This window comes from Siphateles boraxobius, unplaced genomic scaffold (genome assembly GCF_051911475.1).
Source record: "Siphateles boraxobius isolate OS27281-9 unplaced genomic scaffold, OSU_SipBor_1 17, whole genome shotgun sequence".
In the NCBI taxonomy this organism is placed as follows: Eukaryota; Metazoa; Chordata; class Actinopteri; order Cypriniformes; family Leuciscidae; genus Siphateles; species Siphateles boraxobius.
In genome coordinates this window covers 7,583,462-7,655,550 of record NW_027508777.1, presented here as the reverse complement: position 1 = coordinate 7,655,550, position 72,089 = coordinate 7,583,462, and the positions used below count along the sequence as shown (strand labels likewise).

Sequence of the window (72,089 nt, the reverse complement as noted above, 5' to 3'; positions counted from 1 at the left end):
TGCCCTAAGCCAGGATTCCAGATCCACCCGAGCCCGCCTGGTCCGTCCCTCCGGTTCCGCCCTGGTCCTCAACCAGGATTCCAGATCTGCCGGAGCCCGCCTGGACGGCCTTCTGGTTCTGGCCTGGCCTGAAGCCAGGAATCCAGACCCGCCGGAGTCTCCCTGGTCTGTCCCTCCGGGACCGCCCTGGTCCTCAGCCAGGATTCCAGATCCACCGGAGCCCGTCTGGACGGTCCTCTGGTTCCGCCCTGGCCCTCAGCCAGGAATTCAGACCCACCTGAGCCTGCCTGGCTCAACGCTCCCGTCCCGCACAGGTCTCTGCTAAAGACTTCCGGGCCAGGTGGCATCCCTTTATAGGAGGGGTTGTGTCAGGGTCACTTCTGTCTAGTCAATTTCTTGGTTTTGTGACAGAGCCCTGACACTGGTACCTTTTTGTAATAATAGTGTGCCAATACATGCTGTATAGGCATACAGTATATTTTTTCTTAATTTCTTTTCATAGCAAAAGTGCAGATGTTTTAGTTTGGGCTTACATGTTTCAAGGTAAGTAAAACTAAAACATGCATTTTGCATTTATTTTATACTAGGGAAGTACATTTTTGTTCCATGTAATTACTGGGTAAGTGGTGCTTGCTACCCTCTTGTTCCATGTAGTTACAAGGTAAGTATTGTAGGGTATGGACCACTCAGACACACACTAATTATTCATTATATACAAAGGTTTATGAAACTCCAAAACTAACAGCCCAAATAAACCAACACAAGGGCAGAAACAGTGTCATGTTACAGGGCATGATAAGGAGATTTTACAACCTCCGAGGAATGTGGCCACATGCACAAGAGAGAGACTATGCAAGACAGAAACCCTCTTTAAAACAGACTTTGCTGCATTAATCATAGACTAATTGATCTATAAATGAACATGCATAAAACTGTGAAAGAAACAGTGTAAATGGTTTACTGTCTCGTGTACTGGTACACGGTATATATTATGGTATGTATCCTGGTATACAACCAACTAACGATCAATGTAACCTCACCTGTATCATGCCTCCTACCTAATTAATCCTCATTCAATGACTCACACTTTGATGTACATCACCTTCTTCTAGAATGCAGTGTGGATGTGTTATAGCTATTTGAGCATTAATGAAGGTATAACCACGCTAGGGACAAAGACCCGTAAATCAACTAAGAGCCACTTTCCCTCTCAGACATGTCACCTTTCTGATTGGTCGAGATCAACCCTTAGGGGAGGATCTTTTCCAGGCTTTATTAAAGACAGTCCACATGTGACCTGCCTCTCTTAGTTCTTTCATCCAGCCGCAACACTGTTATGTTGATACTCGGTGGCCCCAGGGCCCAGCAGGCCTCGATCCAACCAGATATGGGCTCAGGCAGGAGAGAGAAGACTCTCTCACAAAGAACCAAGGACAAACTCAGGAGTTTTAGAACAAAGACTCCAACCAACAACGACTCCAATCACCCACTCTTCCGACTTCTTCACTTCTCTTCTTCACTTCTCCACTGCTCGGCGTGGCCTCAACAGCGCACCAGGCCTTGACCAAACCAGCCATACGTTCCTGGAGAAAGAGAACTCTCAACCAACTTCCACTTGACATTGCCAGAGCCATCAACGACTTCAATTTTCAACAACTTCAAGAATTGTTCCCACTACAAATGCAAGTATTCAATTCAATGAAATGTGAAAATGAAATTCTGATGGTTCTTCTCATAGTCAAGTCAAGTCAAGTCAAATATATTTATATAGCGCTTTTCACAATACAGATTGTATCAAAGCTGCTTCACAGTATCAATCAAAACAACTTAACAATGTTTGTTTATTACTGGAAAAAAAAAAAGACATCCAAGTTTGGTAGAGCTAATCAATGGTATGATTGGTTAATTAATTTGAATATCCCCAACTGAGCAAGCCAAAGGCAACAGTGGCAAGGAACCGAAAAACTCCATCCAGTGACCTAATGGTGTCCTAACACCCCATCAAATGACCCAATGGAGAAAAAAAAAACCTTGGGAGAACCCAGGCTCAGTCGGGGGCCAGTTCTCCTCTGGCGTTTATGAACTAGAGGCCGAATTTACAGTAACTGTAAGATAAAAATTTATATGAATGCCTGGCTAAATAGATGCGTCTTCAGTCTAGTTTTAAACTGGGAGAGAGAGTCTGAGCTACGAACAATATCAGGAAGGCTATTTCAGAGCTTCGGAGCTAAATGTGAAAATGCTCTGCCTCCTTTGGTGGATCTGGATATCCTAGGAATGACCAGAAGCCTCGAATCTAGTGATCTTAAAGAGCGCGATGGATTGTAAGGCGATAGAAGATCCGTTAAATAGACTGGAGCTAAACCATTTAGAGCTTTATAAGTCAAAAGCAATATCTTGTATTTAATACGGAACTTTATAGGTAACCAATGAAGTGATGATAAAATCTGTGTTATATGATCATATTTTCTTGATCTAGTAAGAACTCTAGCGGCTGCATTTTGGACTAACTGTAGCTTGTTTATTGAAGATGCAGGACAACCAGCTAATTCAGCATTACAGTAATCTAGTCTCGAGGTCATGAATGCATGAACTAACTTTTCTGCATCAGAGACTGATAGCATATTACGTAGCTTAGCAATGTTTCTAAGGTGGAAAAAGGCTGTTTTTGTAACATATGAAATATGCTTTTCAAAAGACAGGTTGCGGTCTAGTATAACACCCAGGTCTTTTACTGTAGCGGATAAAGTAACAGGGCATCCTACTATGTTAAAGTCGTGCTGTGAAGGTTTTTGTGGACGGTTTTTAGAACCGATAAGTATTACCTCTGTCTTGTCTGGATTTAATAAAAGAAAATTACGCGTCATCCAATCTTTTATATCATTAACACAATCTGTCAATTTGGATAATTTAGCGTATTCATCTGGCCGTGATGAAATATATATTTGAGTGTCATCAGCATAACAATGGAAACTAATTCCATGTTTCCTTAGAATATTACCAAGTGGCAGCATATATATTGAGAATAATAAAGGGCCTAACACAGATCCCTGCGGCACTCCATAGTTTGCCGAAGTTATAATCGATTTTTCTCCATTTAAGTAGACGAAATGGTAGCGGTCAGATAAGTATGACCTGAACCAGCTTAATGCTTGTCCTTGAACACCAGTGTAATTTTGTAGTCGATCTAAGAGTAGTGTGTGATCTATAGTATCGAATGCAGCACTAAGATCAAGTAAAACTAGTACTGAGATACAGCCTTGGTCCGAAGCTAAAAGTAAATCATTTGTGATTCTAACAAGGGCAGTTTCAGTGCTATGATGTGGCCTGAATCCAGACTGAAACTTTTCATAGATGTCGTTTTCTTGCAAGAAAGAGCCGAGTTGAGCAGACACAACTTTTTCTAATATTTTTGACATAAATGGAAGATTCGAAATGGGTCTGTAATTTGCTAGGTTATTTGGATCTAATTGTGGTTTCTTAATAAGAGGTTTTATAACTGCCAGCTTGAACGTTCTTGGAACATGACCTAAAGATAAAGATGAGTTAATAATATTGAGAAGAGGCTTCCACTATAGGTAACACTTCTTTCAGTAGTTCAGTTGGTATAGGATCTAATAAACATGTTGTTGTTTTAGATGAAGTGATAAGTTTATTTAACTCTTTTTGTTCTATGGTTGTAAAGCATTGTAATTGTTCTTGCGGGGCGATAATTGCGGCTGAATTATAAGGTGCGAGCAGAGATCGAACGTTTACGATTTTGATTCTGATGCTTTCAATTTTCTCGGTGAAGAAGTTCATGAAATCATTACTACTAAACTGTAACGAGGTATTTTGTTCAGACGACGTCTGTTTATTTGTTAGTCTAGCCACGGTATTAAATAAAAACCTTGGATTATTTCGGTTGTTTTCTATTAATTTGCTGAGGTGCTCCGCCCTGGCCGTTTTAAGGGCCTTTTTATAACGTGACATACTGTCTTTCCACGCTCTAAATTAGTTTTTTTCCATTTACGCTCTAAATTACGGGTTTCTCTCTTTAAAACATACGTAGTATTATTGTACCATGGTGCTATACTTTTTTCTCTGACCTTTTTTAATCTAATGGGTGCAACAATATCCAATGTTCTAGAGAGAATGGAGCTCATAGTGCTAGTTAGTTCGTCTAGTTCATCTGTTTGTTTGGGTTCAGGCAGCAGCTGGGACAGATCAGATAAGCTATTTGAGAAATGATCTATGGTGGATGGACGAATTGTTCTACCTGGTCGATAACGTGCCGCAGCATGACATATTATAGCAGTGCGTAATATGCAAGTTACCAAGTAGTGGTCAGTGACATCATCACTTTGCGGTACAATATCTATATCGGTTGGATCGGTTCCATATGATATAATTAAATTGAGTGTATGATTAAGACGATGAGTTGGTCCGGTGATGTTTTGCCTGACCCCGAAGGAGTTTAATAAATCTGTAAACGCAACCCCTAACGCATCATTTAAATTATCTACGTGTATGTTAAAATCTCCAACAATTAATGCTTTATCGACGTTGACCAAAAGATCTGATAGAAAGTCAGCAAACTCTTTTAGGAAATTGGCGTAAGGCCCTGGAGGTCTATATACGGTAGCCAATGCTAAAGATAATGTGGGTTTTTTTCTTACATCTAAGAGCGTAACATTTAGCACAAGCACTTCAAACGAATTAAACCTATGACGAGTTTTCTGAGTAACATTAAGGGTATCTCTGTAAATTGTTGCAACACCGCCGCCACGACCGATCAGACGGGGCTCATGCTTATAACAGTATCCTGGCGGAGTAGACTCATTTAGACCGAAATAATCATTTGGTTTAAGCCAGGTTTCAGTAAGGCACAGAACATCGAAATTATTATCTGTGACCATTTCATTTACAATAACCGCCTTAGGTGTGAGCGATCTAATGTTTAGGAGACCTAGCTTTAGAAATTGTTTTTGTACACTACTAGCGAGATTTTTTGTTTTAATAACAATTAGATTTTTTCTAGATCCCGCAGTAGATTTATTATTTGATCTTAGTAAACGAGGAATAGACACAGTTTCTATGCAATGTTCTACACTAGTATTAATATCAATTAAATTGGTGCAGTAGAGACCGGGATTTGGATTTTTGGTTTCTAGTCAAACGGTATTTAACATCTTGGAGATGTTATCCGACAGAAGATCTGCCCCGATTCTACTTGGGTGTAAGCCATCAGCGCGGAAGAGCCTTGGTCGCTCCCAAAACAGATTCCAATTATTTACAAAAATCAGTTTCTGCTCATTGCACCATGACAATAACCATTCATTTAGCGCGAATAATCAACTGAACTTTTCATGCCCTCGTCGGTACGTAGGAAGCGGAAGCGGTACGTTTACCTAACGTAGCGTGGACGTGTCGGACGGTGGAATCGCCGATGATCACAGCATCGCGTTCCGTTTCACGAAGAGGGGAGAATCGGTTCTGAGTGGAGATCTCGAAAACCGGGAGGGGCGAAAAGATTCTTGTCCTGGCTTGCGGTTCCAGCCGTATAATGGCCAACAGTCCGAGTTGTAACAGTGACGCACGATAGACGGGAAAACAAACAAACTCACAGCAGGCAACGAGGCTGACAAAAGCAGTCGATCGCAGGGCGAGCAGCAGTGAAGCAGTGTCTCGCTCTACGACCAACAATCAATGTTCAAACCGTATTTGCGGTTCCAGCCGTATAATGGCCAACAGTCCGAGTTGTAATTATGAGTTAAATGATGGTTCAGAACAGAATAAAGAGAGAAATACGGAAAAACAGAAGGAAATACGAAGCTAATACGAGGCTTAGACAGCCACGACGCAAACAAACTCACAGATCACAGCAGGCAGCGAGGCCAATCTGTGAGCAGATAAAGTCCCTTTTTCCGGTTTCCAATTTAATCCTATCACCAACTTATATCTGTATTTCTGTATATATGTGTGTTTAGTTTATTCATGTTTATGATTTATTTAATAAAACTTATGCACTTTATGTATTTGGTTCTGATTTGCTTGCAATACGAAGTCCCTTTACGTTTTTTGTTCTTGCTACATGCTCAAAACGCTGTACATACTAAGAAATAATTATTCTTCTGTGGCCAGGGAAGATACTCTTTTCTTAGAATAAATAAATAATCAAAAGAGTTTGTTGGACGAACTGATTAATTGATTGTAATATTACTTTAGCCATGTCAAGTTAATCCAATTAACTGACCCAAATATTCATAATTAATCATAACAAGTTATTATTGATTATTAATATTTCATATAGCTATGTTCCTTACAGTATGTTACAATAAAAGTACATACCCTGAAACCTTTATTTGAAAAACCCTTCTTATTCATGTAAAACATATTTTAAAAATAAACTTTTTATTTCAAATAAAGTGTGCTACTCAAAGTTTTTGCTACTCAAAAAAAGTAGCAAGTAGCACATATTGCCCTAATTTTGTTTTTCTTGCTTGGCTTCTTCCTCCTCTTGATCCTCTTTTCCTTTTTCAATCTTTCCACTGATGAATCTTAAGAAGGAATCCCATGTCTCTTGCTATTCTATATTAATTATTAAAAGAAAATACAGTACACCCAGAAATGTTCTCATAATTTACTCATATTTTCGCTTCCAACAAACTGTCACCAGCATGTGCATGAGAGAGTCTAATTCACATTTGACATCAATGACACAATAGTACGTTGTGAATCACAATGTGAAGTTTGATGTAAGCACACTGTGAAACTCGTGCAAGTCTTTTTCCTCCTGTATTGTTTGTTTCTGATTGTTATCATCTGTTATTGTCTGCATTTTTTGTGAGACTTTTTTTTTTCTTTAAATAAATAATGACGGCAAACTTTCTCAAAACTTTCCCGGCGTGCTCATGTCATGTTTCACGAAGTTCACGCTATGATCACGTCAAAGGGTGTACTCAACCCTCTAATGCACGCGCTGGTTACAGTTGTCTGAAGCGATAGCCTACAGTTTAAAATATTGGTATTTTACTTACAAACACAATCGTTTCATTTCAGAAGACATTGATCCATCCTTTGGGGTTGTATAGATTACTGTAGTTATTGCAGTATGTGCTATTTGATGCTCCAACTTTTAGGAACACATGTTTATCAAATAAAGGTTTCAGAGTCAGTGATATTATACTGCATATATATATTTATTGTACTTACCCTGTAACTTCATGGAACAAGAAGGGTCACTTTTATTTACAGCCCACAATGTCACACTTACCCTGTAAATACATGAAACAAGAGTATATTTCCCCAGTATTTAATCAAAAGTTGCACTAGTTTTAGTTTTCAGTTCACTTTTGTTAAAAAGATTACTGTATAAATTCACAGATATGTACCCTCTCGTTTTTAAAAAGCCTATTGGTACACTATTATTACAAAAAGGTATGCAGTGTATGTTCTCGCTAAATTGCTCCCAAATGTAAGATTGTTACATCATTATAGAAGAATAAGTACCGTTTAGTCCTAAAATACTTACAGTATAAATAATTTTCGGGTACTTTCCGGGCTGTAATCTAAAGTGCTAGTGTGAAATGTACTATGCCAGGCTCACTTACTTTAAAATTTCTCTGAAAACCTTCATGTAACACTCTGCCCTGCCCGCCTTAAAAACTCAGACCAATCAATATTGTTACATGTCAACAAGTGTTGAAGCAACAATGCAAGATCAGTTATTGTGATTGGCTGCAAAACTTTAAAGAGATATGATTCTACAACCTTATTTGGCCCATTTTACCAGACTAATTACTCTATCTGTGATCTATATATGATCCGAAGTAACTAGTAAGCTACTTGAATAGTTTTTTCATTAGATACTGTTTTACTCTTACTCAAGTAGCTATTGAGATTATTTCTGTCAGGTTTTATCTTGAAGCAGAGTCGGATTCAATAAACAGTAAAACAGGTTTATTGAAATAATACTCAATGAGTGAGAAGTTCAAGTCCGAAGAATGGTTGGTCCGTGGTACAGAGTGGCGCAGGGACGCAATAAGCAAACATCCAGCATGGTACTTCACAGTAATGAGCAAATTCCAGGAACAGAAACTCTAACAGGAAACACAAAGACGAAAACCCAGGGACACGAACAGGACCAGACTAGATCACAAAAACCCAACGATCTGACAACAAGGGATAGAAATCACAGGCATTAAATAGCTAGATAAGCCGCAGCTGGCGCTGAAGTGATCAGACAATCAGCAGACACATCCACAAGCAATCACACTCACACACAGGACAGAGAATGAGTTACTGAATCCATGAACCGTGACAATTAATTTTACTTTTACTTTGAGTAAATATTTCTATAAGTACTTGTACTTTTACTTGAGCACAGTTTTTGGATACTCTAACCACCTGCAGATCTTCATTTGTAGTCTATGTGTAACAGGGGGATTTATGCCGCTGTTTTGTACGGTGGCCGACAGAGCTCAACGTGCTGCAACCTAAAGAAGACACATGCAAATAGAAAAAAACGCATGCAATTAGAAAAAAACACATGCAAATAGAAAAACACCCGCAAATTAAGAAAACATCTTCATCAGTTTCACAACACACGTGTGCTCCAAATACTCACAACACAACCAAATACAGAAACGCGCTGCAAAACTTCACAACACAACCAAATATACAAACGCGCTGCAAGTAATACAGACCACAACGGAAATGTTTCCGAGGGAACCAAATAAGTGACGAACCCGGCTGGGACGTGCTTATTGCACGTGAGCATCCCTATGCCCTACTCCCTTACAAGGGCAGACGGCAGAGCTCTTCAAGTGGGACTTTGGAGTGAGCATGGCACTAGTGTGCCATTTATGTAGCCGTTTGGAATGCACTTGATGAAGGGAGCAGTGAAAGACAACTTCAAACGTAATTATTTTCACCTGGGATGTTCCCATGACAACGCAGCACGTTGTCCATCAGCTGAATAGCTGTTCTGAGGACAGAAATATAATGCTGTTAACATAACGGTTGCAAATAAATTTATTTTTACTTTACAAAAAAACTGTTAAAATATGCGTTGTATATATCCGTTATATATCTGTGTGTCAGTGTCTCAACTTTAAAACATTGGACCCTACATTACCTACACCTTATGAAACTTTTCTTTATGAAAATTTAAACATAACATGAAACAATTTGTATAGTGTAACTCATAGCCATAGAGAGAATGGCTCTGGTGTAATTGATGTAAAGATTAATATCTTTCCTTCATGTTCTTCTTCTCTATCCTTTTTATTTATTTTAGTTTTCAGCTCATTGTTATTTTCTCATTTCTGATGACATTGAACATATTGTTAATACATTGTATATTGTATACAAGTTGTCATAAAAAAATTAATCTCTGTATGTTTTGCGGGAAAAAAAGTTAAAATAAATAAAATAAAATAAAGTAGAATTTTGAGCTGTAAGCAAAGAGTAGAAGAACTATAAAAAGTATACTATTACAATATAATATTATAATATTATTTCTATATACAATATATTACAATATTATTTTAATATTATAGTTTATTTATATAAAAAAAAATAGGCTTTCACTTCTTGTCAGTTCTTTGCTGGAAGCACGTCCCACCCAGGTTCCTCACTTATCACTTGCCTCCTTATTTGGTTCCCCCGGAAACATTTCCGTTGTGGTCTGAGTTACTTGCAGCTCGTTTCTGTATTTGGTTGTGTTGTGAGTATTTGGAGTACACGTGTGCTGTGAAACTGATGAAGATGTTTTCTTAATTTGCTGGTGTTTTTTTCTATTTGCATACGTTTTTTTCTTTTTGCATGCGTTTTTTTCTATTTGCATGCGTTTTTTTCTTTTTGCATGCGTCTTCTTTAGGTTGCAGCAGGTTGAGCTCTCTCGGCCACCGTAGACTTTGATACATTACAGCGAGCACATTTAGCCCAGCTCACACTCACAGAATTGTTTTGGTTGTTCTGTGGCAAAATATAAACCATCATAAAAGGCTCTTTTTAATTTTTTTTTGGTCTGCATACGTCTCTATCTAGGGTTAAACAGCAGGGGGGAATAGCTTCTTTTTGCATTTCTATTTTGTATTTTTCTGTGTACTTATTATTATTTGGGAAAATAATATAGATAATTGATTGCTGCAGACCTTGATTCCTGCAGTGACTGTAGTTAGCCAACAGATGGGGGCGCACTTCTTCCATCCATTTTAAAAGACCCTACCATGAGCTAAAGCTGAGTTTGTGGATCACAGTTCCCTGCTCTTTGAAACAGATGTTTATCTGGCTGTATATTTAGCAGACTGACTGACCGTGAACTGTCCTTCATGCCAGATAACTTGAAAACAGTAAGCTCTGCATTACGGCCTATTCAAAACAGCCAAATAAAGTTAATGTAACTGAAGGTAGTTTTTAATAAGAAAATTTGATATTTTCTAGATTGTGTTTTTACTGCTGCTAAGACCAATAAGCACATTTAAAATAACACATTTTAACTAAAAACATTTGATCAAAACTAAACAATTAAACTAAATATTTAAGCAAAAAAAGGCATTTATATAGTGAAATAAAACTTTTACTTGTTTTATTAATTAAGTTAAGAATTTATAAATCAAATCAAATCAAAATGTATTTATAAAGGTACCTTTGGGAGATGGGGGTGGGGGGGTTAAAAAAGTGTTCAGAATTATGTTTATTTTTACTTTTTGTTTCTGTACAATAACAGTCTGTAACTCAATTAAAATGTTATCATAAAAAAAAGTATAAAGCACAATAAAAACAACAGTAGTTGACCACTGTGCTGTATAAAACCTTGCTAAAACAACATATAATTAAATTAAACCAGTTTTGACCTCAATGCAATAAGGAGGAGGAGAGTATCAAAAAGACTGATGAGTGACGGATCCGTATACTCTAGGGGCAGTTATAAGCCTGGTTCAAAAGCTGAGTTTTTTTAACTTGGATTTAAATTCAGATTCTGAAGAGACTATTCTGAGGGAAGACAATTGACCCTTCGCAGGCAGCTTGATTGACAGGTGATCTGACCAATCATACTTCGCCATCTGCTATTTTGTCCGACAAAGCAGTCAGGAGAGTCAGTAGATTAACATGGGAGGATTTGAACTTGAAAAACTGAATATACTGACGCCTTTCCGCGGTTAAAACAACATTCCTTCTTATGTTCATTCATGTTTATTTGATGCAATAAATGAACTAGAATGAAGAGATGATCGGTTCACAATCAGCTTTAACTGAGGCTCTACAGTGATCTGTCACGACACATTAAAGAGCCACGAAACGGTATTTATTGTTTAAATTTCTTTTTAAAAATGACCAAATCTGAAAGGTGAGACTTTGTTTAATATGTTTAATATCAAAAGTAACCAAAAAGTAACCTGGTCTGTCCTGTCTGTCAGCGTATTTACAGTCTCCTCTCTGATCCGCGATGTATTTTTCACTGCGTGAGAACATGGTGTGTGCGTGAGAGTGGCGTAGCTTGTCGGACATAGCGACACTAACTAAGGGGGGCGGGTCTTTGCGAAGGGTCAATTCCACAGTTTCAGTCCAGCAATTGAAAAGGCAAGAGCCAAGAGATCAATTTCATATTACTTGAATTACCAAAAATAAAAATCCTACATTAAAATGTAGTTACTCTATCTGCAGTTACAGCCAGCGTTATCAAAAATGTGACAGTTCATGGAACTGTAAAAGAAAATCTGATTAACCAAAATGACAACTGAGAGTGGGGATGCTTGCATTTAAATTAGTGATTGTTGTTAAAGCAACACTATATCGTTTTTGCGTTTTTTTGCTCTCAGGGTCCCCCTACAGTTGGGAAACAGTATTGTCTTCTACTACGGTCGTAAAATCTGTCGTGGTTACACCAGGGGATACACGTGTGCATTTGTTGACAAGCCGATACCGTCTTGAGTTCTCACGAGTTCTCACGTCTTGGGCAGACTGCCAGCGTTGCGTGTGAAATGTCTTCATCCCAGGTACATTGGCATATATTTCAGCATGTCATATGAATATAATTTCATGGGTTTTATTTTTTTCAAACGTCAAAAGATCGCGTAGTTCACGTTTACAAGCCAGCGTCATTATAGTAGCCTATTGTCTACTGTTTTACATAACGGATATGCTAATTCAATTCAATGTTGTAGGGTTAGGGTTAGGGTGTTGTAGGTAATAGCCATATATCGTCAATATTATAATATCAAGCTACCATAGATGAATCTGCAAATTTGAAAAAAGATTTGCATTATAGCCTGAGGCAAGGCACTTTCACCAGAAAAATAAATAAACAAACATAACTATCAGCCTGCAGACATTAGGATAGTTATCCTGAAAGATTATTTATTATAACCAGCGTAAACTAGCATGTTAGTTAAGCTACCAGATTGATAATTCGCTACTCTACTAGCATTACTTGATTCATGAAGATAAATGTAGGACCATATAGATTCCTAACATGGCCAGGCCATGTTATTCAGCCTTTTACATTTCGCGCGGTAGTCAGCTCCCTGACTCCCTGATTTATTTATAAATTTATAAACACTTTATAGATGACTGACTGCTGCGCTTGTGACAGAGTGCATGTTACTGAAAGAACGAGCATAGAGAGAGAGAGAGAGAGCTGGTCGCGCGCACACTCTCACCGTCTTCGAACTGTCTTGTCTCCCTCCAATAGTGATCCTCGTCTGGCCTTTTAATTTGTCACTCTTCCTTTTTCTTTTTTTAGTCTCCTCTGACAAAACCTTTGCCTTCTTCCTTTTAGTTGCTGCTTTGGCCATGATAACAACATACAAACGGGTATCAAACGCTAGTTGGGCTCTCACGTCAGAATTTGAGGAAGTGGGGGAAGTGACGTATGGCGTAAAGCAGTCGAATTTTGTAGTTTTTTTTTGTTTTTTTCCTACCCGAAACCCGAAGTTACATAGTCCCAGTAAAAGCGATACAGACACTGTCAGGCTATGGCAGATGTGTCATTCAACCTATTGTAAGTCGATGTACCATCTCAAGGGTCTTGGAAATATATAATGAAGGTTGAAAAACTACATAGTGCTGCTTTAAAGGGGAACTCGGCAACTCTAGCTATTTCTTCGCTGATTTTCACTTTTGTTGTCGCATGTTTTCTCAATGAGCTCCCCCTACAGCTGTGGGGCGTATATTTCACAACAACGTCGTAAAAAAAACTTACTTGCGGCACCCTCCTCCCCCTTCTACCGCTGCTCATGTGCATTTGTTATTATCGGAGCCGGCCAACTTTATCGTGTGGAGCTATGTCTACCGAGGTGGGTAATACATCATACACATTGAGGGCGGCATGTGTGTTTATGTCAAATTTGCGTAAAGCAGTTTGTGTTTCTCGCTCATTCTCCCTTCTCACAAGACTTCCTGTTTCCAACTTACCGGGACGTTAGTCCCCATGTTGCAAGGTTGGTTTTCTGTATGGGAACGTTGGGGGGAGCGAGGAAAGTCACCATTTTCACCAGAACAGGTTATTAAACCATACAAATGATTTCTCAACGGTTTTGTTAAGTTGAAATAGTTGCCGAATGCCCCTTTAAATGTGGATATTACCTGCATTAACAACAGCATAGGTTTACTCTTTTACTTAAGAATATGTTCAGTATATTACTGTGCAAGCTTCTTAGGCACATTAGATGATTCACAAATCATCTATTTTAAAATGGTACTTTATATCCGTTGCTTTAGTGTGCCAGTAAAGAGATCAAATCCAGCTAATACCTAATCCCCACTATACCATCTGTTCATGTTGATATGTGAATCAAATGATAGTTTGGTGAACCTAACGTAGAGCATGAAAAGCAGAAGTGTAATGCAGAAGCTCACGGGAACCTCACGTGAACAGACAGGGCCAGCAGTGGCCACAATATGGTCTCATCCCCTGAAGGCCCTACATGACCTGTGTCTGTGCAAAGAGAATAATAAGCCTTTGTGCATAGAGCCTCGTAAAATCCTGCATCCCTACAGAGTGAGAGAGAACCAGGCACCTGTAAACAGAGTGCGTGAAAACAGCCTCAGACCTTTTCACTTGAAACAACTGCTTAGTAGGGGGTAATTAAAAATGGTTAATTACAATGCAAAATCACCCATAAATAGAAATGTAGATGCAAGAACAAGAGAAACACAAAACAAATTTTCATTACAAGTTCAGATTTTCTTACTTCTTTGAGTTGGTTATGTCTGTGTAATGTTGGGTTGTTCTGCTGTAACTTGCTGTAACTCTCTGTGCCCTCCTGAACTCCCCACTTTAGGTCTCTGGCCCTCCTGCTGGGTCTGTATTATCTAGGAAATTAAGGTCTTAGGTCTCATCCACACTACTGCGTTTAAGTTTAGAAACGGAGAATTAAAACGAATACAATCTCCGTCCACACCAGCGTTTTAGATCACGTCAGCATTCACCTACACTGAGCATGCGCGTGCCGGTGTAAACAGGAATCAGATTGACTATTCCTCAGATTTCGCCGAGGTTGATAAGTGCCGATCTGGACATTCGAAAGTTTTCGCACCATTCCTCAGGAACCACAACTTCATTGATAAAATTATCCCACCGTGCGCTGGTTCTTCCCGGCTTAACCCAAAACCGACGCTCCATGTACGGTCGATACCGCCGCTGCACACGGGAATTGTCACAGATCGCTCGAATAATAGCTTGCCTCCGGCGCTTGTAGGCAGTTGTAGCATTGTAAAATGCAGAATCTACTTGCACTAACGTAACTGGTAGTCCAGGCTGTTGTTTTATGTTTTCTTCCGTTGTATGATGACACCCAGAGAGCCGAGCGTGAGCCTCTGCGTCATCGTTTCTAAAGTCCTCCGTTTTGACCCGTCTACACTAAAACGCCCTCCGGAGATTTAAAATGCAAAACATGGTCGGCAGCGTTTCTAAACTTCTCCGTTTTAGGTCTTCGTTTTTGCCGTTTTAGTGTGGACGGGAGGTGCAAATGTAGCAAAAGGTCTGCATTTCTAAACTAAAACGTAGTAGTTTGGATGGGGCCTTACACTAAGGTGTCTTGTAAGATAAGTGCAGAAGTGACTTCTTTTTAAAGGAGGTCCCTAAAGTAATTTGTGTATTTGCACAGAAGTTGATTTATTGCATAAAATGATTTAAGGTAGCCTCACAATCTTAAAATTCAATATAGCAGTGCATGTTGTTTATCAAGCCTATGTCAAATGTCAGCTCTCATATTTTTATTTGGAGCATCACAAGGGTTGCCTTAAGCCCTGCAACTCTAAAAATAATGTAGTTTAAGCCCTATTTAATGCCTGTAATCAAGCAGATGTGTGAGGTCACTCGTGTTAAAAGTGTGTCCATTATGTCATTGTCCCCAGCAGTGTTGGATCATCCCCTTTTTCACGCACAAGGTGAGAGTTTTCCCCCCAAGAGGTGAGGAGTGATGTGAAAGGACGATTTGTCACCTCTACACAAGACATAGATTTAGATTTGTTTGGTCAACATGGTAGCTATGTTATTTTTAACTACATTTAATTTTCTAATAGAGAGCATTCACAATGGGCTTTGAGTCCAGGAAACTGGAAAATGCCAAAGAGCTTTCTGTATAAACATATCTTAACTATACATTTTTAAATGATCTACTCATGCAATTGTGAGGGTTAGTTTTAGGGGTCAAACTCGGTCACATGGTGAAATTTTACCTAGAAATCACGTTTTTGTGAGTTATTTCTTACAAATTCATAAGAAATCAACAACTCTCGAACAATACTTACAAATTGTCATAAGATACTGAATGTAACATGTAAGCCTATGTGTAAAATATGTTATCCAGTAGTTATTACAATGTTATAATCCATAATGAATTGACAAATAATTAAGAATATGAATGTTACAAACATTGGGATTACAATGTGATTCGTCACATTTCTCTTAAAACCTGACCAAATGACTTGGATTCTTTGATAAGTGTTTTAAGTGTTTGACCAGGGGATGCAGTCTGTTCTCTTATTGCACAATTGCTGAACCTGATATGTGCAATGGCCATTTCTGGTGAGTACTGCTCATGCAAACCTTCCTGCCTTCCCCCACTTCCCTTCCTCCATGCGGTGTAACAACAAATCTCCTTTTTCTGCTCCCTGCCTGAAACTATTGAGTCAACAAACGTCACTTCAGCTAGGCTGTGTCTCACAGGAAAGAGGTGGGGTCTCACTTTCAAAACTGGATAGGAGCCAAAGGCTGATTTTTTTTCAGACAAGAACCACCTATTAAAATCCAGACAAGACAAAAAAAATGATGTTTAAAGTTTTAAAAAGAGAGTGGAGGAGGAGATGGGCTAGTGCAAGCTTTCACATGCACATGACTACACACAGGGCCATAGTGTTAACTGAGAAGCTTTGAACTTTCTGTCTTTAGTACAGAAAAAAATGTATCTGCATTCAGAGTTTTAGTTCAAATATCAGATTTGTTCAATCAAATTTTTATCTCGCCAAAGTCTCACTTTCTTGTCTCACAGTGGTGAATTCAACAGCATAAACTCAGTGTCATGCTTCCTGCTTGTCAGAAAATAATTTGTTCACTTTTTGAAGACTAAGTGTGCAGCTCCCAAACCACAGTGTGCCAAAATAAGACCAAGCATGCGTAAATAAGAGCAAGGCTTCATAGAAGCTGAGGCAGTGCTTCGTCATCTCAGAGAGAAAGAAAGACAGACAGTCAGAGAGATTTTAGTTATTAGACAGAATAGTGTGAGTAAGAAAATTTGGTTTAATGTCTTATAATAATTCTTTCTCTTTTCACGTTTCCATTTTTGTATACAAATTGTGAGTGGAGGTGTTCTCCCTCCCTCTGTGTGCGCTGGAGTGGGTGGACGGTGCAATCCAGTCCAGTGCTTCGGGGCAGCCAGTAAAGTGTGCACTATTGTGTGCGGCTGGAAAAAAAAAGAAAGAGAGCAAAAAAAGGAGGGGGAAGAAAAGAAACTCAGTCCCTTTGTGTGTAGAGGACCCAGCAGGAAAGCGATTTTGCAATTACTTCAGCTTGCCGGCAAAGCAAGCTTGGTTCCTCTGATCTACACACACTTTTACACTTTTTGGACTGTCTCACTCTGCTCACTGTCTATACAAGCACATACAAGAGTGAGCGTGTGTTTATGGGTTGTGTCTGGAAGCGCTTCGACAGCCAACAACAACGCAGGGTTTCTGCCCCTGATGATGAAAGCAAACGTCAGACTAACCCATGAATATTGATGCGGAGGTAGTCTGTTTCATAGACGGAACAGAAGGAAGCAAGATGGCTGCCCTTTAGGATTTGTTTAAGAGGAGACCTAGACGGTTTGTTGGAATTCTACAAAGTGGAGGGACTTAAAACAAGGTGAGAGAGTTTTTTTGTTCTTGCCCTTTTTCCTCTGTCCCCCAGGGTCTCTTTAATGGCTTCAAGCTCTTGTTTAGCATTGTACTGTCCTCTTTAAAACCTGTGAGCTGATACAATAATGAAAGCATATTAGATAAAGCTTCACCAACATGGCTGACATTTTCTGTCTCTCTTTCTCCCTCCCACCCTCTCTCTGTCTCTCTCTTTTTTTTTCTTTTTCTTTTTTTTTTACTTGTGCAGACAGAAAGTATTTCAAGCATGTGCATCTCATTGGTTTTCATTATTCATTTTTTTTTTTTTTTAAATATAAGATGTGGTGCAAAGGACAGATTTAGGAATGTGCCTGCTTTAAAAAATTTTGATCTTTGTGAGGCTGTTGGCCAATTCTTCTTCAGGCATTATTTCCCAATGGATCTCCTGTGCTGAGAGCAAGACTAAACAGTCACACCACTAACAAAATTATCTTATCTCTTCAGTGTCCACCGGCCTTATTGGATGGCTGAATGTAGATACAAGAAAGGGGTGTTTTAGGAGGTGAAAAGAATTTCTTTAATATTCATTCTAAAAAAACGTTCTTAATGTAAAAGATATTTTTTTTATCTGACAAAATTCTTCTTGCTACATTTCCTTCATTTGTTGTGTGCTTTGATTGAATGTGGGAGTTTGGCCAGGGATAGTGGAACTCCTTGCTTTCATTGCATTCATCAATGAGTGACAAGCAGACACAAAGACTAGCACAGTTCTGAGGTCCAAAAAAAAAAAAGGAACATAGTGGTGGAAGCCCACAAGGTCAGAGGCTTTAAAAGAACTGAAACCCAACCCCATAACACCATTAGCTGAGGGCCACCGGAGAGCGGAATTTTTTGAGTTGTCTGACATTAATAGCATTCCTATTGTTTATTTGTACACAATATCTAAATTATATCTTTAAATTTTAAGCTCACACATGAATATTCTCAATTGGAGGAAAACAGTTTTTATTACATTTAGAGAACAGTTTATTGTCCATGCTGAATTTGATTTAAATTCCTTTAGGATATTATGCACAGCAGAGGTGGGCTATAGTTGCCTGGAACATATCTGCATATGTTTGACATTAAGCTTTAGACTATTGAAATTCCATACTGAGCAAAGAACAAAGAAAAAAAAAGAACAAAGAAAAAAAGTAAAATGCTTGAATAACTTTGACCATTGTATTAATAAAGTCAACATTTAGCTGAAAGTGATCAAGTCTGAATGTTTCAGATATGTTGAATTCATAGTTGCTTTTGACACGCAACAATCAAAAGTATTAATTTGAGTAAACTGTTACAAAAGACTACAGCATCTGTACTAATGGATTGCAAATACCACCTTTGTTTAACTGATTTTAACAGCCCTATTAGGATTTGCATCATAATTGGCTGATGGAATAATACAGATAAAAGTCCTGCCCCCTTATTTTGTGTATTTAGCTTGTGTATTCCAACATTCTGCTTAGATGAGAAGTGTGGAAGTTAGTCCATGCCTGCAAGGGGATGCTTTATGGAGTGTTGTCAATAAACATGATAGAGAGGTGGTGCAAATGCTAATGTAACTACAATGAAGGGATCTGGAGAGAGTCAAGGGCCATAATGACTTCATGTTACTGTTTAAGCTTCAACTCCAACTTTAAGCTTAGAATTGATAATCCCTTGGTGATATAGCGGAGATATCGCAGTACATCACTCAATAAGCATAATTCTACTTTAATACAATTGTAACTGTTACATCTCCATGGCATGATATTATATTTAGTGGTGAGAATACACAACACTGACAACATTAGCTTTAACTAAACTGGAAGTTTAGTCAGACCATTTTTCCTTGTTAAGAATGTTTGGATCAAGATGTACAAAACAATCATGTTCTTCTGTTCATGACATGGTAGATCCTTGATAAGAAGTATAAGGGTAGTAGTAGAAGGGGTAGACTTGAATTATTCCTTAGAAAAAATGTTTATTTGGTTGAATTCATCATTGGAAAAACAAACATTTGTGTTCAAGAGAATAGCAAATTTGTCTGACAGTGTCTTTTTATTGCATATTCAATTTTATAAACACTCTCTGGCAAAAAAAGAAGAATGCTTGATAGTTTTCAAATCAGTAGGGTGACAGATTTTACATTAATTGTACTTATAGTATATTTTATTATTGTTGTTGTCCTTGCTGGTGTTGATACGATTGACAATTTTTAAGAGAAAAAGAATAATGAAGAGAACAATGAGCATTCAGGCAAAAATCGAGGTTTATATCGACACTTATCAGCTTATTCATTTTTTTATTTTGGGCTTGGTGTTTATAGTCATATTTTCCATATAGTTTCCTCTCAAAAGAGATTTTATTGTCTCTACTTGGATTGGACTTTTATACTAGGCATTTAAAGTATTTTTATCTGTAGGGTTTATTAAAAATACCCCTTGGTCCAAAACATTTTCCAGCCTGCATAGTAATGTATTAGCTGTATTAAATGGCAGCTTATATTGCACTGTATTTAGTAATACTTTAGCAATTTTGGTGTAAATTTTCACAATAGCTCTGATTTCTGGCATTTATATGACACCAGATGTACCTTTCTCTCATCATTCAATGCAAGTCATTGGATGTTTGATGTGAGCCAGCATACTGAGAAACTTTCAGGGTATTATATGTATTGTTTTGAAAGTTTAATCTTGGACTGAATTTGCAAGGGGACAAATTGAAGAGCACACTCCATGTGCGTAAGCGCACATGGTTGCTCTGTTTACAAACACTAACTTACAACCCAGTCACAGGGTTAGGTAGGGAAGTGTACTTACGCCAGCTAAGGAGGTCACTGGAAAGCAGGTCATTGACTACGCCAATTTTGACCCTTTCCAGAACATCTGTATTCAAAGGGTTTAGCTAAATTAAACTCATGACATGTGGTTTGCATTTTATTCTGCCATCTTCAGTTCTTTGAAAACTACAAATGTCTAGTGGTTAAAGGAGTTGGCTGAACATTTTTGTAAAGCTCAGGGAATCGCTAAAAAATATTTAAATTCATCATCTTTTAAAATAAAGTAATACAGATTGTTATCGTACTTCTTGAGAAAGCCAAATTTGAATTTCCTCTGAGGTGAATGACGTGATGATGCATTTCTGAATGTGGTTTTCAAAAGGTTTTCTCTCCAGTTCCAGCTGTGCAGATTCAAAGAAAATCTGATTGGTTTCAGAAAACAGTGGTTCATAACCGAAACACTTAATGGATTTCCCCCTTCAAAATCAAAGATTAAGAGAAAATGTATGTCAGGATGATATAAGAATGATATGCCATATTCTAATTTCGAAAAACGGTTATGTCAGTTCAAGGTTGTAGGGGGATTTTGCCTAAGAATTGCTCAGAAATAAGTCTACCCAGAAGAGGTTTGTTGCATGTGTCTGCGAAATGTTGTGTGTGTCTGTGTGTGCACAAATCTAATACCAGCAGACACACTAATAACAACCAGGCTGCTCACAAGCCCAGCAGCCAAGTGCAACAAGGCCACAGAGTCAAGAAATCTAAAAGGACCCTTCAGAAAATACTTCAGAAGAGTGTTTTCAATACTTACAGATATACCGTAATGTGTGAAAGGGGTTTATCATTGACATACAGTCATTGGTTGGCACGCCAAAAGTCACCTTGTTGACAGCAGAGACAGCTGAATCTCAAAGTCATTCAAGACTATAAACTACCCATAAGCCTTGCATGACATTGCCCCATTTCTAAAGGTTAATGACAACCAGGGGTCGACCTGAAACTTGAAGAATGAAATTTCGAACAGACAGAGGGTATAGCCAATGTAGCCAAATGCTTTTCATATGGCGTGTCCTGTGTGTTTGTGTCAGAGACATTGTCTGTGCTTTTCATTTCCATCATTAGAAAATAATGGCATAGCAGTGGTCTCTGAAGTCAGACTGTTTTTTGAATAAAAATATGGGAAGATATTCCAAGCTAACATCAAATGTAGAGCATATGCTTTGTTGGTGTTGTGTGGAATATGTTTCCTGGAAAAATATATAATAATTATAACAATAAATTTATTTATTTATTAGAGCTTTGTGCTGTTGAGCTTTTTACATACTTAAATTTCTTGGTAAGGCGAGGAAAGAACATTGGGGTGAAACAAGATACTAATGACAAAAAATGCAATTACTATTTTAAAGTTCTGATTAAATATTCCTGTTGGGAATAATCAGCCATGGCCAAAATGAGGTAGATTAGCAATAGCTTTAATATCTTTAGGGAAGTCTCATGATTTTTTTCCTGAATCACCAAAACATGGTGATTATGTTGTGACTTTCTTACCTACCTTACAATAGTTCAGACTATTATGTGAGCACATTGACACAAAACACATAAGTGTTTTTAACTGCAGTATGTTTTGTTTTATTTATATTGTAATTGCATCGATCTACTTGCTTTGTAAGGAAAACTGGGTTTGTCTAATATTATCTAGCCATTCCCGTTTGTAGAGCCCAATGCTAATCATAATGGATGTTTTTTTTTTTTAAAGGGGACATATCATGCTAAATCCACTTTTTTAGTCCGTAAATGCATTTTGTTGTATATTTGGAGTGTTTATAAGTACAGAAAAGTTGAAATTAGTCTCTTCAGGTGCTTGGTTGATATCTTTATATTCTGTTTTGGTCATATTTTGCAACCTGTTCCGATTTTTCTATTCTCTATGACGTTTTTTTGAACAATTACGTCAAAGTATTTGCAGCGGAACTGTCAAATAAGGACATCGACTCCCGGCCCAACACTTTGAGCAATCCACCATTTTTATTTCTCGCTGCGATTTTGTAGTCCAAGCTCAAGGATGCAGACGTTACAAGAGGGTAAGTCAAAATGTTCGGTTGTTGGATTTAGTAACCCACACGCATTACACGGTCTCCCAGCATCAGAACCTCTTCGAAGTGCCTGGTTGAGTTTTATTTTTCATGGAAATGTACCCACATCTGTGGGTAAAGTCATTTTTGTGTGCGCAAAGCACTTCAATAATAACTACTTCAGCAACCTCCGCCAGTATAAACGAGGATTTACCGATAGACTTTGTCTGATTGAGGGATCAATTCCTTCTATCTTTGGAGATGACGAACAGAGCACTTCGGTAAGCTGTAAATAACGTTAATAAAAATAAAGTACTTTTACTTTCTTAAAACACACGGTGGTCATGGTACATGTCTGTAGCCGTATTACTGTTGTTGAGTTTCATCATGACAATTGTCATTTAGCCGCTGTGTTATCTGATGCTTTTCTAAACGTAGCATATTATACTTTAGTGCTTTTCTTTAATTGTTTATAATATAACTTATATTTTGTTTTGCGAGTGTTAAATAGTCGTTGTAAAACATGCAGTATTGTAGTAGTGGGCGTGGATGGAGAAGTTACTGTAAATACCGTAACATACCATTGCGATACATCCATATGAAGACGTTGTTCTGCAGGTTCTTCGTCTTCATTTTCATCTCGCTCCAGGTCCGGCTCTGGCTCAAACATGTAAGGCTTGATGACATTTTGTTAATAACGTGTGAATAAAAAGTTTCTGTGCCGCTAGATAATCGTATCTCTGCTATCAAACTACAAAAATGGCCGAACGGGGTGGAGTTGAAAGAGTGTCACCTCTGCAAACTGGAGAGGGGGCGGGGTATGAAGTGTCTCATTTGCATTTAAAGAGACCGCACCAAAACGAGTTGCTCTCAGACGCACATCAGAAAAGGGGTAGAAAAGGGGCCCGTGGAGCTATAATAATGAGGAATTCAGACCCAAGCATTGCAAATCCGCTTTATATAGACCACAAATGTATGATTTATATGTAAAAAGGAACGATTTAAAAGCATGATATGTCCCCTTTAAACGCTAACAAATACGTAACAGTTAAGTAGAATATAAGATGGTAAATATTTAATTGATGAGTTGTCAATACAATTTATAACCTAGAGTATGATTTTACCCCAAAATTCAACATATCTGACACATAATGGTAACTGTAAATCCACGTTTCGCTGTCTGGATTCCAGTTCATTCTGTAAATTCCAGGGATATTTGCTTATTTTTGCTACTCAGTGGGTGTAACCGCAGTGACTCACACCTACTATGATGTCATGTGCATATTCTCTGTTCTATTAGTGAACATCCTGACGCCGTCCACACTGCTGACACTGGCATTTAGATGACTATGTAAATATGTGCTGTGCGCTTTCCTTTCAATAACAAAAGAATAGAAAAAATTACAGCGGTGAGAAAACGTACTCGGTTACTAACGTAACCTCGGTTCCCTGAGAGTAGGGAACGAGTATTGCTTAGCTATACGCAGTGGGAAAACTCCTTTTCTCGAGAATATTGGAGCCATTATTTTAAAACACAGTGCAGCTGCACAGTTAGCACAGAGCAGAGCATCTAGCTGACTCATTGGCTGTGCTGCAGCAACTGCACTAACCCATGGCGAAGCGGCTGAGATGCGCGAACCCATCGGGTCGCTTTGAGCCAAGTGCGTGTCAGAACCCGCCAGAATGGGCGTGGCTTATGCCTATATAAGCAGACCATTTCGCCATAAAATCAGGTTAAATCGACTGAAGCAACAGCACCTGAGCCAAATGTAATAGCATGGTAGGCTACACAATACTCGTTCCCTACTCTCAGGGAACCGAGGTTACGTTAGTAACCAAGTACGTTCCCTTTCGAGAACGTTCACTTCGTATTGCGCAGCTATATGCAGTGGGAACCCATTTTAAAATGCCGTGCTATTAGCTAGTGACTTCGCCTTGAACCATTAACTGAGGCTAAGTAGCCCAAGGTCAACAGTAAAGTTTGAAAGTCACAATTTACCCTAGGATCAGACAAAGGTTGGGCCCTTTATTAAGGTATAATGTTGCAGAGGCTCTGGGCCCTCGGGGCCAAGGCCTTTAGATAGAAATTACCCGTGCCTACAGAGCAGGGACCTCTAGGTTATAAAATCTCACAAATGTGGACCGTGAGGACCAGCCTGTACAATTTATAACGGCAGAAACCACCCGTCAATACGGCTTCTGGTGGGCTCCTGAGGCCACTCAATGTCAAGGCCCTTGCCGGCTTTCGTGAGGACACGAGTAAGTTCAGTGTCCCCTCTCGTTCTAACGCCGTCTCCGCTAGCTTGGGATTGAGGGCCGGGGTCAATTGTCGAGTCTGGCCAATCTTCTCCCTCAGATGGAGCCAGAGACAGGCTGTAGTCGCCATCTTCCTCAGATGCGCCAACAAAACGAGTCCTGCTGCTTGAGAGGAGGGCCATAGATCCGTTTGCGAGAAAAGCACTGGTGAGGGGGTCTCACAAGGAGAGAGCGAGGCATGCGGGGACTGGGCCGGCGCGGGCTCGCTCGGTTCAAGCATCCTTTGACCTCGTCGCTTCTTCAGTCAAGGCTCGAAGAGGGAAGGAAGTGCGGGAGCGCGATGGGCGGGGTCGCCGTCCAAGAGGAGAGTTAGCCGCGAGCGCAGGATGGAGATGGGCAGGCTCTCGCAGTGCGGGTAGCCGCCATTGTTGAGTGTAGTCTCCGCATGGCCGAGTCCCAGGCACGGGGCGCGGCATTTGAAACAACGCTGTTTCAAAAATGTGCTCTTTCATCTTCTAGAGTGTCGCAACGGCAAACACACAGAAGCAGCTGAAAAGGATATAAGGCTTCTTTTTCGCTGGATGGCCGCAGGTTAACGGCAATTCAGGGGAAGGCGGCACCGAGTTGAAGGTGTGGTGTCCGCTGATTAGGTCGCTCGTTCCGCTGCAGGGGCTCGTCGACGGTGAAGGCTCAGAGATCAGTGAAGAAGGAGATTAAATCTGATTCTATGGCGAAATGGTCTGCTTGTATAGGCATAAGCCACGCCCATTCTGGCAGATTCTGACGTGCCCTGGGCGTGAAGCAACTCGATTGGTTTGCACGTCTCATCCGCTTTGCCATAGGTTCGTGCAGTTGCTGCAGCACAGCCAATGAGCAAGCTAGACGAGCTCTGTGCTCGCTGTGCAGATGCCCTGCATTTTAAAATAATGGCTTCAATATTCTTGAGAAAAGCAGTTTTCCCACTGCATATAGCTACGCAATACGAAGAGAACGTTCTCAAAAGGGAACAGTAGTTCATCAGTAGTTCAAAAGCATCTGATTATAGCGATGTGGATATGTTTGCACAAGCTCTCCATTTCGGCACTCCAGTACGCCAGTAAAGTTATAGAACGTTTATTTATATAGCACTTTATACAACACTTTAAAGCAAGCAGATTTACAGTACAAAACATGAAAAAACAGTGTCTCTTTCAATTATAATTACAACTTCAATATCTATAAAGCGGCTTTCCAGTGTATTCATGTTTTTCCTCGCAGACATCTGACGGTGGAGCCTCAGAGCACACATACCTATTACGTTATCATCATGGACCAATGGTAGTTCAAAGGTGTTTACCAGCCAGAGAAAACTTTTCCAGAAAAATGTTTCGAACTTCTGAAATGAACACCAAACGAACTTCATTTTGGCCTTATTTTGTTCGGAATAACGTCACACCAGCTCGTTCTTCGAATTTGCTTTATGTATATCTGGCCCTTTGGACCCAAAACAGCTTTGTGAAAACCATATTTGATCTGTGTTACTTCGAACACCTTGTTATTTATATGAAGAAAGTGATAATGATTTGACAGGTGTAATCTCACTCAAACAATTATATACTCCTAATCGCCTCCCTATACACAGATTGACCGTATCACTCTCTGTCTCCAGAGTTGGTGTGTGGTGCACAATCTGGTGCACTATGGCTGAAATGCATGGATGGATGCAGCACACTGGAGGTGGTTAAAGAGGTAATTGCCTATGTTATAGGCAATTATACAACCTTATAAACTCAATATATGGATCACTGGTAAGAATACCATAGGGGTAAGAAGATAAACCCTTAATAGTACATTTTTTTCAGAATTATATGCTCCATTCACCAGCTTCAGAATGCCTTGGCATCAAATAAAGGCAATGCAAACCATTAGCATGCCCGAATCCATCAAATAGTATTAACAATTGATCGAACCAAGTTTTGGTTCTGTTAATGCAGGGAATATAGTGTTAAATATAGTTTAAATATAAACTGAATTAGATGAAACAGTAATCAAAATGAAGATATGTTGAGATATGCACAAATAGAAAATTAATAGATGGAAATACTGCACCCGTTCCTGAGTGCCTTGACAAAATTTTATGCTGACTATGGCTGCTGACAACCAGCATGACATAATTGTGGTTTCTTACCTACAGTGAATCAGTTATCTCAGTTAGTAATCATTCAAAGATTTCATTCTTCACACCATGAAAAGAACAGGTGAAATGATAATCTTCATCTCCAGTAAAGTGTGCTGCACTTTGTTCATAAGGCTGCAGAAGTCTCTCTACGGCATCTCCAGTTGATGAAGTCTGATGTCATTGACTCTGCCAAGATGCTCTTGGCGCTCCTCAAGAATGCGAACACCAGAAAAGCATTGGGACCTCATCTTTTGCCAAAGTGATATATATCTCGTATTACACTGAAGTTTAAAAAAGTATTACATGCATCGACAGGTTACACTTATGTTATGGTTTGGGTCTACATACATGGTTTGGCTCAGGTAATGTGCATTTATAAATCAGTGTTAACCTAAGGCCCTGTTTACACCAAGAATTAAGATGTGTTTTCGTGGATCGGACGACAAGTAGACAAGGGAGAAACCTGCCCATTTACACCTGGTGCTTTAGTGGTGAGAATGGAATGGTGAGAGAACATTGTTCTTGGTACGTTTTTTGTCTTCAAACCAAACTTCAAGTCAAAGTCAAGTCAAGACACGATTATGCGCTTTTTACAATACAGATTGTTTCAATAAAACTTTACAGTGATGATAGGAAGTTAATGAAACAAATATTGTTTTGGCTGTACAGCACCTCAAGAAAAAAATCATTGTCCAGTTTAATTAAGTCTTTGATTGCTTCATTTCCATTGTAAAAATCAATAGTTATTAACTTAGGGGCAGCTTACATGGTGAAAATGGTGTTTGGTGGCCTGAGAACTTTGAAATGGGTTTCAAAATGCAAGTTTTTGAAAACAAGTTTTGAAAACTATAACGTTATAATCTCTGTGTAAACTTCAAAGCCGTGAATCTGTGAAAACGGTGATGGCATGCACATACGTATTAAGCGTTTAATCTATAAGTATGCACGTTTGAATGTGCATGTGTGCGGGTCAAGTCAAGTCACCTTTATTTATATAGCGCTTTTTAACATACAGATTGTTTCAAAGCAGCAGTTGGGACGTTCTCCTCTGGCCAACGATGAACAGTGCATGATTATGATTCAGGCTGCTTTTCAGGTCAGAGGTCAGATTGGATCGGAACATTCAAAATATTTATCCAGTTCCATCTGGTTAAAGATCGGATTCATCACGCCGGTATGGAGACTGGTTTGTTGAAGATCTGTACCACTGGCTGTCGTGTCGATGAGGCCTTCACAGGGTAGATTCTAGTCGATACAATCTCTGCTGACACTTCAGGGATGCGTTGTGATCATGTCTAGGCGCAGGTCCTCCATCAGGTCCTTTACAAAGTGACAAATTACTTGTCTGGCATGCAATTTATCTATACAGAGGTAGAAAAATAACTTTTGTAGTATCGAGGAGGCCTCACAGGGGAGAGTCTAGTTGACACTTCAGGGCTGCGCTGTGGTCGTGTCTAGGTCCACCATCTGATCTAGATACGTCCCGGATCAAGCAGACTATGGTAAACCTCAGGAGAGACTAATATTAGCATAGATCTCATTCCTCTATGATGTAAAACATACATCAGGTATTATGGAAAGTATTCCCGACTGACCTAACTTATGTGTACACTAAAGTGTATGCCAGGTTAAAGCGATGTGTCTTTAGTCTCTGTCATTTAAACTGACAGAGTGTGTCTGCTTACCGGACAACGCTAGGAAGACTGTTCCAGAGTTTTGGTGCTAAATAGGAAAAGGATCTACCGCCAGCAGTTGATTTTGATATTCTTATCAACTGGCCAGAATTTTGAGATTGCAATAGACTTGAAGGCTTATAATGCGTTAAGAGCTTGCTCAAGTACTGGGGATCTAACCCATTTAGTTTTTTGTAAGTAATTAGCAATTTTAAAATGTATAAAATGTTTAATAGGGAGCCAATGCAGTGTTGACAGAACCAGGCTAATATGGTCATACTTCCAGATTCTAGTAAGAACTCTAAATACTGCGTTTTGGACCAGCTGGAGTTTGTTTACGGCAACCACCCAGTAGAGCATTACAATAATCTAGCCTTGAGGTCATGAACACAATAACTAACTGTTCCGCATTTGTCACTGAGAGCATATGTCCAATTTAGATATATTTTTAAGATGGAAGAATGCGATTTTACAGATGCTAGAAATGTGGCTTTCAAATGAAAGATTGGTATCAAAAAAGAGCACACCCAGGTTCCTAACTGACGACGAAGACTTTACAGAACATCCATCAAGTGTTACGCCTGTTTCACACATCCACACATTTCCGTACTCATGTCAACAGGTTAGAGCTTTCACACTGCACACGGATGAGGTCCGGCAATGCCATAAATGCATTTAATTAAATTATTCTAGTATATTTCACAGCCATTTTCTTTTTAACTTTACGCACGGGGTAATTTAAGCAAGGAAATCTACACAGTACCTAAACAACGCAAGATAATGGATGTAGCCTAAATGCAAAAGAATAGGTATGAGAGAGCTGTTTTTGTCAATTGTATGTTTTGATTTAAAATGTCTGCGATGTTAACACAAGTAGACCTACGTGTTTAAATGGTTTGCCACTTGCTTGAGCAACTTAATACATAAACCTATATAGAAGTAATGCATTCAATAATACTTTTTTTAAGTGTATGGAGTTTAAACGTGAATACGACTGTGAAAGAGTGTAGACCTGGCTATAACTACTGTGTACAAATAGAATCGCAATGCTGAAACTATTTTATATTATTTTATAAAATTGCTAATAGTAAAAATATTGTTTGAAATAAAAAAATAGAGAATAAATGTTGTGTTTGTGGTACAGCTGTAGATCAGTTGCACACTGCAATCACAGCATATCTGAAAGCACAATAGTGGTCACATAGGCACCACAACATGCACCACAACACGCACCACATATGCACTGCACACAGAGTATGTGTGAAACAGGCGTTAGACAGTATTCTAGGTTGTTACATGCAGAGGTTTTTGGTCTAATAATAAGAATCTGTGTTTTTTCATGATTAAATAGTAGGAAATTACTAGTAATCCAATTTTTTATAGCAGTTATGCTTTACGGTAATGTTGTGAATTGGTAAGTTTCGTCAGGGCACGAAGAAATATAGAGCTGAGTATCATCAGCGTAAAAGTGAAAGCTAATGCCATACTTTCTAATGATATCTCCCAAGGTTAGAATGTACGGTCCTAGTACTGAGCCTTGAGGTACACCATATTGAACTTGTGATCGATATGATACCACTTTGTTTACTACTACAAACTGAAAACGGTCGGATAAGTATGATTTGAACCATTCCAATGCAATTTAACTAATGCCAGCATAATTTTCAAATCTATTCAAAAGAATGTTGTGGTCGATAGTATCAAATGCAGCACTAAGATCAAGTAACACTAATAGAGAGATATAACCATGATCAGATAATAAGAGCAAATTATTTCTAACTCTAATGAGAGCAGTCTCATGATACTGTGTATGATATGGTCTGAATCCTGACTGGAAATCCTTGCAGATTCCTAAAAAGTTGTGAGGATATTGCCTTCTCTAGTATCTTTGACAATTTGAAAGTAGATTCGAGATCAGCCTGTAATTGACTAATTCTGTAGGATCAAGTTGTGTTTTTTTAATAAGTGGTTTAATAATAGTCAGCTTCAAAGTTTTCGGTGGGTATCCTAATGACAAAGGTTAATTAATAATATTAAGAAGAGGATCTATGACCTCTGGAAGGATCTCTTTCAGTAGCTTAGTTGGTATAGGGTAGTATATGTTGTTGATTTAGATGATTTATCGAGTTTAGACAATTCTTCCTCTCCTATAGCAACGAATGAATAGATTTTTTCCTCAGGGACACTAGTCCCACTGTTGATGTTGTATTGTAAAACACTTGTACGGCTGTTGAGGAGTGATACGGGTGAGGTTAGGGACAGGTGAGGTGTAAGGGTTGGTTTAAGGTCTAAGGGAAGGGTCAACAAGTGTAATTACAAATGTAATTACATAAATTAATTGCAGCTGTAATTACATGCAGGTATTTTCAAAATATAAGTACAATGTAAAAACATGTAGGCTATGTAAACAATAAGTCCATTGTATCAAATTAGGTACATGATACTTAAAGCCACTTAATATAAAGTGGGACCCTACAATGCACTGTCTGATGTGATACTGTAGTAGACGATTGCATGGTTATAATTTTCTCTCTAATGTTATCAATCTTACAAGTAAATAAGTTAATAAAGTCATTACTGCTGTGCTGTTTGGAAACGTCTGAGGTTGAAGCTTTATTTCCAGTTCTTTTGGCCACTGTATCAAATTAAAAACATTGTATTTGTTGTACTTCTAAGAGGGTCGAAAATAAGCAGATCTAGCAGTTTTTAAGGCCTTTCTGTACACAATTGACCCCTCACAGGGAGTTTGATTGACAGGCCATCTGACCAATCATAATCCGCCATCCGCCGAATCCGCCATTTTTGTCCAACAAAGCAGTCAGGAGAGTTAGTAGATTAACGTTGGAGGATTTGAACTTGAAAAAAGGTGTGTACTGACGTCTTTCCACGGTTAAAACAACATTCCTTATGTTCATTCATGTTTATTTGATAGTATAAATTAACTAGAAGGAAGAGATTATCGGTTCACAAGCAGCTTTAACTGAGGCTCTACAGCGATCAGTCAGACACATTAAAGAGCCACAAAAATTTCTTTAAAAAAAAAGACCAAATTTGTAAGGTGAGACTTTGTTTCATATCAAAAGTAACCAGGTCTGTCCTATCTGTCAGCGCTTTGTCGGTGCATTTTCAGTGTCCTCTCTGCTCCGCGATGTTTTTTCACTGCATGAGAACATGGTTTGGCGTAAGAGCGGCGTGGCTTGTCAGACATAGCAACGGTAACTAAAAGGGACGGGTCTTTGTAAATGGTCAATTGTGCTCTCTTTCCACGAAATGCGAAAAAACTCTAGTTTTGTTTTCTCCCAGCTGCGCTCAATTTTTCTGGCTGCTCTCTTAAAGGCCAGAGTGTGCTTGTTGTACCACAGCATTGGATTTAATCTTCTATTTAATCTATTTAATCTTCTTTAAGTCCAAAGGAGCAACTGTGTCTAAAGTGCTAGAAAAGAGAGAGTCAATAGTTTATGTTGCAACATCGAGTTCTTCTAAGCTATCTGGGATGCTGAGGAGATGAATGATCAGGAAGATTATTTATAAAGCAATCTTTAGTGATAGAAGTGATAATTCTGCTATATTTGTAACAAGGAGTCAGTTTTGCAGCCTTGGCTAAATGGAGTATACACAAGACTTGATAATCGCTCTAATTTAAAGATTTAAAGTATACCGACAATGAGTGGTGGTTGGTTGGTTGGGGAAAATTGACAGACACAAACACTTAAAGGAGTCATGGTGTTCACTTGTTTCTTTTAATGGCCGCAGTGAATATATTAACTGCATTTTATAAATTGTTTAAAATTTTAAATTATAATAAAAAAAATATATATATATATATAAATAAAAACATTTAAATTATTAACCGCACGTACGATCACACTGGTGTGATCAGTCTTGGCTGGTCCCTGGAGCGTACGATCACACCGGTGTGATTAGAACGGTCAGTGCATCACGTGATCAACTGCTAAATTTAAACGTGCTTTCGTGTGTTGACTGGCGCTGAGTGCTGTCATACATCTCAGTGCTGTCATACATCACAACCACATAATGTTTCTTTTAGGTTTCAGACACTTAAATACACATAATTATTAGCAAAACAATGATTTTGAGTTTGTAAAAAACACACTGATGTCTATGGAAGCAGCAATAATAATCCATTTTCATTATAATAGGACAACACTTTTATTCATATCAGATACACATTGTGTAAGTAGCTTTACATTTTACCCTATTCTTCTCCCAGTTCACCGGCCACTTACTTTCATGTATTTCGTGAGAAGTGGAGGAATTGACGTGTTGTAAATCCAACCGATCCGATTCTCTAAACTGTAAAACAAACTAACATGGCGCCGCCCATCGCGCATACAGCTCAAATAACGCGATCGTTATAAAGGTGTTTAAACAACAAAACACTTCCACTTGCACATATTTGACAATCGGAATATCAGTGTTTCATGCAATAGCTAATACATTTGTGTATATTTTTAATAAAAAAGGAAAAATTACATAAAAGCAGATCATCATTCATTCAGCCCTGTGTTGTGGTTGCGCTGTGCCACGTGACAAGCAATGACGCGTCACCATGGAAACATTAAAGTGACAAGTTATAATATAACGGTCGCCTTGAAAAACTCACGCTGGGGGTCAGTTAGAATATTTTAAACTTACGTGTGAAAGGGTTAAAGCATTAACACACAAACCACTGTTTGTGTTATAACATAAAAGGAAGCAGATACAGCGTGCATGGTTTGGCATGACTGCGCGCAAAGTGCACTCCCTTAATAATTCCTAAAAAGCTGACATCAGTTCATCACAATCTCACACATCTCTTTGCCAGCATACAGAATTCAGCACTGAACAAAACGTCCCTTTTGAGCAGTGAGGGGAGGCTATCTTGAATGCTTCTGATTGGGCGTAAAAAAAAAGGTTTGGTTCCGGTTGGTTGTCAGTTGAGGTCATGGGTCGGTAGGGACTTCTTTTTTTTTCTTTTCTTTTCTTTTTCAGTGGCAGCAAGGGATAGGAAGGAAATTATTATTATTTATTTTTTTACAGTAGCGATTGATAAGCTACTCTATTTTTTCATAACATAGCCTACATGTACATGTACTCTACCACCTTGTGTGTCCCAGCATGTTACACACACACACACACGCTGATTTTGAATGTGTGCGCGGGGGGAAACGGGGTTGCCTTATTGTAAAGTGTTACCGATTAGTTATACACCGATTCAGACGTCTCGTGAGTTCAGTGTTGGAAAGATCAGTTGTTTTAGCCATTCATTAAAACTAATCGGTTCAAGTGAGTCATTAGTTTGCGAATTAGACGTGTCATTATCGGACGTGTGCGCGTTGTGTGATTATCCCGGAGGTTAGGACATCCCACAAGATTTGTGTCATCACAGAAAACATTTCATCACTGGATAGTTTTTTCGTTTATTTAAAGTGTGGTTTATATGTCAGCTGAATGTGTGGAACGCTTTTCACAGAAGATAAGGCAACGTATTTTAGCACAATTCCCACCCAGCGGTAATTCAGGAAAAATTAAATCTCCGAATGCTCCACATTAAACTTTAGTCTTCCGACCTTGCCATCGTGTCGATTTATTTTCATTAATATGTGCGAGGGAGAGAGAGCAAGACAATGCTTAGTTTTGAGACGGTGAAGCCTATACCTTCGCCTGGCTCCGCAGAGAGAGTGCGCGCGCGCGACCAGGCTCTCTCTCTATCTCTGCCCGTTCAGTTCATGCGCCCTGTCACAAGCGCAGCAGTGCATCTACATGACAACAACGATGTGTGAACGCCCGTGGCTGCCTCGTTTGTTAGCATTGCTGGAGGACAACAGGCTATACAAATACGGTGCTGTACAAAAACATAAATTATAGTTCGCCTCAAAGTTTTTTATTCGTGTATTTATTTAATTTGTATTATTTCTTCCCCAAGCTCATAAAATAAATTTGGGTCGCACATAAATTGACAGGGTCGGTCGGAAACGGGAACCAAACACTTTTTTTTTTTTTCCTTGGCCATTGCGTTCAATAAATCAACACATATGTCTGTGATTGGCTACATCGCTCAACGCTGCAAACATGTTATAAAAAGAAACTCTGGCCTGTAAATCGTTTATATTTTGTTTTAGTTGTTCTTGTTGCTTTTCTGCAACAGATGAATAAAAATGTATTTGTTTTTGTATGTTTTATTCATAGATATCTCTAGTTTGCGGGAGTCCCGCGAATCGTTTTATTCTCCCGCAACGCGCACACACATAGAGTGAGTGCATTACCGGCGCCCGCACTCGCACTCGCACTAGTGTTTGCACGTGTGCGCACTCATTGGGATAATTGTAAACGTGCAAACACAGACAGAAAAGACATGCCATCGTGGAAATAAGATGAATAACATATTACTTAAGGGCTATTTAGTTTGTTTAATAAAATAACAAATTGTAATCTGGCGCTATAAAGAAAATAAAATCAAATTTAATTGACCTTCAAGGGGGGTGGGGTGAGCCGTTAGGAGGGCGGGGCGCCCCCCTTATATAATGGTAAGGGAAACACTGTAATCCCAATGTATTTTTCATTATCTACACATGGATATTAAAATCACCAATCATTAGGACTTCATCTGCAGCCAGCATTAACTCTGATAGAAAAATCACCAAATGATTTGATAAAGTCTGTATGGGCCCCTGGTGGCCTGTATACAGTAGCCAGAACAAATGTCAAATGAGATTTACTGCTTACACTAAATAGCTAGATAGTGTTACATAAAGCAGCACCTCCCCCTTTGCCTTTCAGACGGGGCTCGTGTTTATAACTCATTCATGAGTGGACTCATTTAAAGTAATGTAATCATCTGGTTTTAGCCAGGTTTCTGTCAAACACGGCACTAGGTTATGATCTGTAATCATATCATTCACAATAAGTGCTTTTGAAGAAATTGATTGTATATCTAGCAACCTGAGTTTTATCATTTGTTCATCTGTATAATATCTAATTTTTTATTTGTTGAACATCAATAAAATGTTTACCCTTGAATGGGTTTGGGAGTTTTTTTGTATTTGCTAATTCGGGGAACAGACACAGTCTCTATGTGATGATATCTAGGTGAAAGAGTCTCTATGTGTTGGGATTTGTCTGATTTCTGTGACGCGAGACAACTTGCAGACAGTCGGTTTAGTCAGTGTGCTTCCTGACCTGGGCCCCAGTTAGTCAAGGTTCAGCTCTAAGACTATGTGCCATATTTCTAGAGAGAAGAGCGGCACCACCCCGGAAGGGATGAATACCATCTCTTTTTAACAGGTCAGGTCTGCCCCAAAAACTTTTTCAGTTGTCTACAAACCCTATATTATTCTGCTTATTCGGACACCACTTAGACAGCCAGCCACTGAGTGATGACAGTCTGATAAGTCTCATCACTCTCATCAAAGTTTAAATTCAGTCTGGCTAGCGCTTCCTATAATGTTTACGCATTAAGTCAGTAGGTGGAGAGTAGGCAGGCTTTCACGGCTATTCGAACACATTCAACCACATGAGCGTTTACACTACGAAGGCAATCCGGACAAATGGGCTTTCGACTACCTCTGGAAGTGGTTGAAAGTGGACAAGCTCAAAACGTTTTATTCCCAGATTACACCTGCATTTAGCATCGTTTACTTGATCCAATCGACCAAAATGCATTTTAATGCCAGGTACTAAACAGGGCCAAAATGTATAGAGGAAACTGTCAGGATTTACAATGGAACATTTTATAAACTAAATACAAAACAAAGCAGACTTAAATGTCATGCATATGGCAAGCTTAAACATCTTATCTATAAGATGCTTGTTTTTTATTATTGAGCTTTCCACAAGCATATGCCTTTGTTAAGCTTTGTTTTGTAACTCTGAGCACATTTTCTTCACAGCAACTGAAGACCCCAGTCAAGATATAAGAATTACATTGAAAGTAAAGAGATGGCTAGGGCTTCTCAGCTTTCATGTCATGGCAGTAAATAAAACTCTGTCACATACCCATAAAAGAGAGCTGATCCCACCAGAATCAATGTGCTTAGCACATGTGTTCTCTCTTTTGCATTTTCTCTATCTCTTGTCTCTATATCTGTGTCAGTCAGTCATGCTTGGTTAATGTTTAGAGCAGATGGCCATGCAGCACCAATATAATGATCACCATGGCTACCACACTCTCTGAAAGAAATTTGCTTTGCACTGGGCACAGTTCATCAAATTAGTCAGATATATTGACTGGTGCAGACACAAAGAAATAGGGTGGGTTGGGGGTTGTAGAAAGAAACAGAGAGAAGTTTAGATGAATGTATATTGGAATTATATTATGGAAGTTGATTTTTGGGAAGGGAGATTGTAGGGAACAATGTGCTTAAATACATTAATTACACTGTAGTAATCTGTGGCGGATTTTACTGTTTACTGTCTGAAGCAAAAGGTCAGTCTGCTAAAACTGGAGTTATAAAGTGTGTTATAAAACCTATGCCAAGTTAATTATCATCGACTCAAACACACCAAACACCACCACAGGGTAGAAAAGAGGCAGTGTAGGTTCAAGTGAACAATTACAGATAGTCAAACCACTACAGATTGATCATTTTATCAGCCCCTATTTGGGGATCGAAGATGGGATTTCTTTCTTTTCTTTCAAAGTCAGTACAGTATAAATTTATTCAGTTATGAAGTTCTTCAAAACAAAAAACAACATTGTGATTGAATTTATCGCATTATCTATTTTTTTCTTATCTTAAAATGTAAATAAATGTGTTGGAGCAACAACCTAAGCACAATTGAACAAATTATTGTTTTGACAAGTTAATATTTAGCATGTTAATGTTTATGTTCTTGCAGTTGTAGCAGGGTGGATACTGAACCGTACTTCAAACAAAAATCAGATGCTAATTTCTAAATTAAAAAATAATAATAAAACCCAGACAGTGACTTATACAATACTGTGGAACCTCTTTAACGAAATTATATTGTTAAGGTTAGTCTGTAATATAACTGGAACACATTGTGAAAGATCGCATTGTAAGAAATGTTTCCTTAATTATAACATTTTATTTTTTCAGTGCAATTTCTGTCATGTCAACTTCATTATGTGATATGAGTTTAAAGGGTTTTCAACTTTCAATTAAATGCTTTGCTATAATCAAAGTAGTTGAAATGTGCAATTAACTTATCACTGTAAGTTGTCAATTTGGCACCAATTTGATTTTTATTAAAAGTTTAAGGCAGAAATTAAGTTTTTTAGTTCATTGGTTGTATCAATGCAGGTCATGCAAAGGTGGCTTGGTATGAACGAGAACACAAAAACTGGATTGCAAATTGTTTCAGCAGAGCCACATCTGCCTTCTATTAGTAACAAAGGACAATGGCAGGTCCAACACAGACCTGACTCTTAAGAGGGGACCTAGTTGTGGGTGAAATTACAAACAGAAGAGTGTATCTGCCTAGCATTTGAAGTAATCTACCTCTCCTCAAATCCTCTCCCACAAAGAGGATTTAAAATGTCACTGGGGATGAACAAAGGGTTCACAGACGAGGAAAAATTAAGCAACTTTAAAGACAACTTCTATTTTATTTTATTTTATTTAACTATTCCGTTGTTCTAAAGAAATCTTTTTAAAATCAAAATGTGATACACACAATCAATAAATTACAAAACAATTCTCACAGAGCTCTTTCAAACAGACTATGAGGCATGTCTCATACCTTCCCCCGTACACATGCTGATTCTATAAATACCCTTTCATTTCAAAGGGGTTCTTTCCTCTTTGTTTCCATTCTCATGCTTTTGTCTTCTGGTTTCTTATTGGAAAATGACGAAATGTTACGGATGTTGGTGGCACCATTAAAGCAAGCAGTGGTGTTCAAAGCCCAAGTTTAAAAAAAAAAAGTTGGTTAGGTTTAATGATTCTGTTTCATGAGTCATAGTGTTGATGTGTTGAATGGAGTGAGAGTGCAGTTTCTTTCCAGACACACACACACACACTCTCTCTCTGTCTCTCTGTCTCTCTCTCTCTCTCTCTCTCTCTCTCTCTCTCTCTCTCTCTCTCTCTCTGTCTCTCTGTCTCTCTGTCTCTCTCTCTCTCTCTCTCTCTCTCTCTCTCTCTCTCTCTCTCTCTCTCTCTCGCTCTCTCTCTCTCTCTCTCTCTCTCTCTCTCTCTCTCTCTCTCTCTCTCTCACACTCCATTGGCAGTGTGACACTTGAAAAGGAAAGAAACACTGATCCTGATTATGTTAACTGGCTTACGGTTTCTTTTGGTACTCTTTATAGCAATGTGGAAAATGTTTTCAAGTCAAAGTTACAAACTGCCAACTGCAGTTGTCTGTGAAACCTGACATTCTGGTTGAGCTTGTTTCCTTGTCTGTGTCAGGGGAAAATAAGGCATGGTTAATGCTCAGAGGAGAAGAGTGAGAAAGACACTTTTACAACCCTGCATGCATGACATTTAAAGCACTCTTGCACATGAGCTGTATGATCAAATTACAGTGGGAGTGACCAAGGGATGAAGTTTCACTCAAGAGCACAACTAATCCCAAAGACCCAGCAGCAGTAGGTTTAGCTATTTATCCATTCATTTCTTAGAGCTTTTAAAAAAAAGATTTTTGGCCTAATTCAATTTTGGATCCTCTGAATGTTTATCAGAGACCATGTCTGAAACAAGGACAACTCCTGTCTCTTGCATAACTCAGAAACACAGTGACATTGAGTAGTGCACCACATATTTTATAACACTTAACCCTAGCACTAACCCAAACCCTGATCTCAAACAAATTATTTAAAGCATAATACTACTACTACTGATAATAATAATAATAATAATAATAAATATAGCTGCAAGGAGCCATTACCGGGGCCAAGCGCAAGACAACGACAACAGATGCCAACATGGCTGGGAGTGTTAGACCAACTGCAGCAAGGATCAATTAAATACATTTTAAGAGAATTTTGGGCAAATGGCTAAAAAATATAACTCCAATGGGAATTTCATGTTATGTTCTATTATAGCGCCACCAAGAGGCAAAATACCAAAAAAAATTTGTGTGTGTTAAATTTGGTGAAAATATCTCATTTAGTTTTGGAGTTATAGACATTTATATGTTTACACACATAAAAATGACCCACACCTGACTTTGTTTGCATTTTAATGCCACTTACTATTAGGGATGCTCCGATTGATCGGACGCCGATAATGATCGGCCGATGTTGGCTAAAAATAGATTGATCGGTGAACCCCAAAAGCGCCGATCACGTGACGTAAATTACTCGCGCGACTTTTTCCCACCGGCATGCATAGCGCACCGGCACACAACAGCAGAGTGGAGCTTAGCAGTGGCAACATGAGTTCTCCTTCAACGGAACGAATAGGGAGTCTCCCAACGGATTGAAGCGCGTGCCCGAGTGAAGACCGTGCACCGCTCGAGCCACAACAGAACGCGGTATCTGCGCCACTGAGCACTGAGGCAACGAGCACTTTGATCACATGATAAAAAAAAAAACATTTCAGCGCTAGATTGCCTCTCATTTAACAAATGAACAAAATTAATGCTCTGAGTTAACTGGAGATGTTTTTATTTATTTGTATTGGTACATTCGTGCCGCGAGATGTTTCAAAAGTGGTGGTGGTATTTTTTTTTTTTTTGATCTGACGTAGTTGGTTCCTCAACTAGCCTATACATCAGATTCAGATTCAGATTATTTTATTTAATGCCATGTCAGCATTCAAATTTATTTTCATGGCAAAAATTCAATGATAAAAATACAAATATCATATAAATACAATAAAACAAAACAAAACAAGAAGTAATTTTATACAATATATATTTTTAAATGAACATATGATAAAAAATCCAAAACCTTTTCAGGCATAATCTCATTAAATATGTCCTTTAATGAAGTAACTTCATAAAAGAGCATTCTGCTCAACTGCATTAGAAGTTCATAATAATAACAGAACAAAACTTGCCATAGTTTTGTCCTTTTATCAGTAGCCAGGTTTGGTATAACAAGTTGTACATTTTGTTGCCAATTAGTAAATGTAGTGGGTGTATTAAGAGGCTACAATTTCCAGATATGCCTAAGTGTAACTTGATCCCCTCCCATTAGGCTGATCTGATGTGTGTTGGTCTGCCTGACCCCTCTTTGTTTGGAATAATTTAATGTTACTCTGCCTTATTTGGGAAAGCTGGCCTACAGTAGCCTTAAGACACCTCATTTTCTAAATACAATTAAATAAACACATTTCGACAAATGGTGCAAACTCTGCTAGATTATAGATAAAAGATTCCCATTCCCCTGCCATTCTGTGATCGGCAGTGACCGGCAATCGGCAGATCATGATTTTGGTGATCGGTAATCGGTGATCGGCCCCAAAAATGCTGATCGGAGCATCTCTACTTACTATTAATATTTTTATATTTGGGCATTAGCATAAAGCTGTTTTTGCAAGCGCTACATAAAATTAGTTTGCACAGTTTTCGAGAACGGTTTGACTTGAATTCCATAACTTTTTGTCGGCGTGGTCTGGAGATGATCTGGACCAATTTTCATGGAAATCGGAGCACCGGCCTAGGAGGAGTTTGAAAAAGTTGGTTTTTCGGAAAATTCAAAATGGCGGAAAAATTGTCATGACCAAAAATGACTTCATATGGTGCAATCATCGGCTGGAGCTACGGAATCAGTGGAAAAAAGAATTTTGTTTCTAGCCCTTTTGGTTCTAAAGTTATTAGCATAAACATGACTGAAAATTTGGACAGTTGGTGGCGCTAGAGGGATTGATTTAGAGCAGGGGTGCCCAACCCTGCTCCTGCCGATCGACTGTCCTGCACAGTTCATCTCCAACCCTAATCAAACACACCCGAAGCAACCAATCAAGGTCTTCAGGATCTGAAGCAACCAATTAAGGTCTTCAGGATCACTTGAAAATTAAAGGCAGGTGTGTTTAATTAGGGTTGGAGATAAACTGTGCAGGACAGTCGATCGGCAGGAGCAGGGTTGGGCACCCCTGATTTAGAGACTCCAAATTTGCTATGGTGACAGTTCAGACTGTCCTCTAACTGCTTGCCAAATTTTAATACTTTCCCACAAGCAGTTCTATGGACTGCCATAGACTCCAAGTCGGAAGAAGAAGAAACGGAAGAATAAATATAGCTGCAAGCAGCCATTACCGGGGCCAAGCGCAAAAAAAGACGATAAGACATGCCAGATTGGCTGGGAATTTCAGACCAACTACAGCAAGGAGCAATTAGAGACATTTTAAGAGGATTTTGGGCAAATGGCTGAAAAATCATAAATAAAGTAACTTATAAAATTATTTAATGGTTTATCACTTTCGACCTATCCACCTTATTCTGCTTTAAACAATGCGTGCCGCCATGATGACAACTCCGGTTGCCTACTTCCGGTTGGTAGCGATAGACCTACTACCTGTATTAGCAGTGAGAGAATGAGTTCAGGCTCTACATGTGCTGTTGTTGGTTGTTTTAACAATTCAAAGAAGATACACATTTTTTTTTAAACTGGGTGCTTTGAGCATAAGATAAAAAGGAGAGAATGTCCATGTCCGGTTCCGTATCAGCTACATTCAATGCCAGAGAGTAGACGTTTTTGGTTAGCTGCGCTAAAACTGAAGCATCCACCGAAAAAGGTGTATGTCTGTTCGCACCATTTTGTTGACAAACGCCTAATACGTTACCAGTAGGGATGGGCATTTCAAGCAAAAATAATATTTGAAGATCGCTGGGTATTATTCGATTATCACTCGAAATTCGCACCCCCCCCCCCATCACATGCATGTATAGGCTACACACCAGAGCATGTGAGCAAAGCGGAGCGGTGTGATGTTAAAATATAAGTTTAAAAAAAACTAAAACATACGTTTTATATTTGTTTCATAATATGTTTTTTTTTATTTCATCTATGTTGATTATATGAAAAGGGAACCGCATAAGGTGAGTCAGATAGGATCATAAGATATATCGGAATATATTATAGCCCAATATATCGGAAAACATTTGGAATGGGTCAGACATGATTTGAATGTCTTCAATTTGATTTATAAACTGTATCTTCATTTTAATAAATGTTTCATCAACAAATTGCCTGGATTAATAAATAAGAAGCAAATATAGTAGACAATATACAGGACATGGGAGGCGCCGGCGCGCGAACTGGAGCGCGTCTCATAAATGAACCGAAACTCTGTGTATAAGATACTTGCCTCACAAACCTGAGAAGTATATCTATAGAAAGCTTGAAATGTCTACTTTTAAACAAAATAATTAAAAAACGAACAGAAATGGGCTGCTCTCTGCTTATGTAGGCTAATTCGTATGAAGTGTGTATTTCTCTCTATAGGCGCATGGAAAAATTGAATATCAGTCGACTCGGCATGACGTCCTGAATCTAACGAGTCACCTTTTATGATTTTTGGACAAACCGTTCAGGAGTTATGAGCAAATATCTTTATATTTATATCTCCGGACCAGTACGTGGCGCTGCGCCAAAACGCTGCATATAAATGATCTTGATCAATTTTTGTGAAAATCGGCGCATTGGCCTAGGAGTTCGAAAAAGTAGGTTTTTCGGAAAATTCAAAATGGCGGACAAATTTTCATGACGGAAAATAGCATAATCAAATATGTAACAGTGCAATCAAATCGGCTTGAGCAAAGAAATCAGTGGAAAAAATAATTTTGTTATTTTGACAAATTTGCTATGGTGACAGTTCAGACTGTCCTCTAACTGCTTGCCAAATTTTAATACTTTCCCACAAGCAGTTCTATGGACTGCCATAGACTCCAAGTCGGAATAATAATAATAAGAAGAAGAACCGGAACAGTTACAATAGGTGCCCGCATCTTCAGTGCTTAGCCCCTAATAAGAACCAGAACAATTACAAAAGGTGCCTGCAGAGTCTGGTGATAATGACAAACCTTAAGACCAGTGGCATTACAATAGGCAGATTTGCTTAAAATTTATTAGCATTTTTGGAAATTTTTCTAACGAGACATCTTTTATGATTTTTGGACAAACTGTTCAGAAGTTATAAGCAAAAATAGCAATTTTCTGTATCTCCGGACCAGTTGGTGGTGTTGCGCCGAAATGCAGCATGTAGCCTCAAGTCATGCTTGTGATGATATGTACCAAGTTTGGTCTTAATACGATAAAGCGTTGCGGAGATACAGCTTTACGTCTGTTTTTGCAAGCGATACGTAAAAAATGTTGTGCGTTTATCGAAAAAGCTAAAGTTACAAGCATAATAAAAGTGAAATTTTAGACAGGTGGTGGTGTTAGAGGGAATGAGTTAGAGACACCAAAATTGGTGTATTTAATGTTGGGCCTGTCCTCTATCAGAATGTTAAACCGTTACAACTTTCCCACAAACGGTTCTATGGGCTGCCATAGACACCCAGTCAGAATAATAATAATAAGAAGAAGAACAGGAACAATTACAATAGGTGCCCGGACCTTCGGTGCTTGGCCCCTAATAATAAAAACCGGAACAGATACAATAGGTGCCCGCACCTTCGGTGCTTGGCCCCTAATAATAATAATGATGATTCACTTGTTTGTCCATAGTACCACTATTAGAGTGCAAACCATGAAAGACATAGAAAATGTCACTTACCACTGACCTGCTGTATATTTCAACCATAACCCTGAGGCTAAGGAAATGTTAAATTACAAAAACAATAAATACCATTGCTGTTGTGCCGGTGTCAGGGTTCCAAATTTGTTGAATCCGAATATAAAAACTTATTATAGGCGTACCGTAGTGATTCAGAATAAGTCAAAAACACGGTTTGGAAAATGGATTCAAACTGCGACCATTTTTTGAGAATGTGCGAGTTAAAATGTTATGTGGTCGCATTTGTGCGAGTGGACGCCTGAGCAACAGAACGCCGTTGTATCAGTTGCTGCAGTCCGTAACTTATGTTCAAAATGAACGAGTAGGCTGCATCATGAATCCATTTTCCAAACCGTGTTTTTGACTTATTCTGAATCACTAGGGTACGCCTATAATAAGTTTTTATATTCTGACTATTTTATCCCGGGGTCGTCTCGGCTGCGGAGTAGCCCAGTGCCTGCGTGACTCGCCATAGACATTAACGGAGAGAAGTTCTGTCTACAATGTTCTTCCGCAAGACACATGCAGTTTATTTATTGACGAACGTAAACGTCACGCGCATTGCACACTGATGGTGAAACGCGCAAATTACGAATTCAAGAAATAAGGCATATAAAAATTATAAAAATGGTCTCACGAAACACAGATCGTTTATCGAAACACAGTTTATTATAATACTCTAATCTTTTAAAATGTAATGCATACATTTGAATGTTTAATGATTTTTAAAAGATAGAAAGATGATAATAGACAGATAGATAGAATATGATTCAAATGTAAATAGATAGATTGTATATAATTCAAATGTAAAATGCTTAAAATTACAGATTAAAATTACCGTCCAAAATCCATGAAAACCCTGAAATTTGGCAATGATAATTAATATATTACAGGTATTTCTGCTGCAACACAGAAAGCCTTTGCTAGCCTTGGTCCATTAAAACCACTATTCATCAGCATGCATTGATTAATCCCATGGCATGTAGCAAAAGAAAAAAAGGTGCGAGCAAATCATATGCTGGTGCGACCAACTGAGAAAATTGGTAGCACCAGTGCAACCAGTGGAAAGTTAGTCTGGAGCCCTGACCTGACCTGACCTTTTTTTTCTTTCTATTGATTCTGCAACTAAAGCACTGATCAGTTGTACTTATTTACTACAGTGGGAGATCACAACAGTTTGAGCTCTTGTGAGATGCAGAGAGAGAATGAGGATTTAAAAAGAAAGAAACTAAAAAAACAGGATAGACAACTAACTGAATTTAAAGCCACTCCTAGCTGTCACGAGACCAGATAAAAACATAAGCATTTTTGTTTTGTGTTTTTATGTTTTTATGGATTGTCCATAGGCATTCCTTTAAAATATATCACATTTAAGTTTAAGAAATATATCAATCTTTCTATTTTAATTATATGTATGGACACAGCCAATGCAAACCCATTGTCTGAAAGTTTAGTGCATATAGACCGCTTTCAGCTGGGATCTCGTGCTTTGTCATTGTAGCTCAGAGATATTTTTTGTATTGTTTTCAGTGTGAGCTTATCCAACTGCGGCAAGCCGTTTGGCTTTTCTCAGCTGTTGGGAAACTCTGAAATGGCTCTGGAATGGATCCACATTCAAGCTTCATGTAGCACACCAATCGCAATCTACCCCATTCCAGAGATGATAATAGATACAATTTTAAAAACATTTGATCAAACTTGTGTGTGTGTGTGTGTGTGTGTGTGTGTGTGTGTGTGTGTGTGTGTGTGTGTGTGTGTGTGTGTGTGTGTGTGTGTGTGTGTGTGTGTGTGTGTGTGTGTGTGTGTGTGTGTGTGTGTGTGTCTTTGACTTGTATTCTCTGCTCTGTTCTTTCATTTGATATATTGTTTGTTCAGATATTCATATAGCAAAATATTCTGAGGGGCGTGAAAGTTTTGTGAAAATTATATGAAATTATTATATGCCGCTGTTTGGCAACTTTTTTTAAAACACTGGTGGAGAAAGAGTTCAATTTTGAATATTAACATAGTAAATAAACCTAATCCAACTTATATGACTATGTGGGTATAGTTCATGACAAGGCAGATCATTAATAATTATTCAAATATGATTAATAAATATTGACCTTATCGCTTCATATGCTGACTCCAATTTAAAGGCCATTTCAAAGCTGCTTTTATCAATCCTTTACCCCCACCATCCTGGACTCAAACAGATGGAAACCATTCCATGAAGAATCTGTTACATATTAGATATCATGTGTGGCTCTGTAGATTTGATTACAAACAAAAAATCCAGTTGTCTATTTTCAAAGATATTTTTGCAAGTTATTTATACATGGTTGCATAAATGTGAAAATGTGTTATTGAAGAGATAAAAAAATATGATTTATAGAAGTCTGGTTTTCTAGGAAAGTACATAGTAAAATCAAATAGAAATGTATAGTGAAATAGATTTTTGAAAAAAACTAATGCTCAGGGAATAAAGGCGCAATATATAATTATTATAATGGTCACTTGTAGAAAAAACAAATCTTTCTTTGCTGTAATCCAAAGCCCCTTAATGATAAATGCAGTATTAGCAGTGTAAATTTATGTATATGTTTATAATTTAAAAGCATAAATTGTAATTATAATCAACCCCCAGTTACTCTCATGTTCAACAGTTCTAATTGATATATGCTCAAATCTATAAATACCAACCAACATCATTAACAAATTGACATAGGTACAGAACACCGGATATCAAGATGGATGGAACCATTCTTTGTCATTAAATATTTAGTGAAAGTTAGGGCAATGTTTATGACTGAAGCTGTGAGATCCAGGACTTTGTTTATAACATCTTAAATAACATCTTTGTCTTAACAAAATGCAAGTTGTCATTGGTATGTACTACACAACCCTTGCCTGTAAGCTTCTCAGATTTCTTGTTCTCTGTACAAGAAAATGCTAAGCATGCAAGGAATGACATCTCTTTTTCTTTTTTAAAGACCTTCTCTGGTGAGCATGTGTATTTTGAGATATGGGCTAATATTTCAAAACACAGAGTCTGACTTGAGAGGGAAAACAACATTCAGACTTGTAATTTCTTACAGCATCTCTCAACTGAATTCAAGCTCCCTGCACAAACATGTACATTAGTCCCTTTTCCACCTTCTGGCCTTAAGTTTCTAAGGTACATAACGATTACGCTTATTTTTCCACTTGAGCTTGGTTCGGCACAGCACGATTGCAAACTGTTCTTGGCCAATAATTCTCAGCACGGTTGACCGTGTTGGTAGAATGCATGTAGTGAAGTGACCACTCAGGATTGGTCACTTGTCTGCTGCTTGGCTAACAGTTTCTCTGTATCTGGCAAAGCTAAGTAATTTGAGTGGTTTGAACGAAGTAAACACCACAATAAAATTAAAATAAATATATGATCATCCTCCAACACGATCACTATTTTCATCTCATACCATCTGTAAACTCTTGCGCTACCAAGGTAAAGACTGACGCATTTTAATACATTCCAAAGAACTCTTGTTATGATATTTTGAATACATCACTCTTACACTGTGTTTATACCAGACGCGAGTGGCACAATGCAATGCGACAAAAGCAAATAGAGCCCATCATGGTAAATGGTAAATGTTTAAACCGTGATTACCATTATAGAGCTTAGATCGGGCCCAAAAAATCAAGCCCGACCCGACCCGAGCCCGTGCACGTTGTGTCTGAGCCCGGCCCGGCCCAACACATTAACTGTAATTATGAGCCCAAGCCCGATTTAAACCCGACCATTTTTAATACGTGGGCCGTTATAACCAGGGGCGACGCCAGATAATTTTTTAACGCAGGTGCTGAATGGGTGCTAGACCATTGACAGGTGGGAGCTGCACAATTTATATATATATATATATATATATATATTATATAAATACTATTAATAAATGTGCAAAAATTGGCCACTTAATATTTAATATTCAATTATTTTAATTATCACAATGAAAGTTTTAATTTTATTAAATTGAACAAGCACAACATTCAATCAAATATTCTTAAAGATTCATTATTATTAATAATGTTATTTAGACATATGTGTGCGTGCAACAAGCAAGATGTGAATTTGTAAGTTCGGTGACAAGCGTGCCGAGAATTGATTTAATTTATGATGAGATGGCTATAGTTCACGTGCTATGGTGACCGTGGCTCGCCGGCACCTCCATATCATGATTATTGTCTGCTATATTTGCTGCTTATTTATTAAATCCAGGCAATTGGTTGATGAAAAATTTATTAAAATGAAGATACAATTTATACAAAACGAAATTCACTTTAAAGAAAGGCTTTCTACAAAACATAATGAAGTGGTCAAAATCATGGCTGAACCACTCCATGTCTCCTGATATTGCGCACCCTCCTATCTACTCTGTTCACTTTCATAATCAACATAGATGGAAAAAAATAACATTATAATATTTTAATAAATATGAAACTAAATGCACTTATTTAATGGCTACAACACGTACAGACTCTCTAGCAGCGCGCCGCACTTGCACTCAACAAAGCCAACACATATGTTGTCACTGCCCACGACTAGTTTAAAATATTTCCATACCTCCGGCTTTCCTTCATACTTGCTCAAAGTTAATTCTCCTGTTTTAATTTTTTTCTTTACTTCTTCAAGCTCCATGTTGCACTTAAGCTACACAATAGGCCTACAGCACAGCGTGCGAGTGGAGGAGACGCTGCGCGTGACACGTAACGTGCTTGATCATGGGCCCGACCCGGTCGGGCTCGGGCAGAGAGTCTAAGCTCTATACCATTATAAACCGTGATGTTGTCTACACTGGATGTGGCGTGACTATATATATATACACACACACATATATATATATATATATATATATATACATATATACACACACACACACACACACACACACACACACATACACACACACATGTGTATATATATATATATATATATATATATATATATATATATATATATATTCGCCATTCTATTTCTGATGTATTCCAAGTACACATGCAACTTCTGACACAAAGGACAAAATGATTTGCAACGGTCGTTTTGTCATGTCCAGGCGGTGCGCCGCAACAATGGTCACGTCCAGTGTAGAGACAGTGTTAGTATAAGATCTTGGTCAAATCTAGGCCATTTTTACTTTATCTTTGTATTTATTTATTTTTTATCAATTTTTGACAGTCCAGATCATTAGCTAGTACCCCACACTACACCAGTGCATTATAAATAAATTATGTTTTTACAATTGTGGTAATATTCGTTCTTTTCCATGTAGGACGCAGAGAGGGCAGCCTTGTGAATGGACCCAGAGCAGACCAGATGGAAACAGAAAAGACCAGCCATGAGACGGAAAAAAGTCTGATACTTGCACAAATTGGTGCCACTCAGCAGACAGACCCTCTTCTCATCAAACAACAGAATGGAGATCAGACACCTGAGGTCTTGTCTCAGCAGTTTAATGGAGACACAAACTGGAGCCATCTCAAGCCCAGCACAGTGGTCTACCCGATGAAACGACAACAGGATAATTGTTCTAGCCCTGCTAACATGCAGGGCATATTTGATCAAAACATGTATGAGATGAATGGACAGATGAAACATGCTCTAAGTGAACAGACATATTTGGACTTTAACCAGCCTAAAACACTCTGTACTGATTCAGAGGTGAATGGAAATGAAGACCTGAGGCTTTGGGATAAAAGAGAAACCGGAATGGAGCACCGATTAGAAGAATTCTCTAAGCACAACAAGCCAGGAGATTTTGAGAAAAAACATAGTAAAAGAAAATGTAACTTTCCTAATGGGGATTTATTCTCACTGTCACAGAGCAAGCAAGTTCCAGTGTCCAATGGTGCTACAACAAGTCCACCTTCAGTAAAGGGTATAACTGGCGACCTCTTAGAGAAAACTTTGTCTCAGTATTACCCAGAGCATGTGTCTATTGCACCTCAAACCAACTCATCTCAAGTAGATCAGGTCACCAGCAACCTGCCTGGGCAGGCGACTTCTTCACCCTCATTTACCTCAGGTTTTCCTATTTCACCCCATACATCTGCCTCCGGGCCACTTGCCAAAGCAGCCTCAAAAGTACAAGGCAGCAATGGCTACAAACCTGAATTTACAGTGAATGGATACTCTAGCTTTGGAGCTGAGCAAAAGAAGCCTGCTCATCCTCTCTCTGACCTCCCAGAGTTGGGAACACAATCCCTGAGTCAGGAAGCTTCAGAGTCCAATGTGTCATCACAGACAGGCATTAAGGGTTGCTCACAGATTCAAAAAGATAGAGAAGATAGAAAAAATAACCTTCTGAGCGAGACTGAGTGTTTAAGTATGTTCTCTAAGTCCAACCTGGATTTTAGCTGTGAATCGTACAAATTGCACCCAGTGATGGCAAGTGCCCCCTCACAAAAAACTCAGACAGGTCAGCAGAACCTACAGATTAAGGTGCTACAGAAACAACCAACTGATGAAAGCCTCCACAACAATAGAGACTTTTCTTTGCTACAGCAACAGAATCTTGAGCCACCAACAGTAGACAGCAGGTTGATTTCCCAGGCCTGTACACCAACATCTCAGAATCAATACAGTGACCACAACAATAAGCCTAAACCATGTCAAGAAAAGACCATGTCAACAAGTACAGATCACCCATCCCAAATGGAATGGATAGATTTAAACTCAGCTTCAGCTCCACAGCCATCTACTGACCACTCACAGATGTGGGATTTTTTCCTTCAACAGACCCAAATGCAGCCACATACAGTCTCGCAGAGCCAAAGTCATTGTACAAATTCCATGCCCTCAAACAACTTCCAGTCTTTGAATTTCAGTAATCCCAGTTTTTCCTCACATGACAGTCAGGTACAAGATTGTTACAAAAACTCCCTACCTCCTACACAATTTCCCCACAATTCTGCCCCTGAATGTCAACAAAGAAAATACGGAATGCACAATCATGCTTGCATTCAATTTGACAAACCCCAACACATGTGCCAGGAATTATGCAAAAATGATCAAGACCAGATAAAATCCCAGAGCTTCCTCTCTCAGCCACCACCTACTGAGCCTCATCAGCAAGCCACCAGCACATTTCCCCATCAGCAAGCAACTCCACAAAAAGATGTTTCCCAAATCCAGGTAGATGCACCACTCTTGAAACGGCTTAAAACAGAGGGTTGTCTTAATTCAGGATCCCAGACAAAATCTCTAGATATTGAACCCCCAGCACAAACACTGTCTAGGACAACTATAAGAGAATATTCAACATTTCCAGACCCATCTAATTCTAATGTACAATCCTTGTCTAAAGAAACAAAAGCTCTAACAGAGAGGAAACTCCAGCAGAACACACAGTACTCTCAAAACATCAGTAAACAACAACCAAACTACCAGCAACCTCTCCATCGCAGGGTACACAATCATTTGGAATTCCCCCAGTCTCCGATTTCTCAATCACAAGTTTCTAATGGTCTTCAGGTACCGGCTCAAACATTTACCAAAACTGAATTCCCAGAGCTCTTTGCCCAAATCCCGAGGGAGTCTCTCCCAAGCCAAGGTACTCAAGGAGATTTGCAGAGGCACACAGCCTTGCGAATGCACCTTCTGCAGAGGCAGGAGCGGCAAGGCCCCAACAACATCAGACCAATTATTCCAGCCATAAAAACTGAAAACTGCTCAGGTTTAGAGACCTCACCTCAACTGCCACCCATGGAAGTGCTACAGCAAGATCAAGACAAAACCAAAGTCATCCCAGTGATGGTAAAGCAGGAGTATCCTTCTTCATCTTGTGAACAAAGCCTGCAAAAGAGTATTCTAGCTACCATGGAACAGCGGTTAAAACAGTATCAACTATCACCTGTGTTTGAAAGAAAATCTTTGGTCATCAAGTCACCCAATAAGGTGAAGGTGGAGATGGCTGGGGCTGTGACTGTGCTCTCAACCAGTGCTGAGGGGAATGTCAAGGAACAGTGCAAACCACAAAACTTAACCCCACCTAAAAAGATTGAACCCGGGTTACAAAGCTTTCTGGATTCACCCATGAAGATGCTTAATACACCAATAAAAAACTTACTAGATACACCTATGAAAACACAGTATGATATTCCTTCATGTCACTGTGTTGGTAAGAGATTCAGACCGTTTTTTATTTTATTTTATTTTTTTTTACACATTTTGTGTTGTTTATACATTTCTCCTTTAAGTGTGCAGGTCTAGTTCACTTTCAAATAAAAATGAGCCCATGATTAACTCACCCTCAAGCCATCCTAGGTGTATATGACTTTCTTCTTTCAGACAAATATAATTGGAGTTACAGTATATAAAAAAATATCCTGGCTCTTCCAAGTTTTATAATGGCAATGGATTGCAACCAACAGATTGAAGCTCAAAAAACGTGCATCCATCCATCGTAAACGAACTCCAAACGGCTCCAGGGGGTTAATAAAGGCCTTCTGAAGCAAAATTATGAGTTTTGAATCGGAATGCATCTCCGATTGTATTCGTCTGAAAGAAGAAAGTCATATACTCCTAGGATGGATTGAGGGTGAGTAAATCATGGGCTAATTTTCATTTTAAAGTGAACTAATCCTTTAATGTAAATTTCTTTTAATATTAGTTTAATATCCTTTTAATCAAATTAAATCGTTTTTATATTAGTTATATTTTTTTTTCTCCTGACAATCTACTACAAAATCCACAGACCAAATCAGTGAAAGGGACGAAGGACCATATTATACTCACTTAGGATCAGCACCAACTGTTGCAGCCATCCGCAACATTATGGAGGAAAGGTATGATATTATGAACCTCTCTCATGCACAAAATAAATGCTTGTAACTTACGCTCTCAGTATAGATGTATTCTTTTAGCAATTACACTATATTTCCTGTGACAGATCTGGACTGACTGGAAGTGCTATTAGGATTGAAAAAGTTGTGTATACTGGCAAGGAAGGCAAGAGTGGGCAAGGCTGCCCCATTGCTAAATGGGTAAAGGCAATTTATTTATATCCTGCGTGTTCTCTTTTTTGTGCATATGCATCACCTCTCTTAGTCAGTTTCTTTAATTAAATATTAAAACATTCTTGTTAGTTTTCTCATCTACAGCACCCTCTATGGAAAACTCAGCTACATGACAGAGGTCTCAAACTGTTACCTGTATATTTTCTGGATATATCTGTACATGTGCACTATGTTGTGTAGGTAATACGGAGGGCAAATGTAGAAGAGAAACTCCTGGTCTTGGTACGAGAACGGGCTGGTCACTCATGTGAAACATCCTGTATAGTAGTGGTCATCTTAATTTGGGAAGGCATATCAACGAACCTGGCTGACCGTCTCTACACTGAACTCAGTGACACGCTAAAAAAACATGGTGCCCTAACCAACCGCAGATGTGCTCTAAATGAGGAGTAAGGACAAATGGTTGTTATTGCTTTTTGTACAAATACAGTAAACATTCAAGTCAACTCACCATTATTTATTTAGCGCTTTTTACAATACAGATCGTTTGCAAGCAGCTTTACAGTGATAATAGAAAAATAATGCAACACAGTTTGTTTTGGCTGTACAGCAGCTGTAGAAGAAAATAATGTCATTGTGCTGCTAAAGTAAATTCAGTGTTGATTCATTTCAGTTGTAAAAATCATTGGTTACTAATTTATTTAATTTATCTATACTGCAGCTCTGGAGAAAATAGTAATATCATCAGTCAGCTCAGTTCAGTTCGCATACAATGGTGTCAATGCAGTAAGATCAATAATATCATTGAATATTAAGTGTGAACATTAGTAAACATTCACTAACCAAAAGACCAAAACATTTTTATTAAATAAATTATTATTATATAATATTCAATTATCATCAACCAATACATTTATAGTCTGTGGTTTTGGTATTGCTACATATCTGACCACTTTCTACTTATGGTACAGTTATGTTATTTATGTTTTCCTAAAGACAAGATATTTAATGGCTTCAACAAAACTTAAAAAATTCTAGATATAGTAAGGTATCTTTACAATATGTTATTTGTCTTAAAACTTAACATTCTGTCATTTTCCTTAGGAGAACATGTGCATGTCAGGGTTTGGAACCTGATGCCTGTGGAGCTTCTTTCTCCTTCGGCTGCTCCTGGAGCATGTACTATAATGGCTGCAAATTTGCCAGAAGTAAAATCCCACGAAAGTTCAAACTGCTTGGTGATGATCCCAGGGAGGTGAGATGCTCTCACGCAAACACAAGATGGAGTCAACAAAGGACATACAAAATAGGAAATAACGGGAGATTTTTTTATTCCCTTACAGGAAGAGAAACTGGAACAAAATCTCCAGGGTCTTGCAACTTTCATGGCCCCAGTATATAAAAAAATGGCACCCGATGCCTACGGCAATCAGGTATACATTTAAGCTTTCTGCCTCAGGTCTATTTTAACAGTATAGTCTATTTACATATATGTATAGTGTTGTAATATATAAAAATAAGTAAAGTGACTGCATTAATTGCATAAGGGACATATACCAAAGTTGGCAAATTTTAAGTTCAAACAAATTTCAAATTTATACATCTACCGATATTTGACAGGTAGAGCATGAACACAGAGCTCCCGATTGCCGCCTGGGCCTAAAAGAAGGACGGCCATTTTCTGGAGTGACAGCCTGTCTAGACTTCTGTGCTCATGCCCACAGAGACCTGCACAACATGCAAGGGGGCAGTACTGTGGTAAGAATTAAAGTTGACATGAAACAGACATTGTGATAGTCTTTTCTTCCCTATTTTGGTGTATTTCCGAGTGAAATGGAATGAGAAATAAAAGTGGGGTGGGACTGGATTTCGTCGTTGGGAATTGATTGAACTAAATGGAGGCAGATCTGAATGCCAGTTAGCAGTCAATTGTGAAGGATATTTAATCTCACCCTCCACCGAGACATGGCACAAAGAGAGCAGATGCTGTTTGAAGGGGAGGTTAATATTTTTTTATTGAATGTTTTGAGTGGATGTGAATTTAAAAAAATAAATAAAGATGTGCACAGAAAAATCATTTATAATAAAAACTTTTTAAAAATAACATTACATTCAGTAAAAAAATAAGAATTGTCCATTTTGATTTCATGGTGACTTTAAATACAGTACAGTGTACCCTAATAAGACTAATAAAGAGCGTTCACCAAAGCCAGCAGTTAAGTCTATTACACAATACAAATAATTATATACCCTGCTTTATACTCTGAAGGTGGAAAACAAAGGATAGCTAAAACACAGTTGTGGTTCCAAAATTACAAATTAAACAGGCCAAACCTCCCTCTCTCTTTACTCTTGTTGTAGGTCTGCACGCTAACACGAGACGACAATCGTGAGATTGGAAAAATTCCTGAGGATGAGCAGCTGCACGTGCTTCCCTTATACAAGGCCTCATCCACTGACGAGTTTGGCAGTGCTGAGGCTCAGCTGGAGAAGACCAAGACTGGTGCCATTCAGGTGCTCAGTGCCTTTCGTAGACAGGTGCGTATGCTACCGGAGCCTGCCAAGTCTTGCCGGCAAAAGAAGCTGGATGCCAAGAGAGCCGCGGCTAACAAAACAAACCCCAACACACCTAACTCCAAAATGGACAGTACTCAGCAAGCAAAGCAGAAACAGTCCGCTTATGAGAACCCAGGCCAGAACACAAATGTAACAGGTACAAAAGCAAGGCTTCAAAATGGATAGAACCAATACTCAATTTTTTTAAATGTATTCAGATATAAATATTTGAATTAGGGATGATCAAATAAATGATTTAAATAAGTAATGGAACAGATTCTAAGTGTTTATCAATGTTTCAACACCAAAAGTTTACATTTTGGTCTAATCCCATTATTTCTTCCAGGCCCAGGTAACATAAATCTGGACTCTGGGCATCTCCCCCATGCTCATGCTGCCCAACAGCCTCAGCAGCACCGGCAGCAAACACAACCTAATTCTAATCCCACTTACACTGTCCCACAGTTCCCTAGATTCTCAAATGTATCAGAAACCGTCTCAAATGCTTCTAAACCAATGACCCCACATCCTCAAACACCACCTACTGCCAGTCCTTATCCCTCTCCTTTACATGCACCCAACTCCTACATTAACGTGTCTAATGCACCCACCCCATATCCCAGGTCTCTTACACCCAACCCTCTATATACTGGTTACCAATGTAATGGGGGGCTTCCCATGGACAACTACCACCCTTACTACTCTTCTAATCTAAAGCATCCAGATATGTACCATCCCCAAAGAAATTCACTGTACTCTGAGCAGCAATACAGTGCACCTCAACATTATGCCGTCAACTACCCACCGCACTATGGAGAGCCTAGCTTACCACCCAATGGTTATGGCACCTGTAACATGAAACCTGGCATGCACTCTATGGGACATTACCCAGGTTATAATCCTAATATGCCACCTGATGCCTTCTCAAGGCCTCCTTCAGCCCATCTACATTTGGACTATGCTACTATTGGCAGCCAGTTTGAAGCTTACCCCAAGCCTCACATGTCCCAGAATCCTCAGATGTTTCCTTCAAATCCAAATACCTTAGGTATGCAAAGTAATAAAGATTTAGAGATAAACATGCATGGAGCAAATGGTATCCCTCAGGTGTTTCCTCCTTTGGGTAATGAATGCCTCAACCCAAACCAACATCCAGGCTTGAGGCATTCCAGTGAAAATGCCCTTAACCCCGTTGTCAACCAGACACCACTTACCCAAAATTCAGATCAAAAAGAAAAGGAGGATGTGTGGTCTGACAGCGAGCACAACTTCCTTGACCCTGAAATTGGAGGGGTGGCAGTGGCACCTAGTCATGGTTCGATCATTATCGAGTGTGCTAAGCGGGAACTCCATGCGACTACACCAGTCAAGAAGCCTGACCGCAACCATCCCACCCGGATCTCACTTGTGTTTTACCAGCACAAGAACTTGAATGAGGCAAAACACGGACTGGCTCTGTGGGAAGCAAAGATGGCAGAGAAGGCCCGGGAGAAAGAGGAAGATGCTGAGAAGCACAGTGCTGAAAATACAACGAGCAAGAGTAGTGGAAAGAGAGTGAAACGAGAACATTCAGAACCTTCTGAACCCTCAGAACCTCCATATAAGAGGTTTCTTCTCATGCTTACAGAACGGTCAATGTCCTGCACTACTAATACATATGTAAGCACAACTCCCTATGCCTTTACCAAGGTGACCGGGCCTTACAATCATTTCCTGTAAAAACCTCTCTAGGTTCAGAGCATTCATAAACACAATGAGAGTGGCATCAGAAAAATGACATGGTGCATGAAATGGTGCAACAATATAGTGACCTCAGTGCCACTGGCTACATAACCCATAATTGTTGTTCAGCTTTTTGTTATTGACCATAGTAAGATTTTGTATTATTACTATACGTAGAGCATCAGTTGGCTTTTTACACGCTCTTAAAAAGTCAATCTTTACTGTTTGATCAATTCGAAATATTTATGTATTATTTAAATACTCACGTATGAAAACACTGTTCTTCATCCATGGTGCTTACAGTCCAAAAAATTTGGACATATTACTGGAAAGAAATATTCATCTTAGGTGACTTTTTAGGCTAATCACTTTTATGGTGCTAGTGAGTGTTTTGAATGCAAAAACGTGTTTTTAAATGCCTTTCTTTAACAACACACAACTTGTATATTTTTTAAGTAATACACATTTTTTTTGATTAAGCAATTAAGACATTATCTAGCTTAAATGGTGTTTTAGAAGCACTTTTTAGTAATAATGAGGGTATCACTTTCTGCCCTCCAATTTGAAAGACAATTAATTACACTGCATTCATTATTGTGGAAAACAATAATGATGAACTCTAGTGGATAGTTTCTCTGGTGCTTTTACAATTTCACAAATTCTTTACACTTACTGTATAGTGAGCCACTGAGGGTCAATTTTGTAACAGTAATGTTCTGAGAAAGAAATCACACAAAATAACAAAAAAGAAAAGAAAAACTTGAAATTTCAGAACACTGAATACTGGAGTCAAGAAAAACAATGATATTAGGTCCTCAAAGCATATATCAAGGAACACATAACAGGGTTACTTTTACATCAATGTCACTGTTTCAGAGGCAGCTGGCTTGGGTTACTGTGGGGGTTTTTACATAATGCAACTTTAGCTGTATAAAAAAAGTTGAGATGTGTACAGTAAATTAAAAAATGTTTTAATGTATGCTTAGACAATAGTTTAGTAAAGAAGAGTACTATTTCTTTGGGTTTGAACTGATTTTATTTCAAATGGTGCTACTTGACCTGCTATAAATATAATGTGACAATATCTAAGGGCGTTGAGAAGGCTTATGAATGATGTAGAAAAACCTACTTATCATATACCTCAAAACTAGTTTGGCAATAGAATTATAATATCAAGGTGTTTCTGTTATTTTACTTCCAAACACTTTGTAGCAAAAATAACACATACCTTAAGGCCATTATTTATGCAATGTTCATTTCTTACTTTCTTCACACTTGATCTACTAGAAAGTATTGCTTGAACTTCAAGTGTCAATGGAATTGCAAAATCAGGGATATATCAGCTCTTTTCTGTGCATAAACATCACTTGTGTTCATGTTGTCTTCTCTAATTCAGGTTTGAGCCTTTGTATTTGTATTTTAAATCCTTATGAATTACTTGTATACCACACACATCTAACTTTATTAGAAAATTAAAACAATCAGAATTTAAGTACTGTTGGAGCAACATGCTGATAAACCTTTTAAGAAGTAATTTGAACATATTTTAACATGCACTGATTTAATTAAAGGAAAAGTGTTGTGACATAAAGCAATGCATTTGCTTCTTTACTGAAGGGTTAGACCAAGTCAGTTAAATACTATGTGGACAATTAGTTGTATAATAATTTGAGGCTAAATGCATTTACAACCACTAAAGATAATATTAATGCCTCTTACACTACTCCTGTCCCTGAATTAAATTAGATATTTGATGAGTTATTGGTAGTGAATGAAATACAACTCATTCCACTCTGACATGAAAAAATGAAGCACTTCAATTTGTTTTAAAAAAAAAATAGATGTGAATTCAAAATACGTTGAATATTGTATATGTATTAAATAGATAGAAGTCTAAGTCCATTCTTCTTAATTCTAAGTCCATGATGTACGAAGGTAAATTTTCCCTGTATGTTTAAAGTACCATCAACCCACACAATAATAATAATAATAGATTTTGCTCCAAAAACCTTTGTCTCGTTGGTATTCGGGTTACTTGAGGATTTTTTTTCTGTCATACAATAGCAACGTTTACAATTTTTTCTATTAGAAATCAATTTGATGTACTGACTAGTTAAGGAAGAAGCTTCCAGTTCTGTAGTTTAAATTAGATATTAAATTTAAGTGTAGAGAGCCCAGCTTGAGTAGCAGGTTGTGTATGAAGCAAGTGAAATGGGTGGTTAAAATTTAGTGAGTGACAAGAATAGCCATACTTGAAGATGCTTCGGAGTGTTTCTGAGTGGAGTCAACTTTACTTGAATGAATTTCTGACTTCAACTATTGAACTGGGGTGCACAACTTTTACATTAAGCTAGCAGTTTATGTACACGTTGGTATTTTGCCATTAGACACTAAAAGTTTTAAATGTGCTATTTTCTGCCTTTTTTGTATTGTTCCTCGTTTGTAATGCTTAAAACATTGAATTAAGAATGGCTTTGAATACTGTAAGTATTGTATTGTACTGAAGAACTGAATGCAGTTTATTTGAAAACTATTTGTTATGATTTGTTATCATTCCTAATATTGCTGAAATGTGGGTTTTTTAATAAAATGTATATTTATTTCAAGCATTTACAGTAAATTGTACAATGTTTAATAAATTTGACTTTTTTAGTAATTAAACGGTTAAATATATAAAAAGTTTTATTTATAATTTGCTAATAGTATAAATACAAACAATGAATAGAAAAGGTGTTCAACCCTTGAAGTTTCCATGTTTTAGTCCTACAACATTTGAATTATTCATTGCTTTTTATTATTATTTTATATTCTATTTAAACAAAGTCTAAAGAGGTGAAAAGGCACAGCATGTATGTTTTCACAATAACTGCCGTTTTATAGAAATTACAATCAATTTAAGACACCATTCTTCTTGCTTTGAGAATGCATTAATTGAAAAAGCTTTTTTTAAGATAAATAGTTTTTCATTTATTAATATATTTTCATGGAAACGACTAACAGAAAAGATTGGAAGAGTAAATTTCTACTAGTCCTCGATTCTGATGCTGCACATTTCAGGGAAAGTAGTTTCAGCATTTCACAATAGTACAGCATTATTCAGAATTTATAGCGTTTGAGTTTATCACCTTACAAAGACAAACTCAACTTGTCCTAATTTGAAGCCAATTCAAAAATTCTAATTTTGGAAGACTTTACAATAAGGTTCCATTTCTTGACATTAGCTAACATGAACTAATAATGAACTTTACTTCTACAGCATTAATTATTATTATTTTATGTAACTTTTATCAAAAGGTTGTATCCTTTCACATTAAAGTTATAACTTTGAATGAAGAACAAACAATTGTATTATGACCTAGATGGTAAAGTTCGTACACAAACTTTAAGTTGGCTTGGAAAAGCCTAGCCAGAAAGTTTGAAAAAGTTTTAAACTGTTCTAGCACGGTTTAACATGTTTCAAGTATATTTTGCCACATTGCTAGCATGATTTAGCATGTTTTAATTTGACCATGGATGGTTGGATGGATAGATCATCAAGATTAGTTAGAAAGAAAGATTAGAGATGGATAGAAAGTGCCACTCTTAGAAAGAAGAAAGAAATGAATGAAGAAAGAAAGAAAGAAAGATGGATTAGTTAGAAAAAAAGAAAGGTCAGTTTGAAAAAAGAAAGAAAAAAGATCATCTTGAAAGAAAGATTAGTAAGAAAGAAAGATTAGTTAGAAAGAAAGTTTATTTATTTTGAAAAATAAAATTTTATTTTGAAAAAAAGAAATAAATAAATAGTTAGAAAGATAGATTAGTTAGAAAAAATAAAGAAAAGAAAATGAAAAAAGAATGAAAAGAAAGAAAGAAAGAAGGAAAAGTAAAAAAGAAAGAATAGTTAGAAAGGAAGAAAAGTAAAAAAGAAAGAATAGTGAGAAAGAAAGAAAGATAAATTAGTTAGAAAAAAGAAAGATTAGTTAGAAAAAAGAAAGATTGGTTAGAAATAAAGAAAGGTTAGCTTGAACAAAAAGAAAGACAAGTAAAAAAGAAAGAAAAGTAAAAAAGAAAGAATGGTTAGAAAGGAAGAAAAGTAAAAAAGAAAGAATAGTTAGAAAGAAAGATAAAAGAAAGAATGGTTGGAAAGGAAGAAAAGTAAAGAGAGATAGATTAGTTAGAAAGAAAGATTAGTTGGAAAAAAGAAAGAAACGAAAAGTTAAAAAGAAAGATTAGTGAGAAAGAAAGAAAAAAAGATTAGTTAGAAAGAAAAAGATAGATTAGTTAGAAAGAAAGATAAATTAGTTAGAAAAAAGAAAGATTAGTTAGAAAAAAGAAAGATTGGTTAGAAATAAAGAAAGGTTAGCTTGAACAAAAAGAAAGACAAGTAAAAGAAAGAAAAGTAAAAAAGAAAGAATAGTTAGAAAGGAAGAAAAGTAAAAAAGAAAGAATAGTGAGAAAGAAAGAAAGATAAATTAGTTAGAAAAAAGAAAGATTAGTTAGAAAAAAGAAAGATTGGTTAGAAATAAAGAAAGGTTAGCTTGAACAAAAAGAAAGACAAGTAAAAAAGAAAGAAAAGTAAAAAAGAAAGAATAGTTAGAAAGGAAGAGACTAGTTAGAAAGACAAATAAAGAAAGAAAGAAAGATGGATTACTGAGAAAGATAGATTAGTTAGAAAGAAAGAGATGGATTAGTTAGAAAGAAAGAAAGAAAGAAAGAAAGAAAGAAAGAAAGAAAGAAAGATAGAATAGTTAGAAAAAGGAAAGATTAGTTAGAAATAAAGAAAGATTAGTTTGAAAAAATAAAGAAAAGTAAAATAGAAAGAATGGTTAGAAATGTTAGGAAAAAAGAATAGTTAGAAAGAAAGAAAGAAAGATAGAAAGAAAGAAAGAAAGATGGATTAGTTAGAAAGAACGAAAGATAGATTAGTTAGAAAAAATAAAGAAATGAAAATGAAAAAAGAACTAAAAGGAAGAAAGAAAAGAAAGAAAGAAATAAAAGAAAATGGATTAGTTAGAAAGAAAGATAGATTAGTTAGAAAGAAAGATAGATTAGTTAGAACGAAAGAAAGATATTGCCGATATAAAATTCAAAACAGTCAAAATGACTGTCATGGCCGTTCTAGTGTTAAATCAGCTATAAATTGGCAGCATTTTATCTCACATTTATTAATATTAAAAGTGCACAAAAAGTAAATATGCAATGCAGACATGTCAGTAATGTAGCGTAATACATTTTGAACAGTTCATCTTTGCAGAATGAGAAGAAAGAAAGAAAGAAAGAAAGAAAGAAAGAAAGAAAGAAAGAAAGAAAGAAAGATGGATGATTTGTTAGAAAGAAAGAAAGATGGATTTGTTAGAAAGAAAGAAAGAAAGAAAGATGGATTAGTTAGACAAAAAGAAAGAAAGATGGATTAGTTAGAAAGAAAGAGATTAGTTAGAAAAAAGAAAGAAAGATGGAGTAGTTAGAAAGAGAGAAAGATGGAGTAGTTAGAAAGAAAGAAAGATGGATTAGTTAGAAAGAAAGAAAGATGGATTAGTTAGAAAGAAAGATATATTAGTTAGAAGGAAAGAAAGATATATTAGTTAGAAAGAAAAAAAGATTTGTTAGAAAGAAAGATTAGTTAAAGAAAGAAATAAAGATTAGAAAGATTTGTAAGAAAGAAAGATTAGTTAAAAAAGAAAGAAAGATTAGAAAGAAAGATTAGTTAGAAAGAAAGAAAGATTAGCTATAAAGAAAGATTAGTTAAATATAAAGAAAGAAAGAAAGATTAGTTTGAAAAAAGAAAGAGATTAGTTAGAAAGGAAGAAAGAAAGATTATGTAGAAAGAAAGAAAGAAAGATTAGTTAGAAAGAAAGAAAGAAAGATTAGTTAGAAAGAAAGAAAGAAAGAAAGAAAGAAAAGTTTGAAAAAAAGAAAGAGATTAGTTAGAAAGAAAGAAAGAAAGAAAGAAAGAAAGAAAGATTAGGTAGAAAGAAAGATTAGTTAGAAAGAAAGAAAGAAAGAAAGAAAGAAAGAAAGAAAGATTAGGTAGAAAGAAAGATTAGTTAGAAAGAAAGAAAGAAAGATTAGTTAGAAAGAAAGAAAGAAAGAAAGAAAAGTTTGAAAAAAAGAAAGAGATTAGTTAGAAAGAAAGAAAGAAAGAAAGAAAGAAAGAAAGAAAGAAAGAAAGAAAGAAAGATTAGGTAGAAAGAAAGATTAGTTAGAAAGAAAGAAAGAAAGAAAGAAAGAAAGAAAGAAAGAAAGAAAGATTAGGTAGAAAGAAAGATTAGTTAGAAAGAAAGAAAGAAAGAAAGAAAGAAAGAAAGAAAGAAAGAAAGATTGGGTAGAAAGAAAGATTAGTTAGAAAGAAAGAAAGAAAGAAAGAAAGAAAGAAAGAAAGAAAGAAAGAAAGAAAGAAAGAAAGAAAGAAAGAAAGAAAGAAAGAAAGAAAGAAAGAAAGAAAGATTGGGTAGAAAGAAAGAAAGAAAGAAAGAAAGAAAGAAAGAAAGAAAGAAAGAAAGAAAGAAAGAAAGAAAGAAAGAAAGAAAGAAAAGTTAGAAAGAAAGATAGATCAGTTAGAAAGAAAGATTAGTAAGAAAGAAAGAAAGAAAGAAAGAAAGAAAGATGGATGGATTTGTTAGAAAGAAAGAAAGATGGATTTGTTAGAAAGAAAGAAAGATGGATTTGTTAGAAAGAAAGATGGATTAGTTAGACAAAAAGAAAGATAGATTAGTTAGAAAAAAGAAAGACAGATGAAGTAGTTAGTTAGAAAGAGAGAAAGATGGAGTAGTTAGAAAGAAAGATGGATTAGTTAGAAAGAAAGAAAGATTAGTTAGAAAAGATTAGTTAGAAAAAAGAAAGAAAGATTAGTTAGAAGGAAAGAAAGATAGATTAGGTAGAAAGAACGAAAGAAGATTAGGTAGAAAGAAGTAAAGATTAGTTAGAAAGAAAGAAAGATTAGTTAAAAAGACAGATCAGTTAGCAAGAAAGATTAGCTAGAAAGAAAGATAAGTTAGAAAGAATGAAAGAAAGCTTAGTTAAAAAGAAAGACATCATTTAGAAAGAAAGATTAGTTAGAAAGAAAGTTTTGTTAGAAAGAAAGAAAAAAGATTAGTTAGAAAGAAAGAAAGATTAGTTAGAAAGAAAGAAAGATTAGTTAGAAAGAAAGAAAGATTAGTTAGAAAGAAAGAAAGATAGATTAGTTAGAAAGAAAGATAGATAGATAGATTAGTTAGAAAAAAGAAAGATAGATAGTGTCATGAGTCGAGCTCCTTCCCTTTTCTTTCTCTCTTACACCCTCTACTGGGTTTTTTCCCTCTTTACATCTTTTCCCTTTTCTCTCTCCTCGCTCAGCTGCTCTTCATCTCATCTCATTAATCGCTCACACCTGTTCTCTCTTCCTTCTGATTTCTCGCCCTATTTCTTCTCCCTCTTTTCCTTTGTTCCCTGTCGGAGTATTTACAGAAGTTTGTTACGTACCTGATGTTTCTCTGTCGTTCTCTAGTCCTGTCGTGTCTACTGTGGTATGTGCCGTCTCCTGATTTGTTACCTGACCATCATCTGCTTGCCCTGTCTCTGGCTGTCGGGTTCGACTAAGGTCTAACGCTGCCCATCAGCAACCCGGACTCTTCGCTGCATCCTCCAGGGGATTTCCTGAGCCTTGTGTGCAGACGCTCCTCAGTTGTCCTTCAACTCATCTTTCTGTTTGAACGGTTTTTGCCTGTCGACTCCTGTTTTCTGATTATTGCCAAGCGGCTCCCCTGAGTTAATAAAAGAGACATTTGATCTGCCTTTTTGTTTGGGAGAAAGATATATTAGTTAGAAAGAAAGATATATTAGTTAGAAAGAAAGAAAGAAAGAAAGAAAGAAAGAAAGAAAGAAAGAAAGAAAGAAGGAAAGAAAGAAATAAAAAAAGAAAGAAAGATTAGTTAGAAAGAAAGATATATTAGTTAGAAAGAAAGAAAGATTAGGTAGAAAGAAAGAAAGAAAGAAAGAAAGAAAGAAAGAAAGAAAGAAAGAAAGATTAGGTAGAAAGAAAGATTAGGTAGAAAGAAAGAAAGAAAGAAAGATTAGGTAGAAAGAAAGAAAGAAAGAAAGATTAGGTAGAAAGAAAGAAAGAAAGAAAGAAAGAAAGAAAGAAAGAAAGAAAGAAAGAAAGAAAGAAAGAAAGAAAGAAAGAAAGAAAGAAAGAAAGAAAGAAAGTTAGGAAGAAATAAAGATTAGGTAGAAAGAAAGAAAGATTAGTTAGAAAGAAAGAAAGATTAGTTAGAAAAAAAGAAAGATTAGTTAGAAAAAAGAAAGAAAGATCAGTTAGAAAGAAAGAGATCAGTTAGAAAGAAAGATAAGTTAAAAAGAAAGAAAGATTAGTTAGAAAAAAGAAAGAAAGATTTGTTAGAAAAAAAGAAAAAAGATTAGTTAGAAAGAGATTAGTTAGAAAGAAAGAGATCAGTTAGAAAGAAAGAGATCAGTTAGAAAGAAAGATTAGTTAGAATGAAAGAAAGAGAAAGAAAGAAAGAAAGATTAGTTAGAAAGAAAGAAAGATTAGTTAGAAAGAAAGAAAGATAAGTTAGAAAGAAAGAAAGATTAGTTAAAAAGAAAGAAAGATTAGTTAGAAAGAAAGAGATCAGTTAGAAAGAAAGAAAGATTAGTTAGAAAGAAAGAAAGATTAGTTAGAAAGAAAGAAAGATTAGTTAGAAAAAAAGAAAGATTAGTTAGAAAAAAGAAAGATTAGTTAGAAAAAAGAAAGAAAGATTAGTTAGAAAGAAAGATTAGTTAGAAAGAAAGAAAGATTAGTTAGAAAAAAAGAAAGAAAGATTAGTTAGAAAAAAAAGAAGAAAGATTAGTTAGAAAGAAAGATTAGTTAGAAAGAAAGATTAGTTAGAAAGAAAGATTAGTTAGAAAAAAGAATGAAAGAAAGATTAGGTAGAAAGAAAGAAAGTAGAAAGAAAGAAATATTAGTTAGAAAGAAAGAAAGATTAGTTAGAAAGAAAGAAAGATTAGTAATAAAGAAAGATTAGTTAGAAAGAAAGAGATCAGTTGGAAAGAAAGAGATCAGTTAGAAAGAAAGATTAGTTAGAAAGAAAGATTAGTTAGAAAGAAAGAAAAGTTAGAAAGAAAGAAAGAAAGAAAGAAAGAAAGAAAGAAAGAAAGAAAGAAAGAAAGATTAGGTAGAAAGAAAGATTAGTTAGAATGAAAGAAAGAGAAAGAAAGAAAGAAAGATTAGTTAGAAAGAAAGAAAGATTAGTTAGAAAGAAAGAAAGATAAGTTAGAAAGAAAGAAAGATTAGTTAAAAAGAAAGAAAGATTAGTTAGAAAGAAAGAGATCAGTTAGAAAGAAAGACTAGTTAGAAAGAAAGAAAGAAAGATTAGTTAGAAAGAAAGAAAGATTAGTTAGAAAGAAAGATTAGTTAGAAAAAAAGAAAGATTAGTTAGAAAAAAAGAAAGAAAGATTAGTTAGAAAGAAAGATTAGTTAGAAAGAAAGAAAGATTAGTTAGAAAAAAAGAAAGAAAGATTAGTTAGAAAAAAAGAAAGAAAGATTAGTTAGAAAAAAAGAAAGAAAGATTAGTTAGAAAGAAAGATTAGTTAGAAAAAAGAATGAAAGAAAGATTAGGTAGAAAGAAAGAAAGATTAGGTAGAAAGAAAGAAATATTAGTTAGAAAGAAAGAAAGATTAGTTAGAAAGAAAGAAAGATTAGTAATAAAGAAAGAAAGAAAGAAAGAAAGAAAAAAAGATTAGGTAGAAAGAAAGAAAGATCAGTTAGAAAGAAAGATTAGTTAGAAAGAAAGAAAAGTTAGAAAGAAAGAAAGATTAGTTAGAAAGAAAGAAAAGTTAGAAAGAAAGAAAGAAAGAAAGAAAGAAAAAAAGATTAGGTAGAAAGAAAGAAAGATTAGTTAGAAAGAAAGAAAGAAAGATTAGTTAGAAAGAAAGAAAGAAAGATTAGTTAGAAAAAAGAAAGAAAGATTAGTTACAAAGAAAGAGATCAGTTACAAAGAAAGATTAGTTAGAAAGAAAGAAAGAGATTAGTTAGAAAGAAAGAAAGATTAGTTAGAAAAAAAGAAAGAAAGATTAGTTAGAAAGAAAGAAAGATAGATTAGTTAGAAAGAAAGAAAGATAGATTAGTTGGAAAGAAAGAAAGATATTAGTTGGGAAAGAAAGAAAGATTAGTTAGAAAGAATGAAATAAAGATTAGTTCCAAAGAAAGAAAGAATAAACAAAGAAAGATAGATTAGCTTGAAAGAAAGATATATTAGTTAGAAAGAAAGATAGATTAGTTAGAAAGAAAGAAAGTTATTTAGAAAGAAAGAAAGATATATTAGTTAGAAAGAAAGATATATTAGTTAGAAAGAAAGAAAGAGTAGTTAGAAAGAAAAAAGATTAGTTAGAAAGAAAGAAAGATTAGTTAGAAAGAAAAAAGATTAGTTAGAGAGAAAGAGTAGTCAGAAAGAAAAAAGATTAGTTAGAAAGAAAGAAAGATTAGTTAGAAAGAAAGAAAGATTAGTTAGAAAGAAAAAAGATTAGTTAGAGAGAAAGAGTAGTCAGAAAGAAAAAGAAAGAAAGAAAGATATATATATATATATTGTAACAGATAGATAGATAGATAGATAGATAGATAGATAGATAGATAGATAGATAGATAGATAGATAGATAGATAGATAGATAGATAGATAGATAGATAGATAGATAGATAGATAGATAGATAAGTAAAATTAGTGGGCATAATCCAGACGAACTAATTATTTCTCTTTCTGGTACAGACAGCATAGCCTATATGGGACTGACAGGAAGAACGAAAGACTCGGACCCGTCCCGAACCCGAAGACTCGAGAGAGATGAACTAATCATTTCTGTTTCCAGTACAGATTCAGAACCCATATGTTGCGCAATGATCATGCGTGGTCAACACAAAATGAACGAATCACTCTCTGAGACAACTCGGTAGTCCCGAGTCATATTAAAGATTTGTTCAAAATTAACGAATCGTTCATGAATGACACATCACTACTGAGCGATCAGAAATCCACTGCGCAAGCAAAACAGCACTCCGCGAGCAGAAGCCCACTGCGTACGAGCAGGATTCCACTGTACAAGCAGAGTTAACCTATGAGAGTATGCCAGCCATTGCCAGGCGCTCGCTCGCAGGTACCTGTACACCTCTCGGTTGTTGAATTTTGTGCACGAGTACTTTTATCATGCCAGCTGAAGGTTCATTTTTGCGCGTGTGAAATAACATAATGTGCTTGTGAGCATGTCTTACACACTCATGTTCTTGAACATTTTTCAAGAACATTTTTCAAGAACCACTATAAAACTAAACCAATCTCTGTTACCTTAAAGTATATGTTTATCTCTCTAAAGCTGCTTTGAAAAAATCTACATTGTTAAAAGCGCTATATAAATGAGGATGACTTGACTCATAACTTTTGACTAAAAAATAACACCATACCGCCAGAGTCTTATTTGATCGGTGAGTAATGTAGATGAACTGATGCATTCCCACTGGAATGGCCTTCCTTCTCTGATGACTTCAATTCAATGGCCTGGGTATAACATCCCCTCCAACTGTCATTCTTCTGCAATCTTTTGAAACAAGCTGAATGCAACACCTACTTTTCTATATCCAATCAATTTCCAGAGAGGAAAAAAAACATGCCACACCATCTATTTTCCTCATTCAATATTCCTTTTCTGGATTGCTCCTGTCTGCCTTGCTGCTGGTTTGCGTCTGTAAGCGCCAAATAGCTTTCTGTTTTTAATCTCATTTATCATCATTCCTTGTTGTTTATATTGCTAAATATAACTTACTCATCAACATATATTAGATATAGTCTAATATTGCCTATCACATTAATCTGACATCACTAGCTTTTATCTAAACCAAATTTCTACCAAAATACAGACAGCACGTTACATGTCCCACCAGAGACAGTAATATACTGGACCACTGTTACACCACAATAAAAAATGCGTATCACTCCGTCTTACGAGCAGCTTTTGGGCTCTCTGATCACTGTTTGGTTCATCTCATACCGACCTACAGGCAGAAACTGAAATAAGCTAAACCTGTAATAAGGACTGTAAAAAGATGGACTAATGAAGCAGAGCAGAATCTACAGGCCTGCTTTGATTGCACTGATTGGACTGTTTTTGAAGCTGCTACCAACGATCTGGATGAGCTCACAGATACTGTAACATCATATATAAGTTTCTGTGAGTATACATGCATTCCTACCAGGACATTCTTATCATTTACTAATGATAAACCATGGTTTACTGGGAAACTCAAACACCTCCGTCATGCCAAAGAGGATGCCTACAGAAGTGGGGATAAAATCTTGTATAACCAGGCCAGAAACAGATTGACAAAGGAGATCAGAGTTGCTAAAAGAAGCTACTCTGAAAAACTGAAAAACCAGTTTTCATCCAACGACCCATCATCAGTCTGGAGTGGCCTGAGGAACATCACCAACTACAAGTCACCATCCCCCCGATCTGTGGACAATCAACACCTGGCTGATGATTTAAACTCATTTTATTGCAGGTTTGAAAAGCCCTCATTCACACCACACACCGGCTCTGACCTGCACTTCACACATTCACCATCACCTCCTGCACTCCCATCACTCCCCCCTCCTGCCATCCAACCGGAGCTTAAGGTCTGCGTGGAGGACGTGAGCAGAGTCTTCAACAAACAGAAGACTAGGAAAGCCTCAGTCCCAGACGGCATCTCATCTGCTTGTTTAAAAGCCTGCGCTGACCAACTGGCCCCGGTCTTCACGCAGATCTTCAATAGATCATTGGAGCAGTGTGAAGTTCCCTGCTGCTTCAAACGCTCCACTATCATTCCTGTCCCCAAAAAAACCCAAATCACTGGACTTAATGACTACAGACCTGTCGCTCTCACGTCTGTGGTCATGAAGTCGTTTGAAAGACTGGTGTTGGCCCACCTGAATGACATCACTGGACCCCTGCTGGATCCCTTTCAGTTTGCTTACAGAGCAAACAGGTCTGTGGATGATGCAGTCAACATGGGACTGCATTATATCCTGCAACATCTCGACAGATCAGGGACTTATGCAAGGCTCCTCTTTGTGGACTTCAGTTCGGCCTTCAATATCATCATGCCTGGTCTTCTCACAGCCAAACTGACCCAGCTCTCCATACCATTCTCGATCTGTCAGTGGATCACTAGCTTCCTGATGGACCGGCAGCAGCGAGTGAGACTGGGGAAACCCACATCCAGGACTCTCACCACCAGCACTGGCGCCCCCCAAGGGTGCGTTCTCTCCCCACTGCTCTTCTCCCTGTACAGTAATGACTGCACTTCTAAAGACCCCACTGTCAAGCTCCTGAAATTTGCCAACGACACCACTGTCATGGGTCTCATCCGAAACTGTGACGAGGCTTACAGACCAGAGGTTGAACAGCTCGCTGTCTGGTGCAGTTATAACAACCTTGAGCTGAACACGCTCAAAACAGTGGAGATGATCGTGGACTTCAGGAGGAACAGCCCAGCACTCGCCTCACTCACCATCATGAACAGCACTGTGGAAGCAGTGGAGTCATTCAGGTTCCTGGGCACTTCCATCTCTCAGGACCTGAAGTGGGACAATCACAATCACAAACCCCCAGGACCTGTACTCTTCCAGAATGAGGAAGAGAGCAGGTAAAATCATCACAGACTCCACTCACCCTGGACACCACCTGTTTGAACTGTTACCGTCAAGACGGAGACTCAGATCACTGGCCACAAGAACATCTCGGCACAGGAACAGTTTCTTCCCACAGGCCATTTCCCTCCTGAACAGTTAACACTCCTCCCAAGGCATATGCCTTAAGTGCAATACTCCCACTGTTTAGTGCAATACCCTAAAACTCAGGTGATACTTATATGCAGATTTATTTATTTATAATACTCAAAACACTATAAATATGTTCATAATCTGTAAATCGGAAAATGTCTATTCTGACTAACCCCAAATGAGATACTTTTATTCTCATATATGTATATTTTAATTTTTTATTCTTATAATTTGTAGTATTATGTTTCTAGTTGTATTTGTATTTGTATGTCCAGTGGAAGCCTCAGTACCAAAACAAATTCCTTGTGTGTGCAAGCACACTTGGCAATAAAGCTCTTTCTGATTCTGAAATCGTTATCGCTAGCACAACACACTAGCATTTCGCTAGCCTGTTAACCTGCCATCCGTGCTTGCAGTCTTTTTTTTCCTCTCGTGTTCTTGTGCTTTTTACCAGTCTATAAAAACAAATGTGGTAAGAAAGATCAGTCAACAAACACGGTGAGAAATGTCTTCTCCTGTTATTGTCACTTGCACTTCGTGTCACATGTACAGTGCTTAGCATAAGTGAACACACCCATGCTAAAGTTGACTTCCAAAATCATCTTTTGGAAATTGATCTTAATGCCTTAATTTAAAAAAAAGAGGAAAAATCCAACCTTTTAGAACACCAATGTTCTTTGTGAATGAAAAATGTATTGTAAATAAATAAAAATGTTCTTCCTTAAAATACAGGGGGCATAGGTCAGGACACCCATATGTTAAATTCCCATAGAGGCAGGGAGATTTTTATTTTTAAAGGCCAGTTATGTCATGGATCCAGGATACTATGCATCCTGATAAAGTTTCCTAGGCCTTTTGAATTAAAATCGCCCCACATCATCACATACTCTTCACCATACCTAGAGATGGGCATGGGGTACTTTCTATAAGATCATCTCTCAATGCAAATCAAAACAACTATTAGGCTAACTGAAATAAAACCATACCAATCTCTAGGTATCTCCTCATTTTTTTTAATTAAGGCATTAAGATCAATTTCCAAAAGATGAGTTTTTATTCCTCTTTTTAGTCAACTTTAGCATGGGTGTGTTCACTTATGCTAAGCACTGTATAGCATAGCCTTCTCTGTCAGTACTCAGGGCTTTACATGTGATAAATGCAGGGAGTTAGTCAGGTTGACGGAGAAGATTT

The 72,089-nt window shown here is 37.4% G+C and overlaps 1 protein-coding gene and 2 long non-coding RNA genes across 4 annotated transcripts; all 3 read left to right on the top strand.

Moving 5' to 3' along the window:
- The first annotated feature begins 16,740 nt into the window (after positions 1 to 16,740).
- On the top strand, positions 16,741 to 59,819 carry tet2 (tet methylcytosine dioxygenase 2). Of its 2 annotated transcripts, XM_077232317.1 has the most exons (11): positions 16,741 to 17,332; positions 26,084 to 26,163; positions 49,178 to 52,024; positions 52,601 to 52,691; positions 52,796 to 52,889; positions 53,103 to 53,311; positions 53,967 to 54,117; positions 54,206 to 54,295; positions 54,483 to 54,620; positions 55,224 to 55,575; positions 55,765 to 59,819. In XM_077232317.1, the coding sequence occupies exons 3-11, from the start codon at positions 49,222 to 49,224 to the stop codon at positions 57,135 to 57,137; spliced, it is 5,301 nt and encodes a 1,766-aa protein (XP_077088432.1). In that variant the 5' UTR covers positions 16,741 to 17,332; positions 26,084 to 26,163; positions 49,178 to 49,221; the 3' UTR covers positions 57,138 to 59,819. The 2 variants fall into 2 exon arrangements, with proteins under 2 accessions (XP_077088432.1, XP_077088431.1); XM_077232316.1 differs by lacking the exon at positions 26,084 to 26,163 and having other exon boundaries at positions 16,742 to 17,332.
- A 4,190-nt stretch (positions 59,820 to 64,009) lies between these two features.
- Positions 64,010 to 65,613, top strand: LOC143740268 (uncharacterized). The gene is made up of 3 exons (XR_013204814.1): positions 64,010 to 64,027; positions 65,073 to 65,171; positions 65,600 to 65,613. It is a non-coding gene; the product is annotated as an uncharacterized LOC143740268 (long non-coding RNA).
- Positions 65,614 to 66,008: 395 nt separating this feature from the next.
- Positions 66,009 to 67,180, top strand: LOC143740272 (uncharacterized). The gene is made up of 4 exons (XR_013204818.1): positions 66,009 to 66,020; positions 66,221 to 66,265; positions 66,692 to 66,925; positions 67,117 to 67,180. It is a non-coding gene; the product is annotated as an uncharacterized LOC143740272 (long non-coding RNA).
- The last annotated feature ends 4,909 nt before the right edge of the window (positions 67,181 to 72,089 follow it).

Coding starts and splice junctions, on each gene's coding strand:
- tet2 (XM_077232317.1), top strand. CDS start 49,222: ATGGAAACAGAAAAGACCAGCCATGAGACGGAAAAAAGTCTGATACTT. Junction 52,025..52,600: donor TCCTTCATGTCACTGTGTTG/GTAAGAGATTCA, acceptor CAAAATCCACAG/ACCAAATCAGTGAAAGGGAC. Junction 55,576..55,764: donor CCAGAACACAAATGTAACAG/GTACAAAAGCAA, acceptor TATTTCTTCCAG/GCCCAGGTAACATAAATCTG.